Raw genomic sequence first — 72,089 nt, 5'->3', positions numbered from 1 at the left:
AAGCTACTGTATTTCTAACATGACATTACTGCTCACCTGTGGTTTGAGATGTACACTTACCTGTGCTTTCTACACCCCCCTCTCTGCTTATAAGGCTCTTTCCGTTAGGATACACAATTTGTCATAGTGTCTTTGTAGAATCCCCAAATCTTTGAATTGGACATGCTGAATCAATCAGTTAGCTCCGCTCTAGCTACAGCTTCAAAGTAGTAAGAGACGTAGGAGTCCTGCCACGTGCTGATTGTACATCTGTCTCTGTAGGTGGGATATTTCCCCATATGAAAAAGTGGCCATGGTACAGTAAGAACATGGGTTATTTTTGTATTCAATCTAGATGCTTAGATACTATAGTGTTGCAGGCTATATAAGTATCTCACAAATCCATTAATGGGTTTTGCTCTCAAAATACCCCTGTGAAGCATGAGCCCTGTTTTACAGAGGGGAATTCAGGCAGAAAATAGGTTAAGTGACTTGCGCAAAGTACACAGAAAGTCAGCAGTAGTGGAAGGAACTGAACCCAAGTTTCCCAATTCCCAATTTATTGATTTAATTACTAGAACATTCTTCTGGAGATCCTGTGGCAGGTACACCCTCTGTCATTGCATGGAAGAGCCATATTTTTTATAGATATTAAATCTCATGGTGCTGCAACTTTTTCAGCGTTGTGTTTGTGTTGGTAACTGACCCATACAAGAATTGTACCTCTGTGTGTAATAATACTTCCCAGTTCTCTTGGAAAGAGGGATCTTTAAACCAACAGATTACCAGTGATCACAGGTACAGTCACTCATCCTGCTGATCGCCCTGATGATAGCAAAGATTGGGGATGACAACATGGTTTAAGGTTGTCCTAATGTAATAACCTGTGCAATAAGTAGTGGAATTAGATGGATATTACTGTTGCTTTAGCGGGACTTCCTTGTGAAGTAATTCCAAATCACTTGTTGGAAGGTGACTATTCTCAGAGCTTTGTTAGAGTCAGATACAGCCAGATGACAAATGATAGCTATAAAGAGTTTCTGTATTCAACATAATGCTGTTTGTGGGAGCAAATCATTTTGTGTGTGAAAATAAGGTACATATTATAAACAGGAGTTTGTAATAAACTTCAAAAGAGTGGCAGCTTTTTATTACGGGTAGCCATAAGGAAGAACTGTCAAAAATTCAAATATGTTTAGCAGATATTTATTGATCACCATAATTGGTAGTGTTGTAAAATCTTTAAAAGAGAGAGGCCTTTCTCTTCCCCCGCCCCCTCCTGAATGTAGTGTTTTGTGATATACACTGATATATATATATATATATATAAAACCCAACCAAACATCCCAGCTGACATGTTGTGTTGTGACAAGTCATCTCAGATTGTGTCAATCATATTGCATTATGTTACATTAAGTGACATAGTGTCATGTGATTGATACAACACGGAATGACACATTATCACGCAAAATATCATCTGGAAAATTTAGGAAACTTACAGAAGCCCTCTTGCACTGTGGCCTTTTAAGGTTTCAGGGAGAAAATAAATAAAAGAAACACTTTTGAAATCAGGCTTGCTATCTGCAATGAGATTAGAGTCAAGCATGTGCTACTACCTGAATCTTTTCATGGGTAATTAGTAGATCAGGTATAAAAATGCTCTCATTCCTTGGGGACTGACAAGTATCGCTGGGTTTGAATTGAATTTCTCTGAACCATTTGGCACATCATTAATCATTAGTGCATCTGCACCATACAAACAGGGCTGCGAGCTACACACAACCAGTTTCAGTCCAGAAGAGCCTTATTTTCTAAAGGACTTTGTTCTAATTCTCCATTTTAGTCTGTCTCTCTTTTAGACAATGTCTGAAAAACTAAGCTGTCTGTGGGCCTGATCCTGAAGTCCAGTAAATTCTGTAGAGTTCTCCTGTAACGTCTTTAAAACACTAATGGATCACTGATGTATAAGGCTTACTCAGGCAAAATGCTCACTGAAATCAATAGGAGCAAACAGTAAGTAAGGATTTCAAGGATTAGGCCCTACAGGGTACATTCAGCAAACCCTTACTATGTCAGAGAGTTCCACTAAAGTCAAAGGGCCTACACACAGGAGTAAGGGGTCTCAGGAATGGGTAATTTTTGGAAGAGTGGCACTAGCATTGCGATCACTTCTTTGCACCCCTTGTGACATCACTGAATGTCTGTGACTCCTCTATCTTTACATCTGGGTGTAGGCAGTTCCATGTTATTATCCCGCCCCTTCTGCACTGCTTGCTCACTGGTAATGTCGTCAGGGCTCAGTTGTGCCGGTAATGCACAGGCCTGTGTGATGGGTGGTGGAGAGACACACTGCCACCAGGTGACGCATTGGGAAGCTTTCTGCAGAATGCCATATGGTCAGAGGATTCTCTGGAGCTTGTCAGAACCTCTTTGGTTCTAACCAGGCTGGAGATCTTGCAAAAGTATTTCTTAGGAGATTTTTGTTGCTTTCTGCTTCAGTCTAGGTCAGAAATATGGGTTTATGGTGTATCATTACCTCTGCATCCATGCCAAGGAAGAACAGAATTGCAGGATAATTAGAGCTGATGGAATAATGAAAATCAGATTCTCAACTAGACAACTTAAATTCAATTTGCTGCTGTTGGTTGGATAGTACAATATGTTATTCATATAACCCCTGGCATTCATGAAAATATTCATGAGTCCCAAAAGAGTCACATATTCATTACTTGTTCAATATTAATTCTTTTTAAAAGTTTCAGTCATCCAGTGTGGGAGCAGAAAATGTGCCATGTGATCAGTCACATGCCAGGGACAGCACATAGTCAAAACGAGCAACTTGTGAATAGTAAACAAACATGTCAAAGTCATTTGAGGAATAATGATAGGTGACGAATATTTGCAGAAATTAAGACAAGTTTGCAACCAGGAAAAGGTCTAAATGTAGCATACTTTTAGTTAAGTGAATACAATATAATCAGCTCTGATGACAATGAAAACAAACAGAAAACCCCAAAAAGACAGAACTCTCCCCCCACCCCCCAAATCTCACCTTCAAAAAAAGGTACAACTTCAGATTGAATTTGGGGCAAAGGACCAGGATTTTCTTATTTTACCCAGATCAATTCTCCCATCTGTAATGACAGTTACTATTCTTGAACTGCTGATAATTTTGTAAGCAAAAAATGTGACAAGCAATATTTGCATAGATGTGACTCAGGGTAACATTGAGTAGAGAGATTTACAGTGTACACAACCCTGATAACTCAGTGTCATTCACTAATTAAGGAGAATGAGTTGGAAAGGCCCATGTGTTAAGACGAATGACTTTTTGCAAGGTTAGAAGATTAGACTTGTGGACCCGATCTTCAGCTGGTGTAAACGGATGTAGCTCCATTGGCTACAATAGAGCTATGCTGGTTTACACCAGCTGAGGATCTGGGCCTTAGATTCTATTTCCTTCACTTAGGCAGGATGTCAAAAGTTTTGGATTAGCCTTTCCTCTTTGCTCAGTTCAGATGTCCACATAAAGTAATTTAATAAATCAGTATTGTCTTTTATAATTTTCATTGTCTGCATGTCAATGCACTTTCTAAATGGAGTTCAATTATTGTTATGGCATATATTACTTTGAATCATTTTACTGCACAATCAATACACATATCTTCATAATAAATATTGATGTTACTTTAATGTTCTATAATGTTCACCTCGTCGAGACCATTTCAGTAGGAGGCCACACTTAAGTACTGTTTGCTTACATTTTCTACACTTCCGGTGTGAAAGTGTATGCTGCCCAGCTCCCATGCCATTCCAAGCTCAAAAGATTAATGCCAGCTAGGTGGTGCAATGAGTAGGATGCTAGACAGAAATGGAGAGGACTTGGGTGCTAGTCCCACTTCTGCCATAACCCTATGCTCCACCTTCTCTGTGCCTATGTTTCCCCTTCCAACCCTTTTCTTATTTTGTATATTTAGATCACAAGCTTTTAGAGACAGGGACATTTCAGTAGGATGCAACAATTTAATTCTGTTTTCTTACTTTGTGAATGCTTCTTGTATGAAAAAAATATGCTGTTCAGGGATCACATGCCCTTGCAATCTCATAGGGTTAATGAAGGCACGCTAAGTGAACATAAGAATGGCCATACTGGATCTCACCAATGGTCCACCGGTGTCTTCAAACAGTGGCCAGTGCAAGGTACTTCAGAGGGAATGAACAGAACAGGGCAATTTATTCAGTCATCTACTCCTGTTGTCCAGTCCCAGTTTCTGGCAGTCAGAGGTTTAGGGACACCCGGAGCACGGGGTTGCGTCCCTGACCCTGTTGGCTAGTAGCAATTGATGGACCTATCCTCCATGAACTTATTTAATTCTTTTTTGAACCAAGTTGTACTTTTGGCCTTTACAACAGTCCCTGGCAATGAGTTCCACATGTTGACTGTGCGTTGTGTGAAGAAGTATTTCCTTATGTTTGTTTTAAATCTGCTGCCTATTAATTTCATTGTGTGACGTTTAGTTCTTGTGTTATGTGAAGGGGTAAATAACACTTCTTTATTCACTTTCTCCACACCATTCATGATTTTATAGACCTCTATCATATCGTCCCTCAGTCATCTCTTTTCTAAGCTGAACAGTCCCAGTCTTTTTAATTTCTCATCATATGGAAGTTGTTCCATACCCTGAATCATTTTTGTTGCGCTTCTCTGAAATTTTTCCAATTCCAGTATAACTTTTTTGAGATGGGGATGCCAGAAATGCACGGAGTATTCAAGGTGTGGGCATACCATGGATTTATATAGTGGCATTATGATACTTTCTGTCTTATTATCTATCCTGTTTCTAATGGTTCCTGACATTGTTAGTGTTTTTGACTGCCATTGCACATTGAACAGATGTTTTCAGAGAACTATCCACAGTGACTCCAAGATCTCTTTCTGGAGTGGTAACAGCTAATTTAGACCCCATCATTTGGTGTATATATAGTTTGGATTATGTTTTTCAATATGCATTAGGCTGCATTTATCAACATTGAATGTCACCTGCCAATTTGTTGCCAAATCAGCCAGTTTTGTGAGATGACTTTGTAACTCTTTGCAGTCTGCTTTTGACTTAACTATCTTGAGTAATTTTGTATCATCTGCAAATTTTGTCACCTCACTGATTACCCCTTTTTCCAGATCATTTATGAATATGTTGAACAACACTGGTCCCAGTACATACCTTTAGAGGACCCTACTATTTATCTCGCTCCACTGTGAAAATTGACCATCTATTCCTACCCTTTGCTTCTTACCTTTTAACCAGTTACTGATCCATTAGAGGATCTTCCCTCTTATTCCATGACTTCCTACTTTGCTTAGGAGCCTTTGGTGAGGGACCTTGTCAAAGGCTTTCTGAAAGTCCAAGTACATTATATTCACTGGATCAACCTTGTCCACAAGTTTGTTGACAACCTCAAAGAATTCTAATAGATTGGTGAGGCATGGTTTCCCTTTACAAAAGCCATGTTCACTCTTCCCCCACATATTGTGTTATCTATGTGTCTGATAATTGTGTTCTTTACCATAGTTTTCAACTAATTTGCCTGGTACTGAAGTTAGACTTACCAGCCTGTAATTGCCAGGATCACTTCTGGAGCCTTTTTTTTTTTCCAAACTGGCATCACATTACCTACCCTCCAATTATGTGATACAGAGGCTGATTGAAGCATAGGTTACACACACCAGTTAAATGCAGTGCATATTTGAGTTCATAAAATATTTTCATATTTTCATATTTCATATTTTCAACTTCATATTTGAGTTCCTTCAGAACTCTTGGGTGAATCCCATCTGATCCTGGTGACTTATTGCTCTTTAATTTATCAGTTTGTTCTAAAAGCTCTTCTATTGACACCTCAGTCTGGGACATTCCTCAGATTTGTCACCTAAAAAGAATGGCTCAGATGTGGGAATCTCCCTCACATCCTTTGCAGTGAAGATCGATGCAAGGAATTAATTTAGCTTCTCTGCAATGGCCTCATCTTCCTTGAGTACTCCGTTAGCACCTCACATACCCAGTGTCCTCTCTGATTGTTTGGCGGGTTCCTGCTTCTTATATACTTTAAAAAAATGCTATTTGTTTTTGTCTTTTCCTAGTTGTTTGTCAACATTTTTTTTTTTGGTCTTAATTATACTTTTGACTTGCCAGAATTTATGTTCCTTTCTATTTTCTTCAATGGGATTTGACTTCCAATTTTTAAAAGATGTCTGTTTCTCTCCAACTGCCTCTTTTACTCTGTTGTTTAGCTGCAGCATTTTTGGTCCACTTACAGTTATTTGGGGTATACTAATTTTTTGGGGGTGGGTGGGTATACTAAGTGTGAGCTTCTGTTATGGTGTTTTTACAAAGTTTCCATGTGGCTTGCAAGCATTTCACTTTTGTGACTGTTCCTTTTAAGTGGAGAGGCAGTGTGGCACAGGACTAGGACCCAGGAGATCTGTGTTTTATTCCTCTGCTGTATGACCTGACACAAATCACTTTGCCTTTTCTCCTCTCACCCATTTTCTGTCTTGTCTATTTAGACTGCAAGCTCTTTGGGGTAGAGACGGTCTCTTACAATGTGTTTCCACAGTGGCCAGCACAATAGAGCCTTGATATTGATTGTAATATAATAATAATAATAATTAATGAATAAGCAGAATGTTTCATTAACACAAGATAACTGCAGGCAGCATATGTCATATGGACCATTCAAATCAGTGTGCACCTGAAAGGAGGGATGAGAGAAAGGGATGAGGGATGAGATCATTTCATTTTCATTCATTTAATTTCTTATATGAATTTCAAGGCCAAAAGAAATGATTTGAGGAGGGTCTGGAAAATGAGATGTCAGACACAGACCCCTACCCACAATATAATCTATTAATTACAAGAAGAATACATCACGTCAGTCAACAGAAGTTGGGTCAAATTCTGTTCTGAGTTACACTGGAGCAAATCTATTAACTTCATTAGAGCCTGGGTCAGAATTTGGCTCATCGTGTTCAATACAACATGAAATGCTAATCAGACAACTCTAGAAAAATTGGACAATTATTCTACCTTCTCATTTACCTGAGACATTGTTTTCTCTAGCATGGCAAAAAGTGCTCAGTTCCTGCCTTCCAGTTTAAAAATATTATGCCCTTTTGTGGTTTTCATGCTTGGAGAATGAGTCTCTTCACCATCAGGCTTGCTTATTGGATTTTGGTGTATTGTAACCATGTTGACATATTAAGTTCTTCCAAAGAAGGAAGGGAGTATAAAAATATTGCTCAAGCATGCAGGGGTGTAATCCAAGGCCAAAGCACAAGTGGAGTTGCAGCTAGCAAGGGATGTGAAGGGTATAAGAAGGGTTTCTACAGTACGTTAGCATCAAGAAGAAGTTCAGGGAAAGTGTGGGACCCTTTCTGAATGGGGGAGGCAACCTAGTGACAGATGATTTGGAAAAAGCTGAAGTACTCAATGCCTTTTTTGCCTCGGTCTTCACAGACAAGGTCAGCTCTCAGACTGCTGCACTGGGTGGCACAGTATGGGGAGGAAGTGAGCAGCCCTCAGTGGTGAAAGAACAGGTTAAGGACTATTTAGAAAAACTGGACATGCACAAGTCCATGGGTCCAGATCTAGTGCATCCAAGGGTGCTAAGGGAGTTGGCTAATGTGATTGCAGAGCCATTGTCCATTATCTTTGAAAGCTCATGGCGATTGGGGGAGGTCCCGGATGACTGGAAAAAGGCAAATATAGTGCCCATCTTTAAAAAAGGGAAGAAGGAGAATCTGGGGAACTACAGACCAGTCAGCCTCAACTCAGTCCCTGGAAAAATCATAGAGCAGGTCCTCAAGAAATATATTTTGAAGCATTTGGAGGAGAGAAAAGTTATCAAAAACAGTCAACATGGATTCACCAAGCGCAAGTCATGCCTGACCAACCTGATTGCCTTCTATGATGAGATAACTGGCTCGGTGGATATGGGGAAAGCGGTGGACATGATATACCTTGATTTTATCAAAACTTTTCATATGGTCTCCCACAGTATTCTTGCCAGCAAGTTAAAAAAGTATGAATGGACTACAGGGTGGGTAGAAAGCTGGCTAGATTGGTGGACTCAACAGGTAGTGATCAATGGCTCTATGTCTAGTTGGCAGCTGGTATCAAGTGGAGTGCCCCAAGTCTCTGTCCTGGGCCAGTTTTGTTCAACATCTTCATTAATGATCTGGATGATGGGATGGTTTGCACGCTCAGCAAATTCACGGATTACACTAAGCTGGAGGGAGAAGTAGATATGTTGGAGGGTAAGGATAGGGTCCAGAGTGACCTAGACAAATTGGAGGATTGGGCTAAAAGAAATCTGAGGAGTTCAACAAGGACAGGTGCAGAGTCCTGCACTTAGGACGGAAGAATCCCATGCACTGCTACAAGCTGGGGACCGACTGGCTAAGCAGTAGTTCTGCAGAAAAGGACCTGGAGATTACAGTGGACGAGAAGCTGGATATGGGTCAACAGTGTGCCCTTGTTGCCAAGAAGGCTAACAGCATATTGGGCTGCATTAGTAGGAGCGTTGCCAGCAGATTGAGGGAAGTGATTATTCCCCTCTGTTCGGCACTGGCAAGGCCTCATCTGCAGTATTGCGTTCAGTTTTGGGCCACCCACTATTGAAAGGATGTGGATAAATTGGAGAGAGTCCAGCAGAGTACAATGAAAATGTTTGGGGACTCAGGCACATGACTTACGAGGAGAGGCTGAGGGAACTGGGCTTGTTTAATCTGCAGAAGAGAAGAGTGAGGGGGGATTTGATAGCAGCCTTCACTACCTGAAGAGGGGTTCCGAAGAGGATGGAGCTAGGCTGTTTTCAGTGGTGACAGATGACAGAACAAGAAGTAATGGTATCAAGTTGCAGTGGGGGAGGTTTAGGTTGGATATTAGGAAAAACTATTTCAGTATGAGGGTGGTGAAGCACTGGAATGGGTTACCTAGGGAGGTGGTGGAATCTCCATCCTTAGAGGTTTTTAAGGCCTGACTTGACAAAGCCCTGGTTGGGATGATTTAGTTGGGGTTGATCCTGCTTTGAGCAGGGTGTTGGACTAGATGACTTCCTGAGGTCTCTTCCAACCCTGATATTCTAAGATTCTATAAAGTGTGTGTGCATGTGTGCACGCGTGCACACAAGTTGTAAAGGTACATTTATTTGAAGATCACAGTTAGCCTTTCAATTGTTTTCCCTCGGAAAGTTTTAGCAGTATTACTCATAAAGCAGGAGTAACTGTGACCCTGTCTATAGGGGGATTTTTTCATACTAGTGCAAACCCCCAGTATTGACATGCTGTACTACTGTAAAATAGGGATTGCACAGGTGCAACTTACCCCTGTAAGTCAAGGTTTGTCCTCTTGTGCTAGGCACTGTGCATACACATAGTAAAAGATGCACTGTGCCCCCAAAGAGATTACAGTCAAACGAGGCAAGGAAGACAAAAGGAAGTAATATCATCCACTTTTCCAAATAGAGAATTGAGGCACAGAGAGATTAAGTGACTTGCCCACAGAAGTCTGTGGCAGAGCCAAGAACTGAATACAGTTCTCCAGAGTCCCAGGCCAGGGCTTTAACCACAACCTCGTCTCTTCCCACTTTCTCATAATACAAGGGGAACAATCAGTGAAACTGAACTGAAAGACTACCACATTTAAAACTGATCGAATGTGATTGGAACCTTAGAATGTCATAGACAGTATGTAGCAGAGCTGCTGCTGTAACTTGCGCTCCCCTGCTGACCCAGAAAGACTTTTTCTGATTTTAAGCACATTTCTTTCTAGGGATCCCTCTGTGGCATGTTCTCTCACAAACCCTCCCCAGAACATGTGCTGAGGTTTAACACCACCGTCTAACCCTGTACATCTACTGTTCCACTTTAGTCATTATTTTTATTGTTATAATTTTGAATTGTATGTGCAACTTCTAATTAGATTTATTATCATTTTAAATTATAATAATTTCCTTCCCTGTACACTTCGTACTCTGATATAGAAAGACTGTAAACTATTAACTGTTAATTATTGTTGCTATGGAAAAGCTTTCCATAAAGAGTAAATTATATAGAAAGAAGAGGTAAGTGCCTAAGCACTGAGGCACTTTGTTGCAATGCGTAAGATGACACACAGGACAAAAACCTATAATACAAAAATGTGCTCGTTTTTCAACAAGCAATCCTTACCAGTACTTGCAGAGATGAGTCCTCTAATTTCATCACATACAATACCCTAATTGAAATAGTGGGCTCTACAGAACAGCTGCCCAGAACGGTTCCAATTAAACCTGACGAGTTCAAATGAACATTCATTGGTATCTCTGTCACCCTTATAAAACCCTCACTCTGTTCTTTCAACTTGGCCTGGATGAAATACTACAAAGGTTGCTGGAGATTCCTGAGTGAACCAGGAAATGCCTTCTTGTAGCACCTTGTTGCTCTCATCCCTTGATCTGACATTTCAGCTAACAGCGGCATCTGTCTCTGTGCCTCCGCTCTGGTGCTTAGTTAACTTTGTTCAGCACTTAGCCTGCCCCAAGCTTTTGTGAGATCTAGTTCAAAGGGTTTGAAACATCATTACAGACTTTACTGCTAGGCTGACATTCACTTTTGCCTGTTTGATGACCTGCTACGGGCCCTATCAAACACAATACCAGGAAATGCATTCAATCACCACGTAATGGAGAAGACACAAGCCCCAGTATATTTTACTCTTTTAAATTTCTAACTCCCGACTCTGTGAATTGTCGGATCATTCTCATCTCCTCCGAGGTTTTCTGCTCTCATTCTCATCAAGCTGTTCTGATGCCTGCTCTTCCAGGCAAAGCTGATCGAATGCAGGCTTCCTGCTTTGCAGAACTCCTCCAACGAGTTGCTCGTAATCTTGGAAGATATTTCCGTTTTTTTGTTCAAGCCAAATGAAACTTCATGGACCATTTCTTCTTTCCTTCCTAGAAGCAAACACCGGTGGAGTTAAACATTTAGAAAGTCACTTCTCAGCACCGGGAATGAAAATTGCTGACCCAGCTAGGGGCATTGGGATTCAAAGCTGGGTACTCAAGAGCATATGGTTTAGCAAGCTAGTCCATTAATCAGCCCAAGTTCCCTGAGCACTATGTTGTACGTGAATTTTCATGATCAAGTACCCCCTATGAAAAATGTTACTTTTTTTTCTTTGCAAAAACAGACCTTTTCACATTAAGCATGCGGATGCCACTATATTTCTGTGATTTACACTTACTGAGCTGAAATGCAACAGATGTTTCCAACTGCTTAAAACTAAATTCTTCAGTAAATATGCTGAATAAGTCTCACACATATCCCTGGATGCTTTGAATATTTCTCAAGGTGGAGGGAGAATTAGTTTCAGGTAGGTAGAATAATCCAGACCTGGGATTTACCCGTGGCTCCCAGAGGTGAAAAGAGTTAGCTTAAAAAAAAAAAAAATAACTTTAGCACAGTCAGACAGGTAGAGGAACCCCAGAGCCTCTTAATACACATAACCTGAAATGAATTTCTTTCATTTCTGGTTAAGCCCCTGAATACTTGTGTAAATGGTTGAAAAGGTATTGAAGAAGCAGAACATTTCTATTGCTCCCTGTGAAGGTTCTTTAACTGAATGGGAATACATCATGCCAGGCTGCCTGTAGAAATAGAGTGGCATGCAATAATTCCTTTACATTCACAGTCAATGGTTCCTGGACCCAAGGGATAAACTGATCTTTTGATCTGGTTCTGTATACTCTAACCTCGATATAATACCATCCCTGGATGTGTTCTGTTCAAGGGATGGTAGGAAGGGACTGTAGATTGTGTTCAGTTGCCCTTTTTTAAAAATAAGAAGAATTTTGAATCTCTGAAAGATGGTGGTTTGCTAGTCCTGCAGGCACCGACATTGCAGTGCTGTCTCTCCAATATACCCCAATCTACTGCTGGAGGGACATCATCTAGGCCAGTGGTTCTCAAAGCCGGTCCGCCGCTTGTTCAGGTAAAGCCCCTGGCAGGCCGGGCCAATTTGTTTACCTGCCGTGTCTGCAGGTTCGTCCAATCGCGGATCCCACTGGCTGTGGTTCGCCGCTCCAGGCCAATGGGGGCTGCGGGAAGTGGGGCGGGCTGAGGGATGTGCTGGCCGTCCTTCCCACAGCCCCCATTGGCCTGGAGCGGCGAACCGCAGCCAGTGGGAGCCGCGATCGGCCGAACCTGCGGACACGGCAGGTAAACAAACCGGCCCGGCCCGCCAGGGGCTTTCCCTGAACAAGCGGCGGACCGGCTTTGAGAACCACTGATCTAGGCATAAGAAAAGTCTCAAAGATACTCCATGTCCTAGTTGTCTCTGCTAAAACTGTGCAAAGGTACCAACATATGTGAATTGAATGAGAGAAAGTGGTGATTAGTGCCAGCTATTACAACAGTTTCCTGTTCAGCAGGAACTGGACCAAAATCAACTAATAGTCCTCAAGTAGCAAGAACTTATGGTCAATAACACTCTGTGCTCCATTACCAACCTCTTGGAAAAACTATGTATTATTAGCAGTCATGTATATTATAATAGTGTATTATTGCAGTGTCTGCAGGCCACAACCAAGATCAGGGCTCCATTGCACTAGGTGCACGAACACATGCACACACAGAGTAGGGAACATTCCCTGTCCCAACTTGTATAATCTAAATAGACAAAAAGTGGGAGAAAGGAATTGAGGCACAGAGAGTTTGTCACACACTTGCATCTGAAGAAGTGAGGTTCTTACCCACGAAAGCTTATGCTCCCAATACTTCTGTTAGTCTTAAAGGTGCCCAGGACCCTCTGTTGCTTTTTACAGATTCAGACTAACACAGCTACCCCTCTGATACTTGTCACACACTGTTTCATTTGCGGAGAGTGAAGCTGAATGCAGTGAAAAGTGAAACTTTATTAAGCCCTGTAGACTGCTCTGTACATGTGGCTGATTTGCTTCTAGTCCAACTCCCCACATTCCCTGCTTTCCTGTCAATAAAAGACCTTCCAAGGAACATGGGCCCTCTGACTCTAGGTCCACTGATCACGGTACACACCGGAAGTCTGACAGAGCTGGGAATTAAATCCAGATCTCCTTAGTCCCAGTTTAGTGCCTCAACCAAAGGCATATTTAATAAAGGTAGAATGTAATGATTAATTATCTGAATGGCTCTCTACTCTGTAGCTGGTGTGTTTACGTTTCAAACTAACCCTTGCCAGTATAACAGTGTCGTTAATGCTACACAATATTGTCAGTGTAGTAGATAGACTGAAAAATAACAACAGTGGTTGTGCTACACTATATACCATGCTTTGTACACTGCTTAAACTGAATGACTTTCTGCCAGAATAATCTGAATATTCAGTATATATTAGGAGTGGCACCATAGTTCTGCCCAGTGCCAACCTCACTGGAAGGATGAGTTAAGGAACACAGTACTGCAGGACATGAGTTGTTATCTCCAGATCAGTAAAGATACAGAGGGCCAAATTCACCTTCGGCAAGCGCAAGTGGAAAGAAACCATTGACTTCAGTGAAGTTGCAGCCCCACATGCCATAGGTCTATTTGGCCCGGAATATAGTTTACTTTGTCTCTCCTTTAGGTTGCTTTTTTTCTGTCTCTCATACCTCGTCCCTGCCATCTCCCCTCCTTCTTTCCTGATTCAAGAATAGAGTAATAGTGAAAAACCAACACTTAGCACAAGCCTTGGACCTTCTGGGCATGCTGCAAAAGAGTGATAGGACTTTTGGAGAAGGCTGGGGTTTGCTACCCGTAATGAGGAAGAGCTGGAAAAGAATTTCTGTAGATGGCTGGCTGAGTGCTTGTTGAAATGATTCCTTTAATGCTGCTGAAATGTCATTGTGTTAGTATGTTGGGGTACCCAGAGCCTTGGACAGCTGTCTTTTTGATACTTTAAATCTAAATACACCAATAAATCAGCAGCCATTTTGGAGTCATCTCTTTGGATATACTAGTAGTAGGTGAAAGACTAAAAGATTTGGAGGTTCAAATTGCAGAAGCACCAGGAGTGGCACCAGGGTTTTTGCCGCCCTAGGCGGCAGCGCTCCTCCTCAGAACATTTGGCGGCGGGGGTCCTTTCGCTCCGTGTCTTCAGGGTGCTTCGGCGGCAGGTCCCAGAGCAAGTGAAGGACCCATCGCCGAAGCGCCCCGAAGACGTGGAGCGGAAGGACCCCCGCCGCCAAATTGCCGCCAGGGACGGCAAAATGCCGCCCCCCAAATCCACCTAGGGTCGCCTAGTGGAAGCGCCGGCCCTGAGAAGCACCCAGAAATTCAATTCAGAAGCTTATTTTGACGCATTTGAGCTGAAATGTCCCGGCAGCCTTCACAGGCCCTGGGCACGCTCTAACCAAGAAGTGGGTCCTTCTAATCCTGAGGCTTTCTGGGGAAATTTCCCTGGAGCCCTGTAGACCAGTCCAAGTTCGTATAAAACAATTGCTTGAAGTAATCTGCTGAACTCCCAGTATTGAACCCCCAATCTTCCTTGGAGACTCAGGGGTCCCATATTGAAGTCAATGGAACTAGTCTTATTTACAGCAACTGAGGGTCTGACCCTGTATGTCAAAACAAATATTATGAGCAGTTTATGAAAGCTAGTCACATATGGAGTTTTTTGATAATAGCCCCCAATCCCACTTCCATTGAAGTTAATGGCAAGTATGCCTTTGATGCCAATGGCAACAGGATCATGCCCTAAGTCACAAGGCAGCTCTCAATATTTGCCAAGGATATCCTAAAATGCCATTTCTGCTTCACTACAGAAGGGACTTACTGCCACAATGAGACTGTTTTTCCTTTCTCAGCCCCCTGAAATCCAAGATTGTGAAGAAACTAGGCAGAAATCTCAATTTGTGTCAAATGACCTGTGTAATTTTAATATTTACAATAGATTGTAGAAAACCATGTACTAATGACTTTATATTTCCTTGACTCAGAGACAGTCAAAGAGTATTTGTATTTGAAACATGGCATGAAATATTCCCAATTGCTGTCCTAAATAAACATCAGAGTGTTTGCATTACCTTTTAACCTGTAGCGGATTAAAGTGCTTTTTCGCCATTGGCCATGAGTGGAATCAAGATCAATCTCTATAATTCTAAAATCCATCAGTTAAATATGTACTGACTATGTTTTTATACATAAATCACAGATTATGAGGCACATGCCATGTTGTGCATATTTCTTGTAAGCAGAAAAGAACTGTCTGCAGTTCTCATTGCAGAATTATGGAATTGAATCATAAAAATATACGTGCAATATCTGCTGTTTCAGGACAGCTGTGCAGTATTTTTCAGGCCAATAGTGGAGAGAGAAATTAGGCACAGTAGAGGGAGAACATGTATGTGTTAATGTGAGCTGTGAAGGGGCTCAGAGAGTCAGAGGAAGGCTGCTCCAGCAGGAGCTGAAGGAGAGGAGGATATTACACCAAGTGGCCAGATCATGAGAAGGAAAAAAGAGGAGGCTGATATTTTGGACTAGATTCAACCTTAGCTCTTGATAAGGGGCAGCATATAGCTGCGCTGCCCCAAGAGGAGACAGAATTCCTCTCCTGCTCCAACTTGCTCCAGATTGGGGGTGGGGGAAGTGGGAAGACTATTTCCCACAGCCCTTTTCAAGAGCTCAGCCTACTGCTCCCCCACCCAGCCAGTTTGTCTGGCTGGCAAGTGTGGGAGAGGAAGCCATGGCTCCATCCACTTGCTTCACGGGGTGAATATTGGGGGTTCAGCCAGTGTTTTCCCCACCTCTCCCTCGCTATCCCCATACCAGAGCCACAATCTGAGGAAGTCTCATCTGGCTGTGCATAGTGGTAAGAGGACCTTACTCCCCCATGTGGTTATGTTCGACCAGACACACTACATTAGCATAAAGAGGAATAAACAGAGCTAAGGTCCATGAGATGTACTGGAGCAAGTCCATGGGGGTTTTGTGGCCTTCACATTATTCCTGGTAATATCATCATCTATTACTGCATCCTTGGGCAAGAACATTGGGGGTCATACTTTATATTAAGTTTCCATTTATAAATGCTTTATAAAGGGTTAATGGATATTATAGGCATGTTACCAACATGAGTGGTATGTGTCAGAGACAGTTATAAGCACAAGTAGAAGGTGTTGTAGATGGTTATAGGTCAATGGTTCTCTACCTATTTACCATTGTGGCCCGCATATGCAGCTGTCTATGTGTCATGTGGGCTGCATCCACACAATATCTATATTACCTGTATGGCCCTGAGGATGTCACATGGGCTGCAGTTGTGTGCTGATTGGGCCGTGGGTTGAGAACCATTATTATAGGAAACCTATTGACCTGCTGGCCTCTATAACAATAGATTCACCCTTTATTAACCCTTTATAAATTAGTTGGAATTGGAACCTTCGTATACAGCATGACCCAAAATTGGCATTTAAATTATTGAAAAGCCTATTATTTTAAAAAATACCGGTGATATTTTCACAAACTCGTTGGCTCTCATTTATAAAAGGGTTTTTGGTTTGTGTCAGAGGCTTTACTGGAGCACCCCAACAGCCTGTCTGTTATTTTATTAAAGGGATGGTGTCCTTTTGGTTGAGATCAAGTGTAGTGTCAATTTAATATCTGCCATGTCCCATTGGGGCAGCTGGGGGCTGGGAAGGACCCGTTAAACTAAGGGACCATCTGAGCTAATGGTCCCTTTTGGCTTTAAAATCTATGAATAATCTAATCTAGTGCTATGACCTTGCGATCCTAATCCTTCAGTAAATAGTTTTTCGCTTGTAAAACCTTGCAGCCACCTGGATGTCCTTGTGCAAGCTCTAAAGCTTGCTGCTGCCACGTCAGATGAGAGTTTATTATTGCATCATTGGCCTGTCCCTGATGTTTCCAGCATCCCGCTCAGATTTGTACAGAGCCAGACATTCATCATGCTGCAGAGGACTCCAGGCTTCGGTATGTCAGAGAATGCCAGTTATAATTATAGTCAATAAGGTTTATACCAAAGGGGTTAAAAGGAGATGTTGTAAACTTGGACAACCTTGCTGCTGTTTCTGAGGGTTAGATTTATTCTCTGGACTACTTTAGTCTTCCTCCAGAGAGTTCATTGTGGAAGTCAGTATGACAGATTTATCCGTGCTCACAAAGTCGGTGGCTGTTTGCTCACGAGGCAGGTGGAAGGAGAAAGCAGTGTGAGACAGCTGCCAGTGAAGAGGTCGCAGTTGAACTCATGCCACAGAACGAACATAAATTATAAATCTCCCAAAGAGGAACAGCTTCTTCTCTTATTTCTGTCTTGTCCTAAATTTTTTAGCCACAGCTCTATTTATTTTAGGCACATCATTATCGTTTGCAAGGGCAGCTGAGTGATTACTGTGCAGAGGTACGCCAGAGTTGCACAGAACAAAAACCCTGGCCTCTGGTCACAAGTATTCATGCAGATTATCTAAACTCTCCCAGGTCCTTCCCCGCTGGCTGCAAAATAAAAATAATAAAAAAAACCCAAACACATAAATCCAAACACAGTTGGGATTAAACCTCTTTACTTATATGGCTCAATTGATGCCTAAGCAGTGGAGTTAATAAAGCTAATTCCTCAATGCACATAGGTACATAAGGATAAATGTTTGGACTGACGATACTTATCAAGGGCCAGTTCCAAAGTGCATTAGTGTCGGTGAAAAGACTCCCATTGATTTCAGTGGGCTTTGGATCAGACCCTCACAGCAGAATCCTACAAGGTATTGAGTACTTCTGGGAGTGCTGAGGGCTTTCAACTCCCATTAACTTTCATGAGACTTGAGGTGTTCATCACCCATTGGAAGCACTTAAGGCCCAGATCTTCAGCTGGTGTAAATCAGTGTAGCTCCTTTGAGGAGCTGGCGCTGTGCACCCTGCCTAATCATGCTTTTCAATCTGCTCCCTTCTTTCCTGGTAGCACCTGTGTTTAACCTGCAGTAGTTAACCCCTTCACATGCTTGTGATACTAAGTTTAGAATTATTCATACTGCTGCCCCATTGTTACTCAGAGTGGTTTGTTTCAAGTACTATCTACTTTCAGTGTAGGAAATTCTGCATAAATTCCTTTGGGGTATGACCCTCGTTTTGCTCTAGTGCATGTCATTGACACTGTCTCCCTCAAACATTACTTCTGCTTCAGCTCTGTTCTCTATTTCCATGCACATGGTAAACACTGAGGTCTATCTTAACTTCTTCACAGAATTGCTAATATGTGTGCTCAAATTGGTGCCCATGAGTACAGGCAGTCCTCGACTTTACGATGTTCGAGTTACAACGAATGGCACTTACAACGTTTATACATTGTTGTCGGGTTTCAACTTTACGACATCGGTTTCAACTTTACGACCTCGATCCAACATTGTTCCTATGGGAAATTTGAGTTACAACATTTTTGACTTAAGACACGATATTCAGAAACCAATTGTATCGTACGTCAGAGGATTGCCTGTAATTCCATTGAGGTCAATGGAACTACTCACAAGCTTAAAGCTAAACACCTGCGTACATGGTTGCAGGCTCAGGGCCTTAGTTTCTCTAACTTTTATGGATCAGCTAAGGTCATTGAGTTTGTGATTTATTCTGGGTGTCGTAGATCTTCTGTATTCTCTCCGTTTCTTAGAACATTATTCTGTTGTAAGCTCATATATTGGCGTTTAGGCACAGGCCTGCACTGCAATCAATGCAAAACAGCACTGCCCCGAGAGATGCATTGTGCAGATCCCTGGCACCACTGTACTGCACTGCACCACTCCTCCAGAATATACTCTCCCACCCATCGATCTCAGTGCACAAGGAAGTACAGGGCCTTGGCTAGCTAGGCCTCATTTCAAGAAGAAGTGATAGAATTCAAAAACCATTTACTGGGAAGACAGCAGTGTAAACATGAAGGAAGCAGAAATTACTGTCCTTTTTATTGCCAGCAAAATTTACTGACAAAAGACTGTTGAAGTAAAAATATCAGCTTGCTAGATGGCATCCACAACCTAAATTTAGCTTTAACCATATGGTAGCATAGTGTCAGATTCTAAGTATCTTTCCTGGACTTCTGCCACTCTATTTGATTTTGGGATACAACCCATTTGTCCATGGAGTTCTGTCAGTCTTCCAACATTCCAGTTTCTTGATCACTAGTCCTGGTATGATGATCTTGGTTTCCTTAAGTGTTTTTCTTTTTCCTTGGGGAAATTTGTCTCTTTCTGGCATCTATCCCCCTTCCTGTCTTGCACACACAGGCAAATAATTCATATAATATTTTATCTTTAACAATGTCCTTGCTGCTTGTATCAATAAATTAACCTTGCCATCTTTAAGAAGCCCTGCTGTGTCCTTCACTGACCTCTCCTTCCTTATGTACTTTAAAATGTCTTATTTATTTTACCCTAAAGTGCGATCTTGCTCCCTTTAATTCTCCATCTTTACTTTTCTTATATTTTACACCAACTTACACTACACAACTTTGCCCCATGATCTTTACAATCCCCCTTCTCAGCTAATGTTGTATACTTGATGTACGCTCCTTTCTTACCTTTAACCCTTACCCTGCTCTTCCTTGTTGATCCACACTGACCTTTTTTTTATACTGCTGAATTTATTATTAGATAGCAAGCAGGCATTTGTTTCCAAATGCATCCCCCACTCCTTCCCTCTTCGCTTTCTCATTTTATTCCACCCAAAACTTACCTTCATCCATCTGTTGTTTCCTCTATGGGAATTCTACAGGTTTAATTTCCTCCTGAGTCCTTGATTGTAACCCTAAATAGATTATGGCTACTATTGCTTTGAAGTTCCCCAGATCTCTTGGTCTGCTTCTGCAAATCCTTCCTCACCTGTAAAATACTTTCCCATGGGAGTGAGGGTTTGTGGGATCAGACTTTCTTCTTTGGTGTCTTAAAACCAAGCTAAGGTTTTTTTTTTTTTTTTTTTTTGGAGGCAGGAAATTGTCTTTTTTATTGTCTGAGTATATAGTGCCCAGCACAATGGGACTCTGATCTCTGATCAGGAACTGTAGGTACAACCACAATACAAAGAGATCCTATATTAGGGCTGTCCCTTCACCCAATGAAGTCAATCACTAAATACCATTGACTTCAGCAGAAGCATAACCAGGCACCTAGAACAGACAGTCTGAAGATCTTATAATTGATACAAAGAAGACTTAGTAAGGGATAGAGGGGAAACAGAGGCACAGGTCAGAGCTAGAACCAGGAATAAAACCCAAGTCTCCTGTGCAGTCACTAAGCTGCACTCCCTCTGAGTAATAATGGAGCCGCTTCCTCTGCTGGCTTTAATATAGATTCCTCAATTATGCTTGACATTTCCCCCATCCGGTAGTTAAAGATCATCGTCTAGTTTCACATTGTACCTTTTCTGTTCCAGTGTCGACAGTTTCTATTTGCACAGGCCCCTTCTGTTCTGATCCCACCCGCAATATGCCACAAACCTAGCATGATCAATTCCATGTCACTTTTCAGCTGCATCTTTACAGGATGATCCTGTACTGCTGACATTGGTTTATCCCAACATGTAGCACTAGTGATATTTCGGAGAATACAGCCCTGAATCTTCTGGTTTTTATATTTGACCCTAAGGGTTTGATCCTGCAAGGCCTCTCACAAATAGTTCCATTGACTTCAAGAGGACCACTTCTGTAGGGCAGGAAGGATGGTTTAGTACGGTGTTTCTCAACCTTTTTGATACCAGGGAGCGGCCTGCTGCCTTCCTAAGCAATGTCAGGGAGATCTCAGGTACCAGCATCAGTTCACGGACCGTCATTGAGAAATACTGGTCTAGTGGCTAGGGCACTGGACTATGTTTCAAATGACCTAGGTTCAGTTCCCAGGTTGCCCTTTAGTTTTCTACTTGAACCTGGGTGAGTCGTTTAATCTACCTGGTGCCGCAGTTGTAAAATCGTGTTAATACTTCTCTACCTCATAGGAGGGTAGTGAGGATAAATTCTGCTAATGATGATGTGAGGTTCAGATATTGCAGTGATGATGGCCATATAAGTGGACAGATAGACTGGTCTCCAAATGTTTAACATCTGGTTTGTGGGTTTGGAGTATGCAGCTGTATAAATGTAGGGGGCTTGGTGTGACTCTCTTTGATGTCTACTAAAACAGTTAAATGCAAGGCTTGTGCTTTCCTCTCTGATGGAGAGTCGGGTTGTGCTGTGACTCATCGCAACATGGCTGTCATAGATTGAGTGACACATGATAGGCCTAATCCAAAACCCATTAAAGTTAATGGAAGTTGACTTCAGTTGGGTTGAGATCAGGTCCTAAGGCCATGATCCTCAGAGGTATTTAGGTCCCTAACACTCATTGATTTCAGTGGGAATTAGGCATCTAAATACCTTTGAGGATCTGGGTCTAAGTGCTTTGTATTTCTCACCAAGTCTTATATTTGTTCATTCTTTCTTGAAGTAGAAAATAAGTCTCCCAGAATCAAAGCAGGTGTTTTGCCCATTATGTATGGAAAAACATGACACTAGATCCTCCAGTCTAATTTTAATTATATGCTTGGTGTCAACATGAACCCTTCCCTTGTTCCTTCCAGGAGTCTGTTCTTCCATGATGCAATATCTTTTCCACTGCAGCATTGGAGTCAAGGAACTAGACCAGACATAGATCAATAGCTGTTCATAGTGCCATATGTCAGACATTTCAAAGCAACGTGTCATGGAATAGGACCAGAACAGTGGTGTTTCATTGTTTTCTATGAATGTTTTTAGAGCATATCGAACTCCTTCTCATATAAAGGTCCAGTGAGGGACTTTTCACATGTATTTGATCAGGTGTAAACAATTTAAAGTTATTGTTATTTAAGTTATTGTTGCTTTTTCAACTGTATATTAGTCAGACACCCAGATCTGACAGGCCCTTAAAAGTTTCATATATAAAGGGCTTTTCTCTGACAGTATTAACTCGCAAAAAGAACAGGAGTACTTGTGGCACCTTAGAGACCAACAAATTTATTTGAGCATAAGCTTTCATGGGCTACAGCCCACTTCTTCAGATGCTTCTGTTTGGAAGACATTTGACACTGGGTTAATATTTTTAAGGGAGGAAATTTTGGAGCTAAAACTTCAGTAGTTGGCAGCTTCCCTTTAACACTTAAAGTTCATATGTTATATTTTCAAATAGGATCATCCGAAGAAGTGGGCTGTAGCCTACGAAAGCTTATGCTCAAATAAATTTGTTAGTCTCCAAGGTGCCACAAGTACTCCTGTTCTTTTTGCGGATACAGACTAACACGGCTGCTACTCTGAAACCAGTATTAACTCGGGAAACTTCTCACCCTCACCCTGATGTGTCCTGCCTCCGAATTTTTTTAGCATCCCTTCAATTCCCATATGGTTGGAAAGAGGCCAAGACTGAATTCAGTCTCTCAGAAATTTTTTTATCTTCTTTTTCATCTGTTTTGTGTCTTCCTCCCCCCCCTCCACATTAGGTAATTATAGAAAAGACTCCACTGCAAGCATCAGGAGTAGCATTTTAGATGGAATAAATCAAACTTTTTTCCGATGAGCAGTTTAGAAATGCCAAACGCGTAACATTGGCAAAGAACCCGAATCAAAAAAATTATTTATCTTTTTGATTAAAAATCAACAGCCTGAAGTGTATTTGCCATGAGTGGCTATGGTTGCTATTTTGTTGAAATAATATCCGATTACCTCCTGTGCTTTGCATAACTGTCACCTGGTGATATGATAGACCTATGATTTATTGACCTACTAAAAGCACTGTCACTGACTTGTCATAATAAACTTTACTTAAAATATTAAAACATAAAACATCAAGCAGCAGCTCGAACAGAGATGCCCTACAAATGCTTTCTAATTTAGTTAAGCTCTGGTGTTCAGTCAGACCCTGAATATGAAGACCCCAGCCCAGCAGTCTTCTAGGGTTTGTTATGCTAGACTCTGTAGCGTTAAGTAACAGACCTTTATAAATATGAATGCCTTGGAGTATGAAGCGCTGACAAGAAGTTTGGCTCAGCCTAGACCTCCCATCTAATATCATTTTGATAGTCTTTCTGAGACCACAAAGCTGACCCCAAGTGCAGTGAACATGAGTTAAATATCTAAATAGCTCCAGAGTTACTGGGGCACTCACTATTTTTTGTTTGTTTGAGACGACCTGATTATTAGCAACTTCATTCTAACTACCTTGGTTATGTGATCTGGTTTTACAAGGCTAAACCAGTTCCCAGACAGGATGTAGCTACACTACAGACCAATGGCCTAATCCTCCATGGTGCTGAATGCCAAGTGCCCTCAACTCCCATTGACACAGTGGTAGATGAAGGCTCTTAGTGCCTGATCCAGCTCCCACTGGAGCCAATTGAAAGATTCCCATTGATTTGTAGGATCAGGCTTATACAGCTCATTGTTCCCGAGTCTGAGGCTGACCTTTTTTTTTACTGAAAGTCTTTTCTTTCTAAATCATACATATTATTCCTCACTGTGAACATCGTTAAACAGTGCCAGATTTAAAGGAAGAGAGGATCTTTCTGTTGAACTGATTCCTTAACGAAACCTTCGAAACCTTCGCATGATTTTCTGAATTCCTGTTGCATTTTTGTGGTGACCAGGAAAAATCTACCCCAACTTTGTTTTCTTCTCTCTTATATTTATAAGTGTTTTCTTTCATTTCTTTCTCAATAAATGATGTCATCTTTTTACCTTCTCTGAGATGGAGCATGTGGCTTTATGAATGATCTGTAAGACCCTCTGAAGGGTTTCTTGCTTTCAGTGGGACTATTTGTGTAGCAATGTACAACTCAACATGAGCAAGGTTAGCAGAGCTAGACTCTCAGTGTTATCTGATCCATTGAATCTCAGAGATTTCCTGTTGCTGGGAGCTAATTTTAGAACTAGAGAGTAAAATGCTACGTGAAATGTAACCAGCTATCAAACCAGGGATTCCCCTATATTCTGTCTTGCTGCTTGACTTCAGTTATACAAACGTAAACACTGATGATAGAAAGTGCTACATGGGACATGGAACAGAAAATGTATTGCAGCTTTAACTTCCCCGTGGGAAAAAGATGGGGCTCTTCCCACTGAAAAAGAAAATATTATTCTGTAAAATAGAGTCTGACTCTCAAACACACGTACACAACATGTAACTATAATAATTACCTATAGCTTTGCAGTTCTTTTGCACCTGTAAAATGAAGAGTGAATTACATACTGGATATGCATGTACAGTGTTCCAACCGATTAGAATACAGTATATTGCAGCTAATTTTATAAAACCACTATATTTTCCCATATTTACAGACAAGAACTGGCCAGTATGTAGGGCATACACTTGTCACATGAGAATACATTGCCTAAAATTATTTGTTTAACCTTGTATGAAACTAATGAAAAGCCCAGTTTGGACAGATTACATTTTGACTCAGTCACACAGTACCAAAAGAATGAGTTTTCTGAGGGGAGTTGGGGAATAGAGCCTACAGCCACTGCCAGCAGGGGAAGTTCTTTCTCCTAGCTTCTGTTCTGCAGAGGCACTGTTGCCTAAACCTGGTGCCTACAGCTCCTGCCTTACCTGAGTCCAGACTCATGTCTCTCCCCCAGAGGGTGACCAGACAGCAAGTGTGAATATTGGGACGAGGGCTGTGGATAATAGATGCCTATATAAGACAAAGCCCCAAATATCAGGATTGTCCCTATAAAATCAGGACATCTGGTCACCCTACTCCCTCAGAACTGACAAGTTCTCTCCCACCCAGCAGTAGTCATGCTCTGCTGTGTCTCTTTCACCTATCTACAGCTGGCTCCTTAATAGAGGAGGGCAGCTGGGAAGGATCCCTTTTCATTTGCGTTAAACTTGGACTCTACTTGCTGTGCTGAAAACATCTCCAGGGCCCCAGCAGGAAGGTATTGTCTTCAGCCAGGGCCTGGGAGCCAAATTACATCTAAAAATAAAAACTCCACTTGGGAGTTTACAATATGTAGGGCCTGATCCTGCAGCCACTATGCGGTGGAAACTCTGAATGGAAGTTCCATGCATGCAGTGGGGCGGGACTGGGCCCAGAATGTTTTAAAGGAATCTGTGTGAATACCAAACCCCCTAATTCCTCTGCATTTTCTCTTGAATCTTTAAATGGATTTGCTCAGGTCTCTTTAGCAAATATTTGAGCGACTGCAAGAATGTTCACCCTGGGCAAATTTCAGATTCACACGTGGAAGTGTTTGTGCACTCCTCCAGTCAGGGAACTTCAAAATACCATGTGACTTACCTAACCAATCAAAACCGAGCAACACAACTTGAATTTTAAACATCAAGTATCATGTTTGTGATCAAACCATCCAGTAAAAACAAAATTTACTTAAAAATCGATGCATACATTCAACTAGCAGCATTAGATGTAAATTTGGAAAAGTGGTTTTAGTTGTGAGGAGAATTGAACTGTAAGGTCTGTGGGTGAAATTCATCTCTGTGCAGAGGACCTCACAAGGGCTAGATAGCATTAAGTTCCACTAGCTCCTATGCCACAGATTCAAAATCTTATGTTTGCTCTGGTCCTTGTTTAGCTGCATTTGGTGATACTGTAATTGTCACATGCTGAGGTAGAGGGGATGTTGGTGCATTTCCTTCCTTTCCTGGTGTTCATAGCAGGAGGATGTATTGATTTTATAAAATGTAATTTCATTGACTGCCCCTGTTACCAGGATTGATTGAATTGACTGAAGTTGCCTGTTGTTGTCACACTTTTGTTTTGAAATCTACTTTTGTTGTTTTCTTTCTGAGTTTATTTATAATGTGTCTTGAATTAGGGTTCTTTGATATTTGATTTATTGACTGCAGGAATTGCTCTGATAGACTATCACAAGCATTCATAATAACTATGTAACAGTAAACACTAGAGTCAATGGCTACAGAGCTCAGTCATATTAACCTTTGCAACCTTCACCCAGGTTAGGAGGCTGAGGTCAGGAAATAAGCTTTATTTTCTGACCAGACCTCCTGTGTGGAACACCCTGCTTGTCGTCCATTTCAATTGTTCATTAGTGAATTGTGACAGCTAGGAACACCCTAATGAATATATAATAGCAGCTAGATCAGTGTGGGGAGGGAGGCTACGAACAAAATTGCGAGGTTGGAAAATTGGTGGTTCTATATCACAGAGCCCAAAAGGGGAAGGAACTGCAGTTATTTCATTTTAGATGATGTGGTGATTCTTTACTTTTTAAGATGTGCTCTCATGTCAGTCTTTTCCTAGTTGCAAAGACTATTTAAGTTTATATTTGCTTGAAAAGCATGTGTGAAATGCATGGAAAAAAGTTTTAAAGTTGATATTTTCAAACCTGGATGCTTTAAAGTTAGGCACATAAATCCATATTTAGGCATATAAGTGGAAATGGCCTTATTTTAAAATACATTGAGCATTGAAGTTACTGGTGACTGGGAGGGCTCAGCACCTCTGAAAATAGGGCTCTTTTTATGCAGGTGCCTAAATAAGAACTTAGGTTGTGATTTTCAAAGTACCTGGGTAACAAACTCTATTAGGCTTCTTTGAAAATCTTCTCTTTAATTGCCTAATTTTAAACTCCTAGGTTTGGATTTTCAAAAGTGCTTAGTATTGGCCAAACTTTCCTCTCATTAAAGTCATTGGTAAAAGTCCCATTGACTTCAGTGGGAGCAGGATTAGGCCAATGTTGAGTGCTTTAAAACCCCCACTCCTAAATTTAAGATTAATCTCAAAATCCCCATCATCCCTGGGAGCATGCATGTAACTTTCATTCAAAGTAATGGGAGTTTACCCATGCGCACTGAGATGAGAGCACATCCCAGCAGCAACTCTGCAAGAAACACATGGGTATAGTGGATGAATATGCCTGATATTTGCAATTCCCAGGCAAAATTATTGCTTTAAAAAGATGATCAAATGGAAACATTGTTTTTTTAAATTGATTATAGTTTTCCTTCAACTTTAGAGGGTATTTTCCCCCTTTTCTTTTGGGGCTTTTTCCTCTATAACATTTAAATCCCTTCTTTCAGTTGATGTTATTTGAAAAGACTTCAGGAAGAGAGCAGAAATGTCCTAGAAGAAGCTGCTAATAGCCCCAAAGACCAGATTAGAGGACATATGTATATACAGCCTATGTCACATTAGGTCTCAAGTAAAGTCTTGTTTGAAGTAAAATACCAACTGTCTTTCGAAATGCCATCATTCCCCAAAGTCCTGTTACAGAGCCCTAAATCCCGAGTACAGTATTGCTACATCTACAGGCAAAGGACAAAGGGTCAAAGACATAGTTTCTCCTTATTTAAGATTCCTCTTTCATTTTATTACAGGACCCTGGGGTAGACTCTCTGTTCAAGTCCAGTCTTTGCCAATCACATGCTAATAACTTCAGCTGAAAGAGGGCTCTACCCTAATGTCATTACGCTCCCAAGCAATGATTGATTGTGTTATAGTATGTTTTTGAAACCTAATTACTGTCTCAGTTAGTATTTGAACTCATTAATCTTCTAGTCCGTAAATAAGTAAAATTGACTAAATAACTGAATTTCTTTAATGAGGGGCTCAAGTTATCTTTGTACCTGCTGCTTTGTGTTAATCTTTTGATTGCTGGAAAACGATTTATTCTTTACAGTAAAAATGTTTTCTTCAGTCCTTATAAGCTAGTTTAATAAGTACTTCCATGTATTCTGCTGCACCTGTTTCAGACCATGCCTCATGAAATACTTCTGTCTCCACGTCATAGAGTCTGTGAGAGTGAACAGAAATGGCCTGAAATGATGCAAGTTCTTCCTCTCACCCCAAACTGGAGGGGTTGTTATGAGCCATTGTTCTTATGTGTGCAGAGCCCCATGAGGAGCTGTTCTCTTCTCCATATTATTCCACATCCATTGGGAGAGCCAGTGGGAGGACTCAGATTGCAGTGCTCGCAGGGATGAATCCCAGCTCTGCATTTCCCTTATATCACGTATAAACAGCACCAGCTCCCAGCTTTCTCAATGCGTAGCCAAAATCATCAACCACTGGCTAGAGCTGAATGCAGGTGAGCCTGAGGTAATGTTAATGAGAAGAGAGAACAGCTTTAAAGAACTTCTCTCTCCTATGGCAAGTCCCTGTATTGAGGGCACCTCACTTTTTAAAGTGATCAACAAACTCCAACTCCTTTGGTACCCCTCAGTACTATTGGATGCCCAAAGAGCTGCTGCAACAAAAAGACATTTGCATCTCTGACTGGTCAAGAGATTGCACCCTGTCCTATCAGATACAGGTCTGACCCCAGAGATCCACTCATTTGTGACCTCCAAGCTCGATTATTGATGCTCATTAGATCTAAGAACTAAGCCACATACTCTGGAAAAAAGCTTCAGCTGGTACTAAACGTGGCAACCTCTTCACTTAGCAACACAGGTCACAGTGAACACATCGTTCTTGTGCTCTGCTCTCTGCACTGGCTCCTCAGTGGACAGAAGTCAGGTGAAGGTCTCAGCCCTGATATCCAAAGTCCTCCAGGGCATTGACCATCCCATGTGAGAGACTTGATCTGTCTCTGCAGCCATGATTTCCTACAACAGTATTGTTCCACTGGAACCTTACAACCGTGGACAAACAAGTGGAGATGCAGCAGCGGCCAGATGCATTTTCAGAAAAACAAGCATGACTACTAGCCTCAACACAATCAGAACTACATGCAAACTTCATGTCTTTGATCTAGCTCCCGCAATAAGTTATTCTCACCTACAGACATGCACACAAAACTCAACAACCTGATCACATAGTTTCTTCCTAGCTGCTGGCAAGGAAGAGTTAAAATGGAGGTGCTCAGATAGTACAGCACTGGGTGCCATGTAGGATCCTAGATGGACAGAACATCTCATCTGAAGGATGGAACCTCCAACATCGTCATGTTTGCCAATATTCCACTGTGGCATCTGCACTGGCTCAAGCCCTAATAAGGGACCTCAATCCTGATCCACCGAAGCACTTAAGCATGTGCTTATCTTTAAGCACATGAGTAGTCCCATGGGTGTGCTCATATACTTAAAGTTATGCATGTGCTTAAATGCAGTGCTATACCAGGGCTCTAAATCAGCGGTTCTCAAACTGTGGGTCGGGACCCCAAAGTGGGTCATGACCCTGTTTTAATGGGGTCGCCAGGACTGGCATTTAGATTTGCTGGGGTCTGGGACAGAAGCCCGAGGGCTTCAGCCCTGGGTGGCGGGGCTTAGGTTACAGGACCCCCACCTAAGGCTGAAGCCCTCGGGCTTTGGCTTTGGCCCTGGCCCCTGCATAGGGTGGTGGGGCTCGGGCTTTGATCCTCCCTCCTGGGGTCGTGCAGTAATTTTTGTCATCAGAAGGGGGTCAAGGACAACCACTGCTCTAAATCTTTCTCAGCTACTGACAACAATATAACTAACTAAGCCATGCTGAAAAGTATTTTACTGGTACTCTTCCCATTGGGTTCAAAGTTACTGGTGGGGATGAGAAAATCAGTTCTTATGAAAATAAGAAGTGGAGCAAACTTCTATCTCCATCCTGAATCTTTTTCTAAAGGATTGGTGTGTAACTTAAGTCTCTCTCCCATTTTGTCTCTCATCTTCCATTTCATTCAGTGAGTGACTCTATCTTCTCATATCCCCATCCTTCACTTAGCAGCAAGTCATTCTGTACCTGGGCCAGATTGTGTCCTCATTTATACCTAGACAATGCTAATGAGGGGACGTGTCCTCTGGCCCCTCTTCCAGCAATAAGCCATAGATGGGGCAGATTGTACCTTCAGTTACAATTCAGTGGCCTCACTTTGGTTTTACAGGTGTAAACATATTTATGGAATGACTCATTGAGTAAGTAACTGAAGGATGCCAGTGCTCATTGGGGTCGCCTGGGTGAAACTGTGGCAAAAAAGAAATAGCCCTAGAAACACAAATACAAAAATAATATTAAGGAAAATAAAAATAGTGTTTGTTCAATCTGCGATAGAGAACTCAATGTCGCTTAAAACAAGGGGTGGTGGTTCACTTGGTGGGTAGTGTCATAACAGGTAACTTTCCTGGATACAGCTTACTGTCTCCGTTATCTTTATCTAATATATCCACTGCACATACATGTAGGATGCTTCTGGGTGTCATCAGTGCCCTATATTTCACTTATGTGATACTTCAGGTTTTTTTGTGCAACCTACTAAGGAAAAGAAAAGAGAAAAGTATGGGACTGAGACTTGGAAAGGGAAAATTGGTCCAGTCTTGGACTGAAGAATGCACTTTCCACAAGTGAAGCCAAAAGGCAGTTGAGTCAATACACAAAGAATGAAAAGAGTTGGAGGGGAGGAGTTGCATGTCTCATTACATCCCCACTCCGCTCCTGGATTAGGGTGTCTCAGACTTTAGCTTTGTGATTAAAAATAAGTATGTTACACTTCATTTCCTGTTTTGGAAAATAGAGTTGAACTCTAAAAGGCTAATTGCCCATTGTTTTTAAAAATTAGTTTGATAATTCATCATATCATAATTAAACTAATTAGAACACTGTTCTTCTATTCCATCTACCTTAATTAGGTCTTCAACTTGGCAGGGAGCCTGTGAGACCAAAACATTGCAATTTGTAAAATGATTGAAAGTCTTTGATAACAAATGACTGTATTCAGCTACATTTTAGTTAATAAGATTTATATATTAATCTGGTTATACTTTGTTCCCTTAGAGTTTGGCAGAGCTCTCTGGTTTTCTGATCCCCCTGCGAAATTCCGAAAGTCTGAGTTAAAATAACTGGAAACTTTTCTGAATCCACTTGAGACTGTCCTAGTTTTTGGCCTGCAGTGGGGGTTCAAATGGCTGTGATACATATTTTAATCTGGCGAGGAGACTCTTAAAATAGCTACTTCATTTAGAAAACACAGACTAGCACTTCACGTAGCAGTGACTCAGGAGGGTGTCCTGTTGCATGGCTTTTGCTGGTGACTTGCTTTTGGGGGCACTGTTGTACCAGACTCCGCACTATAGCATGAACTACAAATGATAGATTTCACTTGCATAATTTTGGATCTGCACTCCTTGTCAAATCATCATTACGAATACTTGGCAGAGAAATGAGCTGGGCCCAGCAATCTCACATGAGAAGTGGAGAACTTTCATGGTGTCTGGTTTAGAAATGGTGAATTTCCCCTACACCCACTTTGACAGTATAATTAAGTGATAATTATCTAAATGAATAAATGTTGATGGCTGAGATAAATATGTGCATTTCCTTAATCTGTTTTGCCTCCTAAATTGCCAAAGGAAATTTGGCTTTAATAGGGGTATATATCAGTTTTTACAAATAATTGTAAATCTATTTAGAGAGAACTTAGATGAGTCAATCATTGTACCAGCAATAAAAGTTATCAATATATGAAGACGGACGATGAACAAAATATAGAATAAGAGATTGTAATAATTATGTTTCTTTGTGTCACTATCTTTTGCAACATCTGGTTTGTTTCTGTGCTTTCCACATCCTGCAGATGTTACAGAGCACATGAAAAATACTGACAGGAGACTATTTTTGCCAAGAAGCAATTCCAGTATAAAGGGTATCCTCTTAACTTTCCAAACATCTAATAAGCAAAGTTTCATTGCAAGTAAAGATCAGACCAATGAGCAGAAGGACCTGGGACCATCTAAAAGTGTCAGAATAATCTGTTGTGGATGAAATGGGGGGAAAAGAAGCTTTCTAGAGAGATTACAGAATAATAAATCCAAATCTCGGTGGATCCAGATTCTGATACCCATATACACAATGAGTAATGCTTCACTCTTTGAGTACTCCCACTGAAGTGAATGGGTTCAGATTCAAGGTGCAGATCTGGGATTTTGTTTCTCCTCCATATCTAATTCATATGGCCTTAGGAAAGTATTATTAGTGAAATGCTGGAAGCTGGTAGGTATGCAGTCTTTGTACTGTATTTAAAATCACCCTTGTAAATTGTTGGATTATGGTTTTATTTGATCTCTCTCTCTCTAAATGGTCCACATCAGTGAGCATCTGAAAAACATTAATGAATTTATCCTCATAACATCCCTGTGGCATACTGTAGGTGACAGTTTATGCAAAGAGAAGAGCAAAAGTAGCAGTGGTGTGGACATTAGGGCTCCATATTTTGTTTCCACTGCAGCAAAACTGGTTGGCAAAGCCACTTCCAGCCATAGAATTTAACTTCTATCCTAGATTAGAACATAAGAACAACCCTATTGTGTCAGACCAAAGGTCCGTCTAGCCCAATATCCTGTCTTCCAACAGTGGCCAATGCCAGGTGTTTCAGAAGGAATGAACAGAACAGGTAATTGTCAAGTGATCCATCCCCTGTCGCCCATTCCCAGCTTCTGGCAAACAGAGGCGAGGACATCATCCCCTTCAGCAGCAATCCCTTCAGTTCAGGTGGAGGGAGAGGAGAACAGACCAGAGGATCTCCCATTTTGCCAGTTGAAGTGGGAAAGTTCTCCTGAGGCCAGATGCCACACGCTCTGCTTTAGCCAGGCATTGCCAGCAGAACCTCAACCAGGCAGCACAGGGATTGTGTCTGAGACTGTAGATTCAGGAGCCTTCCACTGTGGAAGTAGGAGCCAGTGTGAAAGACAGGGACCATAGACAGACAGATACTCATTCCCCTATGGGAAAAGATTGGGGGGTGGGGGCGGTAAGAGAAGAAGCCACTTAGAATTATCAGGAAAGAAATATATGAAAATACTTCACCCTCTTCTACCTTCCCTCTGCCAGAAAAAAGAGGTGCATCCCCTCCCCAATGCCCCGATCTAGGTGCCAAACCCCCACTTTCCTAGCCCTTACCTGGCTTCCCTTTTCACAGTTCTACATCTTCCATTCTAAATGGAGACATTTTTGGGGCAGCATGTAGTAAATCATAATACATTCCAATTTGAAGAATTGCACTGACACTGGGACACTGTACTGGCTGCGATAGTCATTGTCATTAGACACGCTAAACAACAACAAAAACATCATAACATTCCACTGTAACTTTAAATTTCAAAAATACTCAGTTGGATGGAACTTTCATATTTTAATTCATCGAAACCTGTGTGATTGAACTGATTTTGAGCTGCCATAGAAGTCCCAGCCAGCACCACAGAAATCAGGGAAGGTTGTCACAGAACATGTGACACTCTAAACTCCAGTAACACAGGCAACTTCATTAGAGGATACCATTAATAAGTCAGTATTTACTATCTTAGGCTGTTTGAGGCACGAATGCCTTGTGCATGGAAGAGAAATATTGGCACTATTTCAGGCACTGTCGTGTGGTAACTGTTGGGAAATGTTGCCTTTCACTGTATTATCCAGAGAAATACTCATTCCTGAGAGATAATGGAGGGGCAACACACTGTAGAAATAGACTTAAAGACAGAATACAATTTGGGGGACGAGATGATTTAGGGGACTGGTAATAGATTGTGAAGCACTCTACCTCTCTCCCAGAGTGGTAGTTGTTACCATGGGATGTCTGCCTGGTGGTTTACTAACAGACAACTGTCCGCATCACAAAACCCATCACCACTGGCCCTGATTGGAACCAGGGCTGGCAGACTCCAGAAAGGATGTGGATGTCCTTCCACTCCAAGTGTAGGGCGCCTAGGTGGTATGGTGTGCGGGAAGTTAGAATAAGAGTGAGAAATTAAAGGAATAGAGGCAAGCAAAGTTGGAGCTGGAGGGATCAGTGCCCAAGAGAGGCAAGTTTTAAGGTTATGGGGACCAATATCGAGCAAGGCTGAATACCAGAGGAACCATGGATTTACAGCTAGAGCCTAGGTGTCCAGCCTGTGGCTTGGGGGCTCTAAATTGTAGCCTGCGGCAGTGACTGTAACAAGAAGAAAATGGTGGTGTGAAGTGAAAGTGTCTTCCCTGAGCTGTGTCCCGCGACGTGGGTTTGAATCATCACAATAGAGAGGGGGGGTAAGGGTGCCACAGCTCCCCTGCAGCCCTAGGAGCGGCTGTGAGGTGAGCAGGGAGCACTCTGCGCTGCTGACATGCCTTCCCTGCTGCAGCTGCTCCGGAGCTCCCCTGCTGGTTGGCTGCTGCATCACAGTGGAAGAAGGAGAGGGTTGCTTTGGCTGCTTCATTGTGTTTTCCTGCTGGGTTGTGGGAGGCCCAGAGAGAGTGTGATGGGAGTTCACTGAATTCTGCCTGAGCCAGTGCTTAATTTATAATGAAAGAGGTGCCGGGGCGCAAGCAATTTTTTTTACTTTAATAACTGATGATGCAAGGGCTATGAACGGCCAAGCCTAGAGGTGCCAGGACGTAGCCCTGGAAAGCTCTGGCACAAATTAAACACTGGCCTGAGCTTAGGGAAGCACCTAACAAAGGATGGTACCCCAGCCCCACACAGCCACAGAGCAGCCCAGGGAAAGGGAAAAGGAGGAGAAACCGAGAACCAGCAACCAGTTACAGCTCCCTGGTTCTCTGCTTTGGCCCAGGTTAGAGCAGCCTGACGTATAGACCCCAAGACGAACACCAGCCAGGACTAGTCAGAGGGGCAAGCTCACCAGCCCCTCCTCTACATTTCCCCTGTGCCAGGAGCTGTGGGGAGGGAGGCATTGGAGTTAATAGAAGGCTCTGTGCCTTCTGGGGACTCCCCTAAAAAGGGAAATCTAGAGAAGGAGACTTGCATGTGGTTTCTCCCTTTGCACTGCCCAAATGGTGCAAGAGCAGTGGAGCAGGGCAGAGAATCCATCCCAGTGTATTGATCGTAGCACCTGGCCTATGTGAAATAAAACATTTTACCTAAGGCTGGAAGTGTAAGCGACCACTGAGCCACAGAAATGCACTTCATGGAAAAGCCTCTACAAAGACAAAACAGGAGGGCACACAGTCGCTGATAGCTGACTGAATCCTGACGCATGGCCGACAGGATGCCCAGGCAGGCAATAAAGCGGAGAAGGAAGAACAAAGCAAAGTAAGCCTATGCTTGCTCCATCTGAGGGCAAAGGAGAGATCTGCAATGCGACCGAAATATTCCCAAAGGGGACAATGGTGACATGTTTGACCCAAAGGTGAAAGCGAGGGCTCCTGGAAGATCAGGCTGTGTCACCTAATAGGTGAAGAATAAGCAGTCCGGATCTACTGAGCAACACGGCAGGGTCTGATAAAAGGAGTCTGAGATTTCCTCAGGGAAGAAATTTCTCAACTTCTATAATCTGGAGATGTTGTTGGGACAAGACTTGCTTTAAAACAAAAAGAGGCACCATAGTTGAAAGCGTGGCCCCCCTGGAGTCAATGGCAAAACTACCATTGCCTTCACGGGGGGCTTCATTTAACCTAAATATTAAATTCCAAAGAGAAAGAGAGAATGGGGCAATAAAATGGATTGGGTGTGAATAAGAAGTCCTCAGTGGAAGGGCTGTGGAAGCAAAGAAGACTTAACCCCAGTCTAATGAGAGCAGTTAGAAATTCTGTGGAAGAGACAGAGGAAGAAAAAGAATATCTTCTCTAACTCTTTGAAAGGGGAAAGTAGGCCACCATGAATGAAATACTGTATCAGACTCACCGGAAATTTGTGGAGGCTATTAGCAGCTCTTCTAGAGGCAGAGAATAATGTTAGCATCCTGGAGAATGTGCCTTCAAGTACGCTGCTATTCTGGGGGTGAGGAAAGTAGTAACTATAACAGGTTTCACAATAATTAAGGGGTATGTTTTCAAAGGCATACATGGGATTTAGGCACCCAGTTCCAAGATGGGCACCCAGCTGCCCCTCATGCCGTTACAAATCTCCCTCTGATGTTTTTCTTTCCCTATCCACAAAGAAATCAGAGATCTTTCTGTAACGAATAATCCGGGCTAAACGGAAGGGTGAATTAACAGGTGTGCTGGTTTCACTCCTCCCCTCCTGAGCTTCTTTTTAATATACACCATTTGTTGCCATGCATAATAATGTACATCTGTCAGAGAACACTTTCCAGCATGCACAGAGATACACCTGCAGAGCTATGAAGCAGATGAGTCATTTAGTAGCCATACTGTACTCCATTTCGTTAATAAAACCTCCCCAAGTGAAAATCTCTCATTTTCAGAGACTGCTTTTAATCAGTGCTTTCTATTATTCCCCTGCACTAAATATAAGGAGAATTTCTCTAGAAACTATGGGGCCCGTGTTCCCAGTGTAACTCCATTGAAGTCACTGACTCCCAAGCAAGTTCAAGGCAGAGGCTTCAATGGAGATGACAAGTGACTGAAGTTGTGGATTTACACCAAGAGATGAATGACCCATTGGGACAAATTCGGTTCTCATTTACACCACTACAGCTCCACTGAAGTGAATGGGGTTTGACTCACAAGTCTCAAGATTTAGCCTTTCCCATCCAATATTGCAACTGTGTATAGTGTTCAATAAAATGGGTTGCATTACACTTTTATTCATATATCTGGGTGCCTGATCCAAAGCCCACTGAAGTTAGTGGGAGACTTTCCACTGACTTCCAGGGGGTCTGGATCAGGTTTTTAAGGCATTATCCACAGTGATAAGTAACTGATAGGGCAGTGCCTTGGAGGTACAAATCTTACCCCTTCCACAGTTTACTGTTTACACAGATAGAAACATAGAATCATAGGACCGGAAAGGACCTCGAGAGGTCATCTAGCCCAGTCCCCTGCACTCATGGCAGGACTAAGTATTATCTAGACCATCCCTTACAGGTGTTTGTCTAACCTGCTCTTAAAAATCTCCAATGATGGAGATTCCATAACCTCCCTAGGCAATTTATTCCAGTGCTTAACCACTTTGACAGTAAGAAAGTTTTTCCTAATGTTCAACCTAAACGTCCCTTGCTGCAATTTAAGCCAATTGCTTCTTGTCCTATCCTCAGAGGTTAAGAACAATTTTTCTTCCTCCTCCTTTTAACAACCTTTTATGTACTTGAAAACTGTTATCATGTGTCCCCTCTGAGTCTTCTCTTTTCCAGACTAAAACAAACCCAACTTTTTTCAATCTTCCCTCATAGGTCATGTTTTCTAGACCTTTAATCATTTTTGTTGCTCTTCTCTGGGCTTTCTCCAATTTGTCCACATCTTACCTGAAATATGGTGCCCAGAACAGGACACAATACTCCAGTTGAGGCCTAATCGGTGCAGAGTAGAGCGGAAGAATTACTTCTCGTGTCTTGCTTACAACATTCCTGCTAATACATCCCAGAAAGATGTTTGCTTTTTTTGCAACAGAGTTACACTGTTGACTCATATTTAACTTGTGATCCACTATGACCCCCAGATCCCTTTCCTCAGTAGTCCTTCCTAGGCAGTCATTTCCCATTTTGTATGTGTACAAATGATTGTTCCTTCCTAAGTGGAGCACTTTGCATTTGTCCTTATTGAATTTCATCCTATGTATTTCAGACCATTTCTCCAGTTTGTCCAGATCATTTTGAATTATAATCCTATCCTCCAAAGCACTTGCAACCCCTCTCAGCTTGGTATCATCCACAAACTTTATAAGCATACTCTCTATGCCATTATCTAAATCATTGATGAAGATATTGAACAGAACTGGACCCAGAACTGATCCCTGCGGGACCCCCACTCGTTATGCCCTTCCAGCATGACTGTGAACCACTGATAATTAATTCTCTGGGAACGTTTTTTCAACCAGTTTTGCACCCACCTTATAGTAGCTCTATCTAGATTGCATTTCCCTAGTTTCTTTATGAGACGGTCATGCGAGAAAGTATCAAAACCTTTACTAAAGTCAAGATATACCATGTCTACTGCTTCCCCCCTATCCACAAGGCTTGTTACCCTATCAAAGAAAGCTATCAGGTTGGTTCAACACGATTTGTTCTTGACAAATTCATGCTGACTGTTACTTATCACCTTATTATCTTCTAGATGTTTGCAAATTCATTGCTTAATTATTTGCTCCATTATCTTTCCGGGTACAGAAGATAAGCTGACTGGTCTGTAATTTCCCGGGTTGTTCTTATTTCCCTTTTTATAGATTGGCACGATATTTGTCCTTTTCCAGTCTTCTGGAATCTCTCCCATTTTCCATGACTTTTCAAAGATAATCGCTAATGGCTCAGATACCTCCTCATGCCTGTCTTTCTCTTCGCTCACATGCAAAAGTAAAGAGCAATTTTAAAACTGCATGAAGCATTGCAGAGGTCACTGAGATTAATGGAAAACACAATTATAACAACATGAAGCTGAAGGGCCTCAGTTTGGCACCGCTAGGTCCACTTGGGTGTATCACATTGCGTAATATGATGTAAGAATTTGGGCTGGTGTAATCAAAATGTAACCGCAATCCTTACCAAAAGCACCTGTTTACGCTCAGCTAACCCAGGGGAATGGATATGTCTTTTACATCAGACTCTGGAACATGCTGGAAAATTTCATAATCGATGAACTACTGTTTGTGGGGCCTGGGAAATAAAGCATTCAGAGGCTGTGCTGAATATATGGCTAACTAATCCCAGAAATCTATTTTATACACTTTATTTATTTTAGAATTAACTCAGTGCTTGTGAAAAGTGCCAGGTTAGCAGAACAGGAGGCTGAAGCTCACTGTTTAATTGACTGAGCAGGTACAACGTGAGCTGGGGCAAGCTTTCTTAAACGCTGAGTGCCTGACATCAGTGGGTGATGGGAGCAGATCTTGGAAGCAGGGCTGGTCGGAAAATGCAAAACAAGGGGTCCCCAGTAATCAGATTTTCCAAAGAGTTCAGAATCCACAACTGGGGCCAGATTTTCAAAAGAGCCTGTCTGGGTGCAGAGCTCTCGGGGATGTGGTGACTGCTGAGCACTTGGAAAAGGAGCATGGCCTAGCAGAGAGGTTTGGTTGCTGGCCTGGTGATTAGGGTGTTAGCGTGAGCCAGTTTCAGGCAGGTTTGTACTCGGCACAGCTCAGTAATGCCTCCAGTGTTGTGACCCCTGCTACTGCGGCTACACGGCTGTTTACACTCATACTAGCTTGAGGAGAGCCAGCAAGAGTACGTGTAGGAGAATCACTCCCTCCCTCCCCTCCCCACTCCCCCCCCCCCACCGCGAGCTTGTTGTGTAGACATAGCCACAAGGGTTGAGGATAAATACAGTAAAGCTTGTGAGGTGCTGAGGTACCACCATGATAGGGACCACATGAATACCTAAGATAGGTAGAATACGCAATTATCTTAACTGATAACAGCAAAATGTCTTAGATTTTGTCTTAGATGGGGAACATGTGCTTGATTTTTCTATTTCAGTTTCATAAAGGAAATTAACAATCGTAATAGACTCCGGGGGAGATTTTCAAAGGCATGAAGCTTTTCAATGGGAGTTAAGAACCTAACTGCCAGTTGGCCCTTAGAAGCCTTCCCTGTACCCAGTTTCTAAGTCTGGGTGCCTAAATCAGGGTTCCCATTTCCTCATTTAAGCTCTGTAATTAAGGGCCCAAATGCCCCTTTCATTTGTCAGACTGCTGATCTGAGTGCCTACGGGCAGCATTAGCTAACTCAGCTTAGGTGCATGCATTTGGACATTGGGTGTACTAGGCCAGATCCTCAGCTGGTGTAAAGTGGCATAGCTTCCCTGCCTTCAACAGAGCCATGTCTGTTTACCTCAGGTGAGAGTCCGGCCCAGTGGGTTATTTTTACCCTTTGATACTGAATCTTCAGTGACGTATAAAAGCTTTTCAGTGGAAGGGTGCAATACCATCTAGCTCTTGGAGGCAGGACCATGAGGGGGCGTACGGAGAAGGGGGAAAGAGATAATGCTGCCTTAATACTGAGTGCCCGAGGCTGGTGACTGGAGGCATAATGCCTGTGGAGGCCAAGAGAGGGCAGAGTGATGCCCGTCGTGTTGGGGGAGCATGCTCCCTGGTAGCTCTTTTGGAATGCAAGCAAGCAAACTGAAACTAAAGCCATTCCCCTCTGCATCTACACAGACACCTTGTTTCTGGGCTGCTGGGAGCTGCTGCCAGCACTAATGGTGCCCCTTTGTGCTCAAACACCTGTAGGATGGCTGCCTGCATCTCAGGAATGCTGGGAGGGAAGGATTAGACTTCATACCCCATGGGCGAGGGGAGGAGAAATGGGATAAGGGGTGTTATAATACTGAGAGATTGTGACTTGGGGTTCATCTTCGTTGCGGCTTCACAGTTTGGGATGACAGACGTGCACTAACTCTGCTTGTTCCAGTGTGCTAAAAGTAGCAGTGTCACCAGGGATAGCACAGGCTAGCTGCCTGAACATGTACTAAGGAGGTGCCAGTTGGTTTGTACTCAGGCGGCTAGCCCAAGCTGCCCCCTGTGCTACCCCCAGCTACACTGCTGGTGATAGTTCAAGCAGAGTTAGCATGTTTGTTTACCCTGCTGGGACCCACACGCCCAGCTGTGGTGTAAATGCACTCGAAGAGACTATTACTGTTGTCTATGTATCTTGTTAGTCCCCCTGTAGATTTTTTAAAAAATTAGGTAACATTAAAATGTGGGGACAGTAGCAGGAATATAGCGGTCAGTGATGGAAGGTCAGCTACAAAAAGGGAACTCTGTGGAAGTATTAGATGGATAATAGGAGAGGGTAGTGTGGCATAAAGGGGCAGGGAGGGTGTTCCAGAGGTAGGGTGTTAAGAGCTGATGAGGTAAAGGGCTCAAAGGAAGCCTTTGCTTTGCATGACATCCAGCTTCATTGATCCTACACAATCAATAAACTATGTGGCATATTCTTGAGAGTTACCTACTGGTGCATTTTCTATTTACGAAGTATAAATTGCATGCAGTGTTGTTGTCCCAGGATATTAGAGAGACCAGGTGGGTGAGGTCATATCTTTTATTGGACCAACTTCTGTGGGCGAGAAGAGCTCTGTGTAAGCTCAAAAGCTTGTCTCTCTCCCTAACAGAAATTGGTCCAATAAAAGATATGACTTCACCCACCTAGTCTCTCTGTTTACATAAAACCGATGAAGCTCTCTTATAACATAAGGATTGCATGAGAATAAGGTGTGGAGTTGGACAGGAGAGAAAGGGAGCATTAGAATCAGATGAACTGGCTGAGCATTTCATTAAACTCCGCCTCGAGTGCTCTGCATCACAAGACCACCCAACGGTGTGCCATTTAACGGTCTCTGCTCAAATGTGGTCTGGCATTGGGATAGCCAGGGTGTTATTGGGTAGAAGTGCAGGGCTTACTTTGCTGGCAGAATTCCATAGGGTAGGAAGTTTGTTCAGTACTTATCTGTGCTATGCCGGATCCTAGCCAGTGCCATATAAACCACTCAGTCCCAAGTACATGACACTGACAATATTTTTAACGTGAATTCTCAATTGTAATATTTTTTTCATTAAAGCAAGGCAAAATAAATATGTGCACACGTGTTGATGTCTTCTTTAAGAGAATGCTTATTTGAGAGGAATGAATGTGTATCATGTTATCTGTGGGCTTGTCAAGGCAAAGGCTTGTTATGATTTTAAATACTTGGGTGAATATTAAAGCATAATCCAGCCTCAGTGATGAGAGCACAAGTTTTAGCTGACCCCCAAACCCCAAAGGATTAGTCACATTTTGAAACAGATGCCAATATAATTACACAGGAAGAAACATGACTAACTCTTTTGAAAAGTCACCTTTGGGTAAGATATCGATGGACACACAGACCCATCAGAAAAGCGAAATCTGACAAAACTGCTTAAAGACTCAACTTGCTGCTCCCCTTTCATTTAGTGGCAGTTTATATCAATGAGATTCCTTCTATCCTTCAGCCTGGAAAGGTTCAGACAAGGGAGGGACCCTGAAAAAATTTACAACCGTCAAAAAGCCCAGTACTGAAATTTCTCTAATCTGATCAGACTTGTTCTTAACCCTGAGACATAAATATCCAGCACATTATAACGTTGATTTACTATTATGCATGTATCAGAGCAACACTGGTGCTTTTGAATTATGCATTCTCTTAACAGAACATTAAACCTTATGGGGAAATGGAATGGTCCAACACATAACGATTATCCTGACAGAGTGGACTGGTGAGACTAAAAATAGTGCTTCTGAGCCGTGGAAACTTTGAGTTTTTGTTGGATTGCCTGAATGAACATTATAAATAACACTTTGTTCCTTCTTGTTAATAAATAGTGTTTATATTACTCACCAGAAGCATGACAGATAGTTCATCACTCTAAAGAGGAGGGATTATTATTTGACACGTAAAAATAACAACATCCTGCGAGTTAGATCCTGCCATGAAACTGTTAAAACAATTTTGCTAAATTGTTTCTTGGCTTCCAAAGGGAAAATACATCTTTTCATAACTTGATAATCCATCTATTCTTGGTTCTGCATATCAGGTTATGACCCAAAGCTACTGCAGTACTACAGGAAATCAAGTTTGATTTTTGTAATATAGTCAAATGAGTACTTTGGAGTGCCTTGTCTGAGATCAATAAGGAAGCAGTAACTACATTTACTGTCATATGATGATATTGATGTAAAAACATAATGGTCAAAATTATGAAATCAATTTCATAATTTAATCAGAAATGTTTATTGATACTGTTAAAGTTGAATTCAATAGCTCCTGGTATGCAGTTAATTTCCTACCTGTCAGAAAAATGTATTGAAATATTCTTTCTTTTAATTGATTGTAGTTAATTCAGTGGAAAAAATAGCAAAGTCCCATTACCTTAACAGACACAGAGGGTGATGGTTGTGGGTATTTTTTTTTTTCACTTTTATGGCCAGATGTTTTATGCTTTTGTTGGCTCTTATATTTATTTGTATATATAGTAAACATTATTTTGATAACAAAGCTGTAACAATTGTAATGCCAAAAGATGGAATCCCGGCCCCAGGCTGGATTAACTCTCCTGTGGGCGCCGAGGCTCAGGGCCCGGTGTCCAGCCTGTGGCATGGAGACTTGCCGTGGGCTGGATGAAAAGAAGCAGCAGGCCGCCTCCAGCCCTGTGGGGCCCCCTTAGCCCGAGGCCCTGGGCTGCAGCCCCTAAAACCCCTGCATTAATGCGGCCCGGCCCAGCCCCACTGAAGTCAATGGGAGTTTTCCAACTGAAGTGATAGGGCCAGGATTTTACCCAAAGGATCAAACATTCTGCCCCATTTCCATGAGCAGAAAGGAGCGTAAGCCTATGGATCCAGGCTGGGGAGACATGGAAAAGGAGTGCAGGTTTTATAGGTTCCCCTCTTCTTCTCTTTGCCCATCTTCCACAGAAGCTTTCTGGCAGTTGTTTGGTTGAGAGTGGGACCCATGGATCGAAGGGGCGCACAGTCGTAGGATAGAAGGTGGTGGACTGCAGGAACGACTGCTCTCCACAGCCTCCTCCCGCTTCTAATCCACTTCAGCATAAGTTAATGCAAATGACTGACTATGTTTTAACTTGCGTCCCTCTTGGAGATCCCTCCAGGCTAAGAGGTGGTTCTGAGAACAAGCTGCTGATGGAGGAATTTCCGGCAGCATGACTCCTTGGAGTGTGGGATAAAGCAGGAGACCACAGAGGTGGGGTGAGGAGGGTCTGGTGGCAGTGCAGAGGTACAGTGTCCCCTCATGGATGCCCCTTTGAGATTAAGAAGGCACAAATGAATATATTCCAAACCAAACCAAAAACTGTTTTGTTTTGTTTTTATTTTCTTTTTTCAAAAAGAAAAGAAAAGCTAAGTTGCTAAGTGACATCAGTGTACTTCTCTAGCACAACATTCATGAAACCCAAACACTTAAAAGCATGAAAAGGAACAGCTGAGCCTGCACAAACCTCACACTGTCCACATAATAAACAAACATATTATTCTTATTAAGTACTAACACATACGTGTTTCATCACAACACAACAACCTGATATGTGGCTTAAAAGGAAAAATGTATAATATCAATTGATGGTAAAATCATGTAAGTGGGTTTGTATTTGGTTATTTTATGTATTATTTTTATGTGTTTGTTTTGGTGTCTAAATATTTTGTTGAAGGGATACTGTTAAATGTGAAACATGAGCAATTAACATTTTTGTAGGGTAAAGTAATTCCTGTGCCTTTTATGTGTAGTTTAAAAGGAAAAATAGATACTATCAGTTGATGGTAAGGGGCTTGAATTTGAAGTTGGTCGGTAAGTTTTATGAATGTATATACTGAGTCAGTGTGTGTAACTTAATTATTTTACAATAATGTTTTTGAGATTACTGATAAAGTATAGTATTTATTTTGATGCAGTCTTAAGATTTTTGTGTTGTGATTCAATATGCATTTCCTTTACTTGCTGCAAATAGAGAATTTGTTTATTGTGTAGGCAAAATAAGGGCGAGACCTCTGGATGTGCTCACTTACACCCGAGGAGGACCTGGTTCATGCTGCCCTTAATTATTCAGTTCCTTGGTTTTAAATTCTTGGGTTAACTAGTTGTTTAAACACTTCTGTTAGTTCTTGGAATTTCCCTCATAAATTGTTTTAAATCTTTCATTTTTTCTTTTGCCTAGTAGGGAAATGAAGTCTGTGGGCCAGATCTTCAACTGGTATTAATCATCGTAACTACGTTGACTTCAATGGAGCGACACTGATTTACACCAGTTGAGGATCTGACCTACAGTTTTTAACATTAAATAACTGGGATGAATGGCCATCAGGTTATTGAATTAAAGGAGTGAGTAGAACTTCTTAACGCTGTAGCACTAGTCAAGTTAATAAGGGCCCCTCCAGAACCTTGTCACGGTCAATGTGCATGGAACAAGAAATGCATTTTCATGCTGGGCACCCAATAGACCACTGTACCCCAGGCTCAGGTCATCCCACATTTCCAAGCTGTAGTTATCCCATCTGAAAAATGTGGCTATTAATGATGCTTTCCCCATACCTAGTGCTGTGTCCATGTCTAGATCTCAAGCCACTTTACAAAGACAGGTACCCTGATTTTACATCTGGCATAACTATGCACTAAGTCAGTAGTTCTCAAAGCCGGTCCGCCGCTTGTTCAGGGAAAGCCCCTAGTGGGCCGGGCCGGTTTGTTTACCAGCTGCGTCCGCAGGTTCGGCCCATCACGGCTCTCACTGGCTGCGATTCGCCGCTCCATGCCAATGGGCGCTGTAGGAAGGGCGGCCAGCACATCCCTTGGCCCGTGCTGCTTCCTGCAGCCCCCATTGGCCTGGAGCGCTGAACCACGGCCAGTGGGAGCCGCGATTGGCCGAACCTGTGGATGCAGCAGGTAAACAAACCGGCCCGGCCCGCCAGGGGCTTTCCCTGAACAAGTGGTGGACTGGCTTTGAGAACCACTGTGCTAAGTCACTAATGTTACTAGTGGATAAAATGTGCATGTACCACCTCATAAATCAGGGTTCAGCCTCAGGCTCTGCCACAAGTTTCTTACAGTCTGCAACTTTTAGAAAGTCCCTTAAATTTTCTGTTCCTCAGATATCTACCCTATCAAAATACCTGTGTGGGTAATTGAGGAACAGAGGAGGAGTCATTGTGATGCTGGCAGGCCAGATGCCAACTCTTGCCCAGGCTGCAGGCATTAGCTAAGAACTGACAAACATATAGCTGGAGACCAGACCAGTTTGCCTGGATGTTAGTTTTCCCTCCAATAGATATTAGTCTTATAAGAATGTATTTAGTGTTTAGACTCTATAAATGCCTGTAAGTTGCTGAATGTATTAATGTTACTTGTAATGTCTGTTCTCCATGCTATAAGAAAATATGTAAGTTTCGCTGTGCAGCTTTGAAAATGTTTGCTCTAAACTTGTGAACTCAGGCACGGGAATCATTCCCCTCACTCCTGCGTCCAGAAGGACTATCAAAATCAGATGGCCATCAAGGAACATTGCAATACAAAGGATTCCCTATCGCACCTGGGAAATGCTAAGCGCCAAGAAGCTCGTCCTATAGACTTGGAAGCTGAAGGAAGGAAATAAAACAAAACCACAGGAAAATGTTCCATCTTTTTGGCTGTTTGAACTCTGAAGGGCCCAAGACTCGAAACTGAAGCCAGAGATTCCCAGGGGCTGCCCCCTGGTTCCATCCTGAAGACACTTTGAATTGACAGGTCACTGCAACTCTGTCACTCTTAGGATTTAGATGGTAACTCATTTGTGTGAATAAGTTTGCTTGCTTTAACCTGTAAATAACTCTTATTCCTTTTTCCTAGGGCAGGTCTACATTACGGGGGGAAAGTTGATCTAAGCTTCTCAATTTGAATTACATTAGTAGAGTAACTCAAGTCAACGTAGCTTAGATCTACTTACTGCGGGATCCACACTATGCTATGTCAACGGGAGACACTCTCCGTTGACTCCCCTTACTCTTCTTGTTCCGGTGGAGTACCGGAGTCGACGGGAGAGCGATCTGCAGTCGATGTAGTGGGTCTTCACTAGACCCGCTAAATCAACCCCCAGTGGGTCGATCGCCGCAGCATCGATCCACTGATAAGTGGAGACAAGCCCCTAGTTATGAAACCTTTAGAGAGTTTATTATAGGACTGGCTACAGAGGTATTGTCTTTGGTATAAGATCTAGGGTAGTGACTGGTCTCTTGGGACTGGAAGCAACCTGAATGTGGTGTGATTTTTAGTGTAAGGGACGATTTATCACTAAGTCCAGTTTCTTTGGGTGGCAAAATAGACTGGAGTGTCTAAGGGGACTGTCTGTGACTCCATGGTAAGACTGTTACAGGAATCCAGGAGTTCAAATTTTTTGCTGGCTTGATGAAATCTAGTTAGAGAACACACCACCAGTTTGGGGTATCTGCCCTGTTTTTGACAGTCTGCCCTGAGGTAGGCACTTATGGTTTTGAGCTGCTCCAGACAACGTGACAGTCATTCTACCTTTAGAAAAATAGCACAGGCCAGTTCTGAGACTGATGAAAATATTCTCTGTGGCCATGTATGTTTCTCACTCATTTTTATCCTTAGAAAATTGTGTCTTATTTTTCTTTTAGTACTACTGACCTTGAAAATCACAGGAGAAAATGTAAAAATCAATTAAGAGCTACTTATTTCAAATTTTGTAGAGTAAGGTGATTTCACTGTGCAGAGAGAGAAGCACAAAGAAATATGACCCATTTTGTGATCATTTTCAAAATGGAACCATATTTAAATCTCTTCATCTCAAAAACATCTTTTTTTTTTTAAGGAAACTTAACCGTAACAATCTGAAAGCATGAGGATTTTTTTCTTTTAGAATTACATGGGGGATCAAAAAGCAGCCATTCAATAGGACCATTTTAACCATGGAGAAACTATCGCCTCTCCATAATACACTGAAGATCACCATCTTTGGAAATGTTATCTGTGTCATGCAGAACAATGAAGATATATGAAGGGGAAAAGGAAAAGTGCTAGAGTCTGTATATCTTGAATTAATATATCTTGTCACTAGCTGATATTTTCAATTTACATTGAAGAAAGGTTGGAAAGTCCTAGCATTTTTGAAAATGTAATTAAATGTAGAGTCTGAAAGTGCAAAAGTAAAGCATGATCTAAAGTAGTGATGGCTGAATTCTGCAAGATCCAGAAATCTGGTTTTGTTTGGATGCTTATTAAAATCACTTGTGTCTGCAAAATTGGACTGGTTATCTCATAATTTGTGGGCTTTCATGTGAAGTTTAAGTAAGGACCATATTGAATTCAAATCTCTCTGATCTTTAGCAAGGATTTAACATGGTCCAGTTACAAATTAGTGACATTCATTGATGATGCAAAACTGGTGTGCATAGAAGGCATTAGGGAAGTGGCAGTAAGATGGGTATATTTATTGCACTTGTATTCAGAAAGGCGAATGTGACAAACTAAGTGTTGGTTTCCAGTTTTCAGCTCAGAAAGAAAACGGTTGATCAGAATGAATACCCAGTGCCTTTTCTAACATGAAAGAAATAGTGTGAGTTGAATATCCAGCAGGGAACTGAGTAACATGATCTTCAGCATAACAATGCCCTGAGAAAGGAAGAATTCTGCAGAAAAAATGAGAGGAAGCATAGATAAGTGGTCAAAAATAGGGATGAGACTAAAGAGGTCTAGGTTCTGTTCCTAGCGCTGATACTGACTTGCTGTGTGTTCTTTGCTTCTCTACGGATTATTTTCACCCAGTGGTAAGAATGGGGATAATACTAATCATATGTAGCTCACAGTTTTGTTGTGTGGCTCAGTTGATTAATGCTTTGGATGAATTCTATTAGAGAAGTACAAAGTACAATTGCTTTTTTTTTTTTTTAATTCTACAAGAAAGCAAGGAAATACAGAAAGCTTTGGAGGAACTGATTTGGAATGTTCAGCAATAGCAGACTTATCAGCAAGGCAATTTGTATCCAACTGATATCTGAAAGGCTGGGATACTCTATAACAAATACAGTTGATTAAAAAACATATAATAAGGCACATTGTTCTGTATACAATACAAAAGAACAGAACTGCTTTGTACAGCGAAGACTTTGCCAAGGACGTTGGAACAATGGGGAATTCTTGAAAATGTTTAGCCAATACGAAGAAGCATTTAGAGAAGCCACAGGAATGTTAGGATTTAAAGCCTGCAAGCAGAAGGCAAGCTTGAAGAGATGAAGATGAGTTACCCAGTTCTTTATTAAGACCCCACTCAGAATGCTATGCTACGTTTAGTTGGATCACCACATTTTCTAAAAGATGCATTCGTAACTGAGAAGGGCAATGAGTTGAAACTAGGAGAAAAAGAATGAACTATGAAGATTGACTAAAAACTGTAATCTTCTAAAGGCATTTTCCATGTGGTTCAACTGAGCTATGTAAAATTTTAAATCATGTAGACAAAGCTGGACATATATCATATTGTCATAAACCCCAACATAAACATTCAGTTCTTTGTCTACCATGAAGATATAACAGTGATGCATTTTGCTCTAAAATGTGGAATACTGAGGTCATTGAATGGTATTTTCCGATCTTTCATCACCATGCAGTCAGGCACTTGAAACATTCAAATCTGCTTTGGGAGTCCAAACCTCTAAAATGTCACAATGGCTTCTGATTTTTAAAACTGAAATCTCTGGTCTTATTTTTTGGCATGCATTATGCTGCATTGTTAACATTCGTTAGATGGCAACTAAAGGACCATTCATAACAATCAGGATAATTTCATGTGTGTTTGTTTTCATTTTCCATTAATACATGACAAACTGTGAAATTTGCCATTTTTACCATAGCCAGTCCATTACATTTGTCATCTATTTTGCAGTTTACACGGAGCTCTTGCTACAGATGAATATCAGACAGGATGATGCTTAATGCAGATGATAGAACAAAGGATGACACACACATTACAAAAAAGCACAAACAAATTCAGACCAGACATCAGGAAGTGCTTTTTCATGCCAAAAAGTCATACTGTATGTGTGGTATGACCTGGCAGGAAAAGGTGCTGAGCCAAAGACACACTGGTTGAGTTAAAAGAAAATCAAATGGCACCATGGGGGGAATAAAACACATATAAGGGGGTGAGATGCTGACTAGCTGAATAGGCAAAAAATGTCTAATGTCACACCCTGGTTTGGGAGTGGTACCAAAGTCTAAATAGCACAAGAGTTAGCAAGCTTTCCTACAAGCAACAATTGATGGTCAAGCCTGAAACAGCAAAGAGATTATGCTTATCTGCTTATCTGCATCATCTCTATTCTCAATGAGATGGGATTCTTACAAGAAGGGAACACCCACAAATTGTTTGTTTCAGTTGGTTCAGTTGGTTACAAGAATAGCTCTTCTGTTGGCACTTCTTGGAGAAATGATCATATAAAATAGATCAACTTGACCTTTTTGATCCTGAAAAGAAGATTGATTTTGTTCAAAAGATTGGTTCCAGTTTTAGGTGCTGTTTTGAGTTTCAGTGATTTCACTGGTCCATCTTCATTTCACTGTATGTCAGTTTCTAACAGAAAATCTGAGGCGGAAACACCACGTTTTTTACTTTTATATTAATTAGGTGGAAAAATATTTGGACCAATTCACAAGCAATGCAAAATTGCTGAAATGGTTCTAGTGGTTGGCTCAGAGTCCATTAATGTGGGGTGAAACAGGAAGAAGGAAGGAAGCATCAATGCCTCCAAAGTAAAATCACCTTTGGAGAAAGTAAGACTATACTCCCTCTCCCCCCGCCCCTCTCTTTCACTTTATCTGGTAAATGTTTCTTTTTTCCCCTTTCCTTTCATATAGCTATCAAGTGATCTGGCAGCTCCCCTTATAGTGAAGAGAACAGTTTAACAGAAATATCATAGAATCATACAATATTAGACCTCAGGAGGTCATCTAGTCCAATCCCCTGCTCAAAGCAGGACCAACACCAACTAAATCATCCCAACCAGGGCTTTGTCAAGCCGGGCCTTAAAAACCAGTAAGGATGGAGATTCCACCACCTCCCTAGGTAACCCATTCCAGTGCTTCACCACCCACCTAGTGAAATAGTGTTTACTACTATCCACCCTAGACCTCCCCCACTGCAACTTGAGACCATTGATTCTTGTTCTTTCATCTGCCACCACTGAGAACAGCCGAGCTCCATCCTCTTTGGAACCCCCCTTCAGGTAGTGAAGGCTGCTATCAAATCCCCCCTCACTCTTTTCTTCTCCAGACTAAATAACCCCAGTTCCCTCAGCCTCTCCTCATAAGTCATGTGCCCCAGCCACCTACTCAGCCTCACCAGTACCTAATAGAGGAAAATAATCACTTCCCTCGATCTGCTGGCAATGCTCCTACTAATACATCCCAATATGCCGTTGACCTTCTTGGCAACAAGGAGACATTGCTGATTCATATCCAGCTTCTCGTCCGCTGTAATCCTCAGGTCCTTTTCTGCAGAACTGCTGCTTAGCCAGTCGGTCCCCAGCCTGTAGCAGCACATGGGATTCTTCCTTCCTAAGATTTCCTCAGATTTCTTTTGGCCCAATAGGTCACTCTGGACCCTATTTCTATCCTCCAGCTTATCTACCTCTCCCTCCAACTTAGTGTCATCTGTGGACTTGCTGAGGGTGCAATTAAGTCCATCATCCAGATCATTAATAAAGATGTTGAACAAAAACGGTCCCAGGACGGACCCCTGGGGCACTCCGCTTGATACCGGCTCCCAACTAGACATCGAGCCATTAATCACTAACCATTGAGCTGACAATCTAGCTAGCTTTCTATCTACCTTATAGTCCATTCATCCAATCCATACTTTTTTAACTTGCTGGCAAGAATACTGTGGGAGACCGTATCAAAAGCTTTGCTAAAGTCAAGATATATCACATCCACCGCTTTCCCCATATCCACAGAGCCAGTTATCTCATCATAGAAGGCAATCAGGTTGGTCAGGAATGACTTGCCCTTGGTGAATCCATGTTGACTGTTCCTGATCACCTTCCTCTCCTCCAAGTGCTTCAAAATGCACTTCTTTGAGGACCTGCTCCATGCTTTTGCCGGGGATTGAAGTGAGGCTGACCAGTCTGTAGTTCCCCGGGTTCTCTTTCTTCCCTTTTTAAAATATGGGCACTCTATTTGCCTTTTTCCAGTTGTCTGGGGCCTCCCCCAATCACCACAAATTTTCAAAGATAATGGCCAATGACTCTGCAATCACATCAGCCAACTCCCTGAGCACCCTTGAATGCACTAGATCTGGACCCATGGACTTGTGCATGTCCAGCTTTTCTAAATAGTCCTTAACCTGTTCTTTCACCACTGGGGCTGCTCACTTCCTCCCCATACTGTGTTGCCCAGTGCAGCAGTCTGGGAGCTGACTTTGTCTGTGAAGACCGAGGCAAAAAAAGCACTGAGTACTTCAGCTTTTTCCACATCATCTGTCACTAGGTTGCCTCCCCCATTCAGTAAGGGTCCCACACTTTCCCTGACCTTCTTGTTTCACAGACTTTAAGGTCAGAAGGGACCATTATGATCGTCTTGTCCAACCTCCTGCACAACGTAGGCCACAGAATCTCACACACCCACTCCTGTAACAAACCCCTAACCTATGTCTGAGTGACTGAAGTCCTCAAATCATGGTTTAAATACTTCAAGGTGCAGAGAATCCTCCAGCAAGTGACCGGTGCCCCATGCAACCGAGGAAGGCGAAAAACCCCCAGGGCCTCTGCCAGTCTGCCCTGGAGAAAAATTCCTTCCAAATATGGCGATCATCATGTGGGCAAGACTCACCAGCCAGACACCCAGGAAAGAATTCTCTGTAGTAATTCAGATCTCACCCCATCTAACATCCCATCACAGGCCATTAGGCATATTTACCGCTAATAGTCAAAGATCAATTAATTGACAAAATTAGGCTATCCTATCATACCATCCCCTCCATAAACTGATCAAGCTTAGTCTTGAAGTCAGATATGTCTTTTGCCTCCACTGCTCCCCTTGGAAGGCTGTTCCAGAACTTCACTCCTCTGATGGTTAGAAACCTTCATCTAATTTCAAGTCTAAACTTCCTGATGGCCAGTTTATATCCATTTGTTCTTGTGTCCACATTGGTACTTAGCTTAAATAATTCCTCTCCCTCCTTGGTATTTATCCCTCTGATATATTTATAGAGAGAAATCATATCTCCCCTCAATCTTCTTTTGGTTAGGCTAAACAAGTCTCCTTTCATAAGACAGGTTTTCCATTCCTCGGATCATCCTAGGAGCCCTTCTCTGTACCTGTTCCAGTTTGAATTCATCCTTCTTAAACATGGGAGACCAGAACTGCACACAGTATTCCAGATGAGGTCTCACCAGTGCCTTGTATAACAGTAGTAAGACCTCCTTATCTGTACTGGAAATACCTTGCCTGATGCATCCCAAGACCACATTAGCTTTTTTCATGGCCATATCTCATTGGCAACTCATAGTCATCCTGTGATCAACCATTAATCCGAGGTCTTTCTCCTCTGTTACTTCTAACTGATGCGTCCCCAGCTTATAACAAAAATTCTTATTATTAATCCCTAAATGCATGACCTTGCACTTTTCACTATTAAATTTCATCCTTTTACTTTTACTCCAGTTTACAAGATCATCCAGATCTTCCTATATGATATCCCGGTCCATCTCTGTATTGGCAATACCTCCCAGCTTTGTGTCATCCACAAACTTTATTAGCACATTCCCACTTTTTGTGCAAAGGTCAATAATAAAAAGATTAAATAAGATTGGTCCCAAAACCGATCCCTGAGGAACTCCACTAGTAACCTCCCTCCAGCCTGACAGTTCACCTTTCAATATGACCCATTGTAGTTTCCCCTTTAACCAGTTCCTTATCCACCTTTCAATTTTCATATTGATCCCCATCTTTTCCAATTTGGCTAATAATTTCCCATGTGGAACCGTATCAAATGCCTTACTGAAATCGAGGTAAATTAGATCCATTCCGTTTCCTTTGTCTAAAAAATCTGTTACCTTCTCAAAGAAGGATATCAGGTTGGTTTGGCACATACCTGTAGAAACCCTTCTCGCTAACATACCTGTAGAAACCCTTCTTGTTACCCTTCGCATCCCTTGCTAGCTGCAACTCCAATTGTGCCTTGGCCTTCCTGATTACACCCCTGCATGCCCTAGCAATATTTTTATACTCCTCCCTAGTCATCTGTCCAAATTTCCACTTCTTGAAGCTTCCTTGGTTAAAAGACAGGGAACAAAGGGTAGGAATAAATGGTAGATTTTCAGAATGAAGAAGGGTAAATAGTGGTGTTCCCCAAGGGTCAGTCCTAGGACCAATCCTATTCAACTTATTCATAAATGATCTGGAGAAAGGGGTAAAACAGTGAGGTGGCAAAGTTTGCAGATAATACTAAACTGCTCAAGATAGTTAAGACCAAAGAAGACCGTGAAGAAATTCAAAAAGATCTCAGAAAACTATGTGATTGGGCAACAAAATGGCAAATGAAATTTAATGTGGATAAATGTAAAGTAATGTACATTGGAAAAAATAACCCCAACTATACATACAATATGATGGGGGCTAATTTAGCTACAACTAATCAGGAAAGAGATCGTGGATAGTTTTCTGAAGCCGTCCACGCAATATGCAGCGGCAGTCAAAAAAAGCAAACAGGATGTTAGGAATCGTTAAAAAAAGGGATAGAGAATAAGATGGAGAATATTTTATTGACCTTATAAAAATTCATGGTACACCCACATCTTGAATACTGCATACAGATGTGGTCTCCTCATCTCAAAAAAGATATACTGGCATTAGAAAAAGTTCAGAAAAGGGCAACTAAAATGATTAGAGGTTTGGAACAGGTCCCTCATGAGGAGAGATTAAAGAAGCTACGACTTTTCAGCTTGGAAAAGAGGAGACTAAGGGGGGATATGATAGAGGTATATAAAATCATTAGTGGTGTGGAAAAAGTGAATAAGGAAAAGTTATTTCTTGTTCCCATAATATAAGAACTAGGGGCCACCAAATGAAATTAATGGGCAGCAGGTTTAAAACAAATAAAAGGAAGTTCTTCTTCACACAGTGCACAGTCAAACTGTGGAACTCCTTGCCTGAGGAGGTTGTGAAGGCTAGGACTATAACAGGGTTTAAAAGAGAACTAGACAAATTTATAGAGGTTAAGTCCATTAATGGCTATTAGCCAGGATGGGTAAGGAATGGTGTCCCTAGCCTCTGTCTGTCAGAGGGTAGAGATGGATGGCAGGAGAGAGATCACTTTGATCATTACCTGTTAGGTTCATTCCCTCTGGGGCACCTGGCATTGGCCACTGTCAGTAGACAGGATACTGGGCTAGATGGATCTTTGGTCTGACCCAATATGGCCATTCTTATGTTCTTATGTTCCTTTTTGAGTTGAAGCTCACCGAAGATTTCACTGTTAATATCCGAGTTCCTAATCGCTAATGCATATGATTAACTATCAGACATCAGTAGTAGGGCTGTCAAGCGATTAAAAAAATTAATTGTGATTAATCGTGTGATTAATTGCACTGTTAAACAATAATAAAATACCATTTATTTAAATATTTTTGATATTTTCTACATTTTCAAATATATTGATGTCAATTACAACACAGAATACAAAGTGTACAGTGCTCACTTTATATTTATTTTTGATTACAAGTATTTGCAATGTAAAAAACAAAAGAAATAGTATTTTTCAATTCATCTAATACAAGTACTGTAGTACAATCTCTTTATCATGAAAGTTGAACTTACAAATGTAAAATTCTGTACAAAAAAACCTGCATTCAAAAATAAAACAATGTAAAATTTTAGAGCCTGCAAGTCCACTCAGTCCTACTTCTTGTTCAGCCAATTGCTCAGACAAACAAGATTGGTTACAATTTGCAGGAGATAATGGTGCCTGCTTCACCTGAAAGTGGGAACGAGCATTTGCATGGCATTGTTGTAGCTGGCATCGCAAGATATTTACATGCCAGATGTGCTAAAGATTCATATGTCCCTTCATGCTTCAACCACCATTCCAGGGGACATGTGTCCATGCTGATGACAGGTTTTGTTCGATAACAGTCCAAAGCAGTGCAGACCAACATATGTTCACTTTTGTTATCTGAGTCAGATGCCACCAGCAGAAAGTTGATTTTCTTTTTTGGTGGTTCGGGTTCTGTAGTTTCCACATTGGAGTGTTGCTCTTCTAAGACTTCTGAAAGCATGCTCCATACCTTGTCCCCCTCAGATTTTGGAAGGCACTTAAGATTCTTAAACCTTGGGTCGAGTGCTGTATCTAGCCTTAGAAATCTCACATTGGTACCTGCTTTGTGTTTTGTCAAATCTGCAGTGAAAGTGTTCTTAAAATGAACAACATGTGCTGGGTTATCATCTGAGACTGCTATAACATGAAATATATGGCAGAATGCAGGTAAAACAGCAGGGGACATACAGTTCTCCCCCAAGAAGTTCAGTCACAAATTTAATTAACACATTATTTTTTTAACACACATGGAAGCATGGAAGCATGTCCTCTGGAATGGTGGCCGAAGCATGAAGGGGCGTACAAATGTTTAGCATATCTGGCATATAAATACCTTGCAATGCTGGTTACAAAAGTACCATGCGAACATCTGTTCTCACTTTCAGGTGATATGGAAATAAGAAGCGGGCAGCATTATCTCCTGTAAATGTAAACAAACTTGTTTGTCTTAGCTATTGGCTGAACAAGGAATAGGACTGAGTGGACTTGTAGGCTCTGAAGTTTTACATTGTTTTGTTTTTGAGTGCAATTATGTAACAAAAAAATATCTACATTTGTAAGTTGCACTTTCACGACAAAGCAATTGCACTATGGTACTTGTATGAGGTGAATTGAAAAATATTATTTCTTTTGTTTATTATTTTTGCAATGCAAACATTTGTAATAAAAGTAATATACACTTTGATTTCAATTATAACACAGAATACAATATATATGAAAATGTAGGAAAACATCCAAAATATTTACTAAATTTCAATAAATATTCTATTGTTTAACAGTGCGATTAAAACTGTAATTAATCGTGATTAATCTTTTTAATCACAATTAATTTTTTGAGTTAATCACATGAGTTAACTGTGATTAATTGACAGCCCTAATCAGTAGCTTCACTCTCTTTAGTGGGACTACTCATGTAAATAATGTTAAGTACATATATGTTTGCAGGATTGGGGCCTACAAGGAAAATTTAGGAGAAAATTTTACTAGGACAGTGGTTCAAAAGTTCAAATACACCTCTACCCCAATATAACATGGTCGTGGGGAGCCAAAAATCCCTACTGCGTTATAGGTGAAACGCCGTTATATCAGGGTAGCGGTGGTAGGGCTCCAGCAGCGATTTAAAGAGCTCTGGGCTCCAGCCACTGCGGGAAGCCCCGGGCCCTTTAAATCACTGCTGGAGCCCTACTGCTGCTACCCCAGGGCTGTGGCAGTGGGGCTCCGTCGGCGATTTAAAGGGCCCGGGGCTCCCTTTAAAGCGCCGCCGGAGCCCCGCTGCTACCGCGCTATATGCGAATCCGTGTTATATCGGGTCACGTTATAGTGGGGTAGAGGTGGAGTTTAATAGATTCTAAGGCCAGAACGGACCACTGTGATCATCTAGTCTGATCTCCTGTATAACCTCAGCCATAGAACTTACCCAAAATAATTCCTAGGGCAGATCTTTTAGAAAAAAATCCAATCCTGATTTTAAAATGGCCAGTGACGTAGATTTCACCACAACCCTTGGTAAATTGTTCCAATGATTAATTACCCGCATTGTCAAAAATGTCCACCTTATTACCAGTCTGAATTTGTCGAGCTTCAACCTCCAGCAATTGAATTTTGTTATACCCCTCTCTGCTCGATTGAAGAGTCCATTATCTAATACTTGTTCCCCATATAGGTACCTATAAACTGTCCTCAAGTCAGACCTTACCCGTCTTTTTGTTAAGCTTGATAGACTGAGCATCTTGAGTCTGTCACTGTAAGTTTTGTTTTCCAACCTTTTAATCAAATAATAAGAATCAGTTCTCACCATGAGTAACTTGAGAATTGTATTTCCAGATGAGTGTGCTGGCCCGACATTGTGTACTGCAGGCGAACTGCGGTGTTCATGTAGGGCCGTAGGGAGTTAATTATTCTCCTTCACCTTGCAGAATCAGAGACAACATTTTTAAAAAGCAACAGAGGGTCCTGTGGCACCTTTAAGACTAACAGAAGTATTGGGAGCATAAGCTTTCGTGGGTAAGAACCTCACTTCTTCAGATGCACTTGCACTTGCATCTGAAGAAGTGAGGTTCTTACCCACGAAAGCTTATGCTCCCAATACTTCTGTTAGTCTTAAAGGTGCCACAGGACCCTCTGTTGTTTTTTACAGATTCAGACTAACACGGCTACCCCTCTGATACTTAACGTTTTAAAAATAATCTCAGAAGTGCTAAACTGCCTGGTAGCAGCAGCAATCTTGCTGAAAGGTGATGCTAGGGCTGATTCTCCACTCCATTCAATGGAATAATGTCAGGGGAGTGGAATAGCAGCTCATGCTAACTAAATGATTTTAAACAAGTTTGTAACTTGAGTGTAAACTCCTGGTAGTGGCATCACTTCTTCCCTGTTTTTGAACAGCTGCAAGCATGAACACAGTTGATGTTTCACAAGGCATGTATGTATAGCAAAGTGCTGACAATGACCACCTTTGGGAGAGTGCTGCTGCAAATCACTATTGTTTACAATCCAAGTATTTGACTTGCAATAAATCAGGGTAGATAACCTTGCTATGCCTCTTTCACTGGACTCTTCTATGCCTAAATACTACATGTGCTATAACATTTCAGCAAGAGGCCCACCATTTTCCTTTTAAACTTCAAGTTTGCTGCACTGAGTAAAACAAAAGACAGTTTTTCTTAACACAGATGTGTTTTTGCTGTTTCACTGGGATTGTTAAATTGTTTCTGAAAAGCGTGTCTTTAAAAGATACCCTGGAACCCCAGTAAATCTGGACTTCTCTTGTGAACCTGAAAGCTATTGACTGTGTGGGTACAGTTTAGCCTAGAATTCACTCCTAAGGGCTTACCTTTAAGCAAAGCAAGTGGCTTCTTAGTGCCCCACATTCCCTATGCAAGCTCTCTAACTCACAAGGTGGCCTTTTCTCCTTCTTTGTCTATGGCATGGAAATAGCTCTCTATATGATCTCTCTTTGGCAGCAGCACCAAAAGGGAGGTACCTCATGGGCAGATTCTCAGCTCCTGTTGCTTTGAGCCTTATTCTTGCTTGGACCTCACAAGTGGTAAAGCTGTTCCTGCTAACCACATTGCCTTCTTTCTTGTACAACTTTAATTTTCTCCAAGTGCAAAGCAACATCAATGGCTGAATCTGCTTTTAGCTGATGGGGAAACAAAGTCAAATCTCACAGGCAAAAGGGAGTTTTTACTGCTCTTCTGCAAAAAGGCCACATTTGCGAGTTTCTCTAAGGTTGAACTTTTTCCCACCACACTGAACGGTGGGGAGGGCTCCATTGCCTGTCGCCCATTCCCAGCTTCTGGCAAACAGAGGCTAGAGACATCATCCCTGCACATCCTGGCTGATAGCCATTGATGGACTTATCCTCCATGAACTTATCTAGTTTTTTTTAACCCTGTTATAATCGTGGCCTTCACAATATCCTCTGCAAGGAGTGCCAAGGGTTGACTGTGCATTATGTGAAAAAAATACTTCCTTTTGTTTGTTTTAAACCTGCTGCCTATTAATTTCATTTGGTGATCCCTAGTTCTTGTGTTATGATCAGAAGTAAATAACACTTCCTTATTTACTTTCTCCACACCCGTCATGATTTTATAGACCTCTATCAAATCCCCTCTTAGTTGTCTCTTTTCCGAGCTGAAAAGTCCCAGTGTTATTAATCTTACCTCATATGGCAGCCGTTCCATACCCCTAATCATTTTGTTGCCCTTTTCTGAACCTTTTCCAATTCCAATATATCTTTTTTGAGATGAGGTGATCACATCTGCATGCAGTATTCAAGATGTGGGCGTACCATAGATTTATATAGAGCCAATATGATATTTTCTGTCTTATTATCTATCCCTTTCTTAATGATTCCCAACATTCTGTTGGCTTTTTTGACTGCTGCTGCACATTGAGTGAATGTTTTCAGAAAACTATCCACAATGACTCCAAGATCTCTTGCTTGAGTGGTAACAGCTACTTTAGACCCCATCATTTTATATGTATCGTTGGGATTATGTTTTCCAATGTGCATTACTTTGCATTTATCAACATTGAATTTCCTCTGCCATTTTGTTGTCCAGTCACACAGTTTTGAGAGATCCTTTTGTAACTCTTCGCAGTCTGTTTGGGACTTAACTATCTTGAGTAGCTTTGTATCATCAGCAAATTTTGCCACCTCAGTGATTACCCCTTTTTCCAGATCATTTATGAATATGTTGAATATGACTGATCCCAGTACAGACCCCTGGGGGACACCACTATTTACTGTTCTCCATTCTGAAAACTGACCATTTATTCCTACCCGTTGTTTCCTATCTTTTAACCAGTTACCGATCCATGAGAGGACCTTCCCTCTTATCCCTGCATTTACTTTGTTTAAGTGCCTTTGGTGAGGGACCTTGTGAAAGGCTTTCTGAAAAGCTAAGTATGCTATAACCACTGGATTCCTGTTGTCTATATGCTTGTTGACCTCCTCAAAGAATTCTAGTAGATTGGTGAGGCATGATTTACCTTTACAAAAACCTTGTTGACTCTCCCCCAACAAATTATGTTCATCTATGTGTATGACAATTTTGTTTTTTACTATAATTTCAAACAGTTTACCCAGTACTGAAGTCAGGCTTGCTGGCCTGTAATAGAATCATAGAATCATAGAATATCAGGGTTGGAAGGGACCTCAGGAGGTCATCTAGTCCAACCCCCTGCTCAAAGCTGGACCTAATCCAAAACTAAATCATCCCAGTCAGGGCTTTGTCAAGCCTGACCTTAAAAACCGCTAAGGAAGGAGTTTCCACCATCTGCCTAGGTAACCCATTCCAGTGCTTTACCACTCTCCTAGTGAAAAAGATTTTCATAATATGCAACCTAAACCTCCCCCACTTGAGACCATTACTCCTTGTTCTGTCATCTGGTACCACTGAGAACAGTCTAGAGCCATCCTCTTTGGAACCCCCTTTCAGGTAGTTGAAAGCAGCTATCAAATCCCCCCTCATTCTTCTTTTCTGCAGACTAAATAATCCCAGTTCCCTCAGCCTCTCCTCATAAATCATGTGCTCCAGCCCCCCCCAAACATTTTTGTTGCCCTCCGCTGGACTCTTTCCAATTTTTCCACATCCTTCTTGTAGTGTGGAGCCTAAAACTGGACACAGTACTCCAGATGAGGCCTCAACAATGCCGAATAGAGGGGAATGATCACGTCCCTCGATCTGCTGGCAATGCTCCTACTTATACAGCCCAAAATGCCGCTAGCCTTCTTGGCAACAAGGGCACACTGTTGACTCATATCCAGCTTCTCGTCCACTGTAACCCTTAGGTCCTTTTCTGCAGAACTGCTGCCTAGCCACTTGGTCCCTATATGTAGCAATGCATGGGATTCTTCCATCCTAAGTGCAGGACTCTGCACTTGTCCTTATTGAACCTCATCAGATTTCTTTTGGCCCAATCCTCTAATTTCTCTAGGTCCCTCTGTATCCTATCCCTACCCTCCAGCGTATCTACCACTCCTCACAGTTTAGTGTCATCTGCAAACTTGCTGAGGGTGCAATCCACGCCATCCTCCAGATCATTAATGAAGATATTGAACAAAACCGACCCCAGGACCAACCCTTGGGGCACTCTGCTTGATACCGGCTGCCAACTACACATGGAGCCATTGATCACTACCCATTGAGCCCAATGATCTAGCCAGCTTTCTATCCACCTTATAGTCCATTCATCCAGCCCATACTTCTTTAACTTGTTGGCAAGAATACTGTGGGAGATGGTATCAAAAGCTTTGCCAAAGTCAAGGAATAACACATCCACTGCTTTCCCCTCATCCACAGAGCCAGTTATCTCATCATAGAAGGCAATTAGGTTAGTCAGGCATGACTTGCCCTTGTTGAATCCATGCTGATTGTTCCTGATCGTTTTTCTCTCCTCGGAGTGCTTCGAAACTGATTCCTTGAGGACCTGCTCCGTGATTTTTCCAGGGACTGAGGTGAGGCTGACTGGCCTGTAGTTCCCCGGATCCTCCTCCTTCCCTTCCCTTCCCTTCTCTTTCTCTCTCTTTTTTTTAATTGCCGGGATAATCTCTGCAGCCCTTTTAAAAAATTGGCGTCATGCTAGTTATCCTCCAGTCATTTGGTACAGAAGCTGATTTAAATGATAGGTTACAAACTACAGTTAGTATTTCTGCAATTTCACATTTGAGTTCCTTCAGAACTCTTGGGTGAATACCATCTAGTCCTAGTGACTTATTACTATTTAGTTTATCAATTTGTTCCAAAACCTCCTCCAATGACAACTCAATCTGTGACAGTTCATCAGATTTGTCACCTAAAAAGAATGGCTCAGGTGTGGGAATTTCCTCACATCCTCAGCTGTGAAGACCGATGCAAAGAATTATTTTAGTTTCTCTGCACTGGCCTTATTGTCCTGAGTGCTTGTTTAGCATCTCGATTGTCCAGTGGTCCCACTGGTTGTTTAGCAGACTTCCTGCTTCTGACGTACTTAAAACAATTTTTGCTATTACTTTTTGAGTCTTTGGCTAACTGTTCTTCAAATGCTTTTGTGGCCTTCCTAATTATATTTTTACACTTCATTTGCCAGAGTTTATGCTCCTTTGGATTTAAATTCCACTTTTTAAAGGATGCCTTTTTGTCTCTCACTGCATCTTTTACTTTGTTGTTTAGCCATAGTGGCACTTTTTTGGTTCTTACTATGTTTTTTAATTTGGGGTATACATTTAAGTTCAGCCTCTATTATGGTGTCTTTAAAAAGTTTCCATGCAGCTTGCAGGGATTTTACTGTTGGCACTCTACCTTTTAATTTCTAATTTAACTAACTTCCTCATTTTTTACAGATTCAGACTAACACGGCTACCCCTCTGATACTCATTTTTGTGTGGTCCCTCTTGCTTAAATTAAATGCTACTGTGTTGGGCTGCTGCGGTGTTTCCCCCATCACAGGGATGTTAAATTTAATTATATTATGGTTACTGTTACCAAGCAGTCCAGCTATATACACCTCTTGGACCAGACCTTATGCTGCACTTAGGACTAAATCAAGAATTGGCTCTCCTCTTGTTGGTTCCAGGACTAGCTGCTCCAAGAAACAGTCATTTAAGGTCTCAAGAAACTTTGTTTCTGCATCCTGTCCTGAGGTGACATGTACCTAGTCAATATAGAGATAGTTGAAATCCCCCATTATTATTGAGTTTTTTATTTTTATAGCCTCTGTTTCACCGTCACTATCACCATCCTGGTCAGGTGGTCGGTAATATAGCCCTACTGCTATATTCTTATTATTCGAGCATGGACTTACTATCCATAGAGATTCTATGGTAGTTTGGTTCATTTAAGATTTTTACTTTATTTGATTCTATGCTTTCTTTCACATATAGTGCCACTGCCCCACCAACATGACCTGTTCTGTCCTTCCGATATATTTTGTACCCTACTATTACTGTGGCCCCTTGATTATCCTCATTCCCCCAAGTTTCTGTGATGCCTATTATATCAATATCCTCATTTAATATGAGGCATTCTAGTTGACCCGTCTTATTATTTAGACTTCTAGCATTTGTATATAAGCACTTTAATAACTCATGCCCTCAAAAACTAAAAGCCCACTATATGAAGCCCATCCTCAGGTTGTATCTAATTTCCATACAAAACCTGAGGATGTACATGGGGATTGAAGCTTCATAGGCCAGAGCCAACGTAAAACCCAAGACATGGAAATGGATATCATGCATCCATATTTGCAATCAATTCACCCCCAACTCCTGATGTTATCTATCTGGCTGTTCAATTTACTATCTAATCTAATCAATTTGAGAGACTGGACAGCAGTGTGAAAAATAGTTCTATTAGCTTAAAAAAATTTAGCTATTGGAAAATATGTTTTAATACATCATTGAGTTAGCAGTTCTTCCTGACTCCGTGGCTCGCCTCTTTGCCACACATACTGTTACCAGCCAGAAAACTTCAAAGTCAGTGTGAGGTCAAGGGCAGTGTGGCAGTTGGTATTAAATCAAGAGTTCGCAGATCAGCATACTTTCTTGGATGTGGACATGGACTACAATGTATGATGACACTGTAGAAACTAGACTAAGCTAACCACTTTTTAGAGATTAATGATTCAGTGCTGTACCATCCCGGAGAGCTAAGTGATGTTTGTTTGTTTTTTTGTAACTACTGTGATTTAAAGGGCAGAAGGCATATATGCAACTTCAGTATATTGTAAAAAGCAACAGAGGGTCCCGTGGCACCTTTAAGACTAACAGAAGTATTGGGAGCATAAGCTTTCGTGGGTAAGAACCTCACTTCTTCAGATGCAAGTAATGGAAATTTCCAGAGGCAGATATAAATCAGTATGGAGATAAGGAGGTTAGTTCAATCAGGGAGGGTGAGATGCTCTGCTAGCAGTTGAGGTGTGAACACCAAGGGAGGAGAAACTGCTTCTGTAGTTGGATAGCCATTCACAGTCTTTGTTTAATCCTGATCTGATGGTGTCAAATTTGCAAATGAACTGGAGCTCAGCAGTTTCTCTTTGGAGTCTGGTCCTGAAGTTTTTTTGCTGTAAGATGGCTACCTTTACATCTGCTATTGTGTGGCCAGGGAGGTTGAAGTGTTCTCCTACAGGTTTTTGTATATTGACATTCCTGATATCTGACTTGTGTCCATTTATCCTCTTGCATAGTGACTGTCCAGTTTGGCCAATGTACATAGCAGAGGGGCATTGCTGGCACATGATGGCATATATGAGCCGGTGATGTTGTAGCTGATCTGGTTAGGTCCTGTGATGGTGTTACTGGTGTAGATATGTGGGCAGAGTCGGCATCGAGGTTTGTTGCATGGGTTTGTTGCAGAGTTGGCATCGAGGTTTGTTGCATGTTGTCTGTGGGCGGGGACTGCACTACAATGCATTGGTGACCTCCCAGAAAACACCATCCTAGCCACCATGGATGTGGAGGCTCTCTACACAAACATCCCACACACAGATGGAATACAAGCTGTCAGGAACAGTATCCCTGATGATGACACAGCACAGCTTGTTGCTGAGCTCTGTGACTTTATCCTCACTCACAATTATTTCAAATTTGGTGACAATATATACCTCCAGACCAGTGGCACCGCTTTGGGCACCCGCATGGCCCCACAATATGCCAACATTTTTATGGCTGACCTGGAACAACGCTTCCTCAGCTCTCGTCCACTAACGCCCCTTCTCTACCTACGCTACATTGATGACATCTTCATCATGTGGACCATGGGAAGGAGACCCTGGAAGAATTCCACCATGATTTCAACAGCTTCCACCCCACCATCAACCTCAGCCTGGACAAATCTACACGGGAGGTCCACTTCCTAGACGCCACAGTACAAATAAGCGATGGCCACATTAACACCACCCTATACCGAAAACCGACCGACCGCTACACCTACCTTCATGCCTCCAGCTTCCACCCCGGACACACCACGCGATCCATCATCTACAGCCAAGCGCTGAGGTACAACTGCATCTGCTCCACCCCTCAGACAGAGACCAACACCTACAAGATCTTCACCAAGCATTCTCAAAACTACTATACCCACACAAGAAAATAGACAAACAAATCAACAGAGCCAGACGTGTACCCAGAAGCCTCCTGCTACAAGACAGGCCCAAAAAAGAAACCAGCAGAACTCCACTTGCCATCACCTACAGTCCTCAGCTTAAACCTCTCCAACGCATCATCAGTGATCTACAACCCATCCTGGACAATGATCCCTCACTTTCACAGACCTTGGGAGGCAGGCCGGTCCTCGCCCACAGACAACCCACCAACCTTAAGCATATTCTCACCAGCAACCACGCACTGCACCATAATAACTCTAACTCAGGAGCCAACCCATGCAACAAACCTCGATGCCAACTCTGTCCACATATCTACACCAGTAACACCATCACAGGACCTAACCAGATCAGCTACAACATCACCGGCTCATTCACCTGTACGTCCACCAATGTTATATATGCCATCATGTGCCAGCAATGCCATTCTGCTATGTACATTGGCCAAACTGGACAGTCACTACGCAAGAGGATAAATGGACACAAGTCAGATATCAGGAATGTCAATATACAAAAACCTGTAGGAGAACACTTCAACCTCCCTGGCCACACAATAGCAGATGTAAAGGTAGCCATCTTACAGCAAAAAAACTTCAGGACCAGACTCCAAAGAGAAACTGCTGAGCTCCAGTTCATTTGCAAATTTGACACCATCAGATCAGGATTAAACAAAGACTGTGAATGGCTATCCAACTACAGAAGCAGTTTCTCCTCCCTTGGTGTTCACACCTCAACTGCTAGCAGAGCATCTCACCCTCCCTGATTGAACTAACCTCGTTATCTCCATACTGATTTATATCTGTCTCTGGAAATTTCCATTACTTGCATCTGAAGAAGTGAGGTTCTTACCCACGAAAGCTTATGCTCCCAATACTTCTGTTAGTCTTAAAGGTGCCACAGGACCCTCTGTTGCTTTTTACAGATTCAGACTAACACGGCTACCCCTCTGATACAGTATATTGTAGTGCAACTTTCTTTACTAGATCCATTGACTGGTAAAGTTCACCTAATATTGTTGAACAATGCAGCTCATAATGAAATACTTCTTAGAGTAGAGATAGGAAACAACCTTTTTTCCTCTCAAATGTAGTCGTAGTGATGAAATATTTCTAAGAGGGTTTATACAGTACAGCATCCAAGGAAGACAATAGGAAGCATGCAATGATCATTTGAATTGATTGGTGTTGTTCCCATTTCCAATTTTCGTTGACCTGTGTGCCTCCATGTTATGCCATTTTCCATTCCCAAACCCCAGTACTGTCTTTGTTCCAAGAATGAGACTCCAGCTATTCAGTGCCTGACTTATGTTGGTAAAGAAGAATATCTTGAGCCACACGGTATTAGGATTCAATAGTGACTGTCTCACCTCCTCCTAACAAGGCATAGTGAAAAGCTCACCTGTCTTGTTATAGGTTCTTAACAAAAGAAAAGTAGGAGAGTATCTGGTAGAAGTTGACAGAATACCAGGTGCAATAATTATTGTGAAACCACCTGCTTTTGTCCTGGAATTATCTATGGATACTGTAACAATGACAAAAATAATTCTTACAGCCATGGTGCCTATGCTACATTTGCAAAACAATATGCACACAAAGTGCACACAGATAGTTGTAAGTGTAAACTATGTGACTACATCTGAGTACACCGTCCCCTCTTTGCATGCGTGACTGCATATTTTTGCATGGTTTGCTTCTCAAATAAAACTAGAAGAACAGTGGAAATTCCCCTCCCCCCCATTTTAAAATTACTTTTTGTATTGTGTTCCTAGCCCATTTTGCTTTTGCGTTCTGCAAATATTCTAGTGACTGAGTTTACCAACAGGAATGTCCATACAAACCGCATATTTTAAATTCACTTTGGAAAATATTAATGGCAAGCTAACTATAAAGTTAGCTTCCAAATGTGCATGTGAAATTTGATTCTCAGGGCATGCTTAACTAATCAAGGAAAAGAGAAAAAAGTATAACTTACGTGACCAATCACACAGCTTGAATTTTGAATAGCAAAAATTGCATACTTACAACAAACTGGCCAAAACTAAGTAGAGACATTGGTTCATTGACTCAAAGGAAACCATGCCACCTGTGCCATCACTCCATGTAGCACTTAGCTGTTCTTTTCGGTCCCCATCCAACTAGTGGCCCAACCTCATTTGGTAAAGTATCTATCAGTCCTAATTATAGTGGCAATATGAAAAATATGTTTAAAATTAACTAAAGTAACTAACATTTCTGAAACTCAATAAGGTGTAGTTTGGAGTTTGAGGCAAGATTCAGGTAGTTTATATTTTTGCCAAAAAGAAACCTCTTCCTTAATAAAATGACTTGCTTGGTTCATCACCATTGTTCTGTAAAAGAAGAGATTATGAAAATTAACTGTAACTCCATTAAGTATTTTGTACTAATATTTCAACTGCTTCCAAAATGATTTTTCTAATATCAGAAGGGCTTAGTCAATTTTCAGGTCTAACTATTTGCAAAATGTCAGTTTAATAAATCAGATTTATTGCTGGAAGTTGGGCGGGAGGAAACCACCAACCATACACCAACTTCCCCCCTCCCTTCCGCAGTAGCCAAAACCATGTACAAATGTTTTTGATGAACTTTTAAAATGCCTTTGGGATCTACCTGAGAAGTGCTGAGTACCTTCAACTTCCACTGAAGTTGGAGTGAGTAGGGGATATTCAGCTCCTTGCACATTTGAGCACTTCATGTACTGAAACTTGAAGAAGAAATGACACACCCATGTGTCAGTGAAAAGTTGCATGCCAACTCCTCACCCAGTGCAGTCTGAAATGTGTAAACCATTCAAGTCTCCAGACCGGATTCTAAAACAAGAATGCAAACCGACCAGTCACATTAGGGTCAGGAGTGGGCTTGGCCCTTTTGCAGTATTATACATATCCTATGAGGCACTTACATTTTTGTTAGGTTATTTCTAGGTGAAAAGTCCGGATCTGAAACCCTGGGAGGGTTTTTCAGAAGTGCTTGGCACTGGCATAACACTGCTCCCTTTGACGTAAATGGTAAAACTCATGTTGATTTCAGTGGGAGCAGAGTTAAGCGAACATAGAGTGCTTTATTAATAATAATTATTATTGTAGTAATGCATAGGAACCCTAGCCATGGAGCTGTACAAACACAGAAGATGACGGTTCCTAACCCAAAGAGCTCCCACCACTTTGGTTTTGTACTTCTACAGTCAATCTGAAAATATAAGGATTAATGCTGGGTTTTCCAAAGGCACTCATGGATTTAGGTGCCCAAATCCCATCAGACAATTCTTTTAGATTCCTTTGAACATCTCAGCCTAAGGAACTGTGGGAGCAAGGGTGGAAACCTCAGCTTTGTGTGTGCGTGTTGGTTTTGCGCAAAAAGCCCTCTCACCCGCCATTCTTCAGAAATAGCCACTAGCTGTCCCAGGCTAATGTTACAATGTCAGTGGGAGGTCTTTAGCTTGAGGGGGGAAAAAGGTCTTTGCCAAGATGTTAAAAAATGGAACTCAGTGAAACTGGAAATTCCCCTTGATAGTCTGCACTTTATCTGCGCATTTTATCACAATTTATTGGAGCAGTTTTCACCCACTTTTTAAAAAATAAAATAAAATGAACCAAACCAATAAGCTTGAAGGGGATTTAACTACTTAGGCACAATCTTTTCTTTAGTATTTAAGCAGTTGTAGCTTGCCATTTTAACTATGACAAGATGTCTGCTTTTCACAGTGTGATGGTCATTTGTGGGCAAGGCAGATTTAACTGGGGAGACTATAGACAGGCTGTGGTGTTCGCTCTGGAAGCTTTCTTTCCATGAAGTAAATGGAAAACCTAGGAGGGATTCTCCATAACATTCAGGTTTGGCTGAGCTGTTCCTGCTGAAGTCAAACTCCCGCTGACACTAGTTGGAGTAGATTTAGGTCAATGCTGAGTGCTTTTGAAAGAGCCACCCTCTGAGCCTAACAAGGCTCATAGGATTGCACTTTGTCTATGTGTTGTTCATATGGGTGACCCCAATGACACAACAGAAACCTTATGCTTGGTTCACTTCTCTGCCCGTTCTGGCTGTTAATTATAAAGTGCTCTAACTTAAAAAGTAGACAGTGCTGCCGCAAAAAAATTCCTGTTTAGAAGCCACTCTGTGTGTGCATAACATATATGTTTCTCTTTTTCTGTTTATTATTAGGAACATTTTCATGGAAACAAATGTTCTAGCCAGTCTGCTTCTGCTGCTCTCACTGAAGTCACACTACTCTGTTTATGACCTCATTAGCATTTCCACACCAACCATTAGTGATGTAACCAAGGATTATGGATTTGGACCACAATCAAACAGCAGGGGCTGCTAAAGGGCTTGATTCTGCAAAGCGCTGAGAAGCCTCAACTCTCAATGAGAACTTGTGGGTGGACTTTGCAAGGTCAGGCCGCCAGTCATAAGAAACAAAGATCCCTTTCTAGAAATACAAAAATGGGGTTATAGAAATACAGAAATAGGTTCTATAAATGAATGATCTCTAATCAAAATAGTTTTGCCAGCGTTTTCCATCAGATGTTAATTGGCTTATAAATATTGTTTAAATAGTATATTGCCAAATTTCTATTTCATGGTCATATAGTGCAGTAGTTTAGAAGAGCTCCTTGGAAATACTAACAATTAAATCCTTGAAACGTGTGTGAAATCATGTTAAATTCACCTGGGGTAAAGTTTTCAATTGACTTCTAATGAGATGTAGGCTCCTAAATTACATTGGGAATTGTGAAAATTTAACCTCAGGTTTCTTGCATGGTAACAAACTCAAATCTCAGGTCAGATTCATCCAAATGCTTGCTAGCATTCAGGGATCACAGAAGCTGCAGCACCGCTTATCCTTCGCCCTGATGAACTCAGCAGCACTGCAGCATTGAAGCCTGAAGATGAGCTTCAGAAGAGCTTCATAGGAGTGGTGCTTCACTTCGGGTAACATAGAAGGAGACATTGGCAACATTCTGTTAATGCAGAGTTTGGTTGCTCATCATTCAGGCCTTGTCTACACTACCAAGTTTTGTCACTAAAAGTGCCATTTGTCAACCCAAACAGTGAGTGCATATACACTGCAAGGTGACTTTTGTCAGGGAAACCGCCCAGTTTTGGCGACAAAATACATCCACCCTCATGAGAAATTTATGACTTTTTCCTCTACATTTTTGTCGACAAAGTGCAAGTGTAGACACCACCCTTCATTTCATCACTTTGATTGGCCTCCAGGAGGTGTCCCACAATGCCCATCCTGACCTCTCTGGTCAGCAGTTTGAACTCTACTGCTTGCAGCTAGGTAAACAACCATCTGCCCCTCCCCCTTAGAAGCCCCAGGAATTTTTAAAATTCCATTTCCTGTTTGCTTGGCATGGAGAGGTCTTATTGTATCTTCCCAGGTGACCATGGTAGGTTATCGCAGCAAATGCTCTCCCGCTTGGACCACTGCAGAGTTGTTGGATCTGATCAGTATATGGGGAGAGGAGGCTGTGCTGTCCCAGCTGCGCTTGAGCCATAGGAATTGGGATACCTATGGGAAGATTTCTTGAGGCTTGTGCGAAAAGGGGTATGATCGGGACACGTTGCAATGCAGAGCGAAGATAAGGGAGCTGAGGCAGGTGTACCATAAGGCGAGGGAGTTTCACTCAGGTGCTTCACCTAAGACCTGCCAGTTCTGTAAGGAGCTGGATGCTATCCTCGGTGGCGACCCCACCTCCATCGCCAAGAACCCACTGGATACTTTGGAGGGCACAGGGGCAGCAGAAAGAGGACCTAACCCAGAGGATGAAGTTATTGATGAAGAGGTGGAGTTAAATGAGGATGTGCAGTTCCAGGTGGGGTTGCCCAGTGAAGCAGGCAGCCAGGAACTGTTCTCCTCTCCAGAGGTGTCTATCCAGTCTCAGTAGTTGCTCTCTGGCAAGCAAGAAGCAGGAGATGAGACTCCTGATAGGTGGCTGTGGCTTCTGTAGTGCGGAGGTGGGTTCAGGGCATAGAAATGTGGGACGCTGGATGTGTTTCTGTGAGCTGAACATTTCCCTGTGTAGCTAATCAGTACAGTGGAACAGGGTGTTGATGCACACCGAGATCTCACGGGAATCCTCCAGAGAGATCTCCAGGAAAGTTTCCTGGAGGTACTCGGTAATCCTCTGCCGAAGGTTCCTTGGCAGAGCAGCTTTGTTCCTTCACCCATTGTAGGAAACTTTCCCATGCCATTCGGCAATTACTTGTGCAGGGAACAAAGCAGCACATAGGTGAGCAGCATAGGGAGCATGGCAGAAGCCACAAGCATGGAGTAGATATACCCTTGTTTCTCTGCTTACCCTTAGCAGTGAGATGTCTGCTAGAATTATCCCCACCAGTGGAAAGGTGCGGGAGAATTTTAGAATTTGTTCCCTAGAATGCTGCACCACGACCCTTGCAAAGAGTGTGTGCTCTTTTCCCCAGGTGGAGTGCTCTCCCCCTCTCCCCCTACGCACCAACACTCACCATGTTTTGGGTGTTTGCAGAGATGTATGCTGGATAGGGTCAGTGAGAAAGTGATGGCAATGTTGCAAAAGGTGTAGTTAACAGAAATGTTTCAATGCTGTGTCTGAATTTAACAATCCCGCTTCTGTGCATTGGCCCTGTGCTTCACCAGATGTGGCCTTCAGGAACACCCCACGCACACTGGCCGAGCGTCTCTGCCAGATCAGAAAGCGCCCAAGACGCAGCAAAGAAGACATGTTCCGGGAGGTCCTGCAGTGCTCCAATGCAGATAAAAGGGAACGAAGTGAGTGCTGGGAAGCTGAACAGCAGGACAGAAAAGAGAATCATGTGTTTTATAAGGATGCTACTGAGTGGTTGATTAAAGTAATGGAGGAGCAAACGCAGATGCTGAAGTCCTTAATAATGCTGCAGACTGAGCGGATCAGTGCTCGGCTTCCACTGCAGCACATTC

Source organism: Malaclemys terrapin, chromosome 3 (genome assembly GCF_027887155.1).
Source record: "Malaclemys terrapin pileata isolate rMalTer1 chromosome 3, rMalTer1.hap1, whole genome shotgun sequence".
In the NCBI taxonomy this organism is placed as follows: Eukaryota; Metazoa; Chordata; order Testudines; family Emydidae; genus Malaclemys; species Malaclemys terrapin.
Note: the sequence above shows the minus strand (reverse complement) of the source record.